This window comes from Telmatherina bonti, assembly GCF_933228915.1.
Source record: "Telmatherina bonti genome assembly, chromosome: 1".
Lineage (NCBI taxonomy): Eukaryota > Metazoa > Chordata > Actinopteri > Atheriniformes > Telmatherinidae > Telmatherina > Telmatherina bonti.
In genome coordinates, this window is record NC_136619.1 from 5,254,324 (window position 1) to 5,309,375 (window position 55,052).

The following is a 55,052-nucleotide window of genomic DNA, read 5'->3' on the forward strand; positions in this document are numbered from 1 at the left end:
TCAGGAAGGTTGTTGGGTTCCTCAGTCTTCACCGATGCATCCCTCTCAGGCTAGAGCGGGACGTGTCAGCCTTAAGTACTGGAAGGACACTGGCCGGCCCACATGTCTCTCCACATAAACGTGCTATAATTTCTCACAGTGTGGAAGGTGGACCAGCATTTTGCCCCCTTGTGCTGATCCACACAGACAACAAGGTGACGGTGGCCAACATCAACCGTCAGGGAGGAGTACGCTTTGCACAGCTGCTGGGTGTGGCCAGGCAGCTGCTGCTTTGGGCTCACACACGAGCTCTCAGAAGCGCTCCGGAACGCATCAGCTCCATGGTTTCCGTGTCTACACCAACAGCTGTCAGGCCGACTGTGGCAACTTCCATGGTGCACAGACATGCTCTTCCAAGAGCGGGGAGTGTTACCCAGAGATAGGTCAGCACCCTGGTCTGAGCAAGAATGGTTAGAGGGTCTCGGACTCTCTCAGAAAGTCATGTGCACAATCCCAAATACGAGGGCCGCTTCAACAACAGCATCCTACTCGTCTAAGTGGTTAGCTTTCCAGCGTGGGTGTTTTGAAAAAGGAGTAAATCCCTCGGCATGCATGCTGCTCTGTGTCCTCTCCTTTCTCCAGATACACTGCATCTTTCTGTGGGAATAGCTGTCAGAGCCTCTTTTTACATCTCTTTACTTCCACTCAAATTTACATCATGGATTTGATCGGCTGGTTTCTCAACGCAATTGATCAAATTTTCTCAATCCGAAGATCGGGCAGAAGGGAGCCCGTATGTCCTGAGGGGACGCTTCCGGCTGGATACATTCAGGACTCATGGACCAGGTGGAGACCGGCGGTTCTGTCCTCTGAGGACGTGGAGGACGTTTACATCTTTGGATTACTGGTGATCGGGATTCTGCTGATTTGTGCTGGTGGACTTCTGATCTACCTCAAGACCCGTGAGATTCTGGCAGGCTGCCAGAATTCTGTAACGGTATGTGCCGGGCTAGTAGTGCACAGACTCTTGCGTTGACCGGACTCGACCGTAAGCAGGATAACAGTCTCGCCCAAACTGGTCACTTGGCTGAGGTCCCGGAAATTACCCCCCCATTCGGCTGTCTGGAGCTGCCTGCCTGAGATCGGCTATGGACTTCAAGACCGAGGGCAATTTTTTTTTTTCGCCTGGAACCCAAACAACAATCATATCTGGATTCGGCTTCCCAACGGCTTTTGGCTGGCGCAACCCCCCCCCTGAGAACGGAAGAAGACATGTTCATAGACGCTCTGTTCCCCTCCTCATCCACCCCCAGTCCCCTCCCACATGACTCACCGCCTCCCTGGACTTTGTGTGTCTTGTTTTAGTTTGTGCTTCAGTGTATGAGGTTTTTTTTCTCTGTCTCTTCGGACTGCGTCATTCTGGCACGGCCCGGAGTTACATGACCTTTTTTCCTCGACCCCTCATGATCCTAATGTATCTCTGCATGGCCTAAGTTTCAGCTTGGTTCTATATTCTTCTTTTTTAATTAATGTTACATGTCTGTATGTCAAACCTTGGATGAGCTGGCTTGAACTCTGAATTTCCCCTCAGGGATGAATAAAGTATTTTTGATTTGATTTGATCTCATCTTGACATGAAGCTGTGGAGAATCTAATTAGATTAAATTCCTACTCAGAAGGATACAATACTTAGGTGGAAGTTGAAAGCCGAGCAGACCATCTTACAACCCGAAAAGGCGTCAGAGCAGACTACAATCGGGATGTCACCCCAAGAATAGACCAGGGTCGGATATTTAACATAGATTTATTACAAAATGATAAAGATACAAGCATGCATTCTGTTAAGAGGGAAGCTGAGCAGAGAGTCCGTGTCTCGCCTTGAAGTGGGTGTATTTATACCACACACGATTCCAACATGCTTTCCCTTCCAAATCCACATCTGTCTCCTATCAGTGTCAGGTCATTCTGTTCTCTTCTGTACTTTTCCGTCTGCCTGACATGACAAAACTTTGTTTACATAACTACAAAGCTTTTACTGATGGATCTCTGTTCCATCATCCCCTGGTCAAATGCTTCCTGAAAGGCGTACATAGACACAGACCAGTGTCATGTTAGTGGGATTTATCTCCGGTTCTACACGCACCGGGCGCCTGTTGAAACTTTGGATCCAATCCCACTGAAGCTTTTTGTCCATAAAGACTGCCCTGTTACTCACTCTGACATCTGCAAAGAGACTCGGCGATTTAGCCACTCTTTCGGTGGCTCTTTCCTGCCTCAGAATCCAATAGGTCGGCAGCTCAGCAGTGCTGCGTCCTAACCCAGCCTACACTCCAAAAAACATCATCAGCTCCTTTAGATCCTGAGTGATAATGCTGAACTGTTTCTACCCTCTTCGTCATAAGTCACAGGAGGCCACGCATTCTCACTTGCTCTGTCCAGTGTGCGTACTGTCATGCTACGTTGCGCACATGACTGCACTTTTCATGCACTACAGAGAAAACTCCCAAGGTTCCCCTCTGTCTGCCCAGCGCCTGTCACAGTAGCTGTGTGAAGCAATCTCCTTATGCCTCCAGGAGATTGAACCCTCCAGGTGGGTGTCAGAGCTAATTCGACCAGAGGAATGTTATCCTCCACAACTTTGCTTGTAGGTATAATAGTAGAAGAAATTGTAATGCAGCTTCAATGCAGCTTCCAATGGTTCAAACTAAGAACTCAAACAAAACCTCTGTACATTGGTGGTTTTGAGAACACTTCAGGAGATGTGAGCTCCACTGGGGATTTAAGGATTTAATTATATATTCACTGATCTCACTTACATGTACTGCTGTGCATATTTAACATGTTGCAAATAGCAGTAAAGAAAAGTCATTAATAAGTGTCGGTTTTTAGTATACAGAGGTGAAGATGAGCTTATAAATTAGACTCAATCAATGACCTGCCAGCTAGAACGGAAAGAGGAGATTTAATGGTACTATTCTGTATGCATACAAAGAAGTTTTGGCTTTCTTCACACATTTTTATGTCTGTTTTTAAAACTGAAGTGTTCTTCCATCTCTACTCCCATGGTCCTCTTCGTCAATATGTCTTAGCTAATGATCGGCCGCAGAACGAAAGCTTCCCTGCTATTCAGCTGAGCTTTCCAGCGTTGGGGCATTCAGTCCCATTATCAGTCCTGGGCTTTAGTTCCCTGCTTTCATTGACACTAATGTAAGCCTGCAATTAAAAGCCACAGTATTAATTTGACAGCATGCTGCTGTTTATCTTGCAAATGCTCCAAAAAGCATCAATAGTTCCAGAAACAGCATTTGTCCAACAATTATTTACCTTCACGGTTTACTTTCTATCCAAACAATCGCTTGTAACCTGCCATAAAAAGCTGCTTTGTCAGTGAAAGTACAGAAGAAACCTTCAGGTTTGAAATATTGAAATATTATAGAGAACTGAATCTTTGCAGAGCTTCTGAAGCTTCTGGCTTCAGGCTTTCCACCATCCCTGCACACACCCAATAGTTATTGATGCTGCTGTGCAGCTTCAATAACTCTTATTCTTCTGAGCAAATAACTTTACGCTCAGACAAGCTGCAGGGATTCAAAAGCTGCCGTCCCATTTTGAGCTTTAAATATTAAATACTGGTGGGAGAAAAACACACAGTTACTAGCTGCAGCCATGATCAGAGCAGATACAAGCCTGACAGAGAGCAGGCACAGAAATAGGCTACTCCTGAGATTACATATGGAGGAAGATGGATACGACTGGGTCATGGGACAGGACATGAAACTGCTCTACATCAGTTCTTTATAATTAGATTACCAGCAAAGATTCAGTTCCCTCTCTAGTGAATTTAGCACCAAAAGCTACCAGCAGAAGCTACCTGGTATTAGTCCTTGTTGTAAACAGTGTCTGGATTGTTACTTTACAAAAGTAATTAGTTTCGTAATTTCTACACCAAAAAAAACAGCTTAGTAACTTAACTTCTCTGTAAGAAAAGTAACTAGTTACAAGGGAAAGTAACTATTTGCACTACTGTAAAAAAAAAAAAAAAAAAGCTATTTCTGAGCAGTTTTTCACCAGTCAGTTGAAATGAGTTGCCAGCCTGTTAATGGTTTTATTCAGATGAGTTTCAGCAGGGCAACAATCAGACCTGCTGAACAGCAGCTGAGTTGGGGTTCCCTGATCTGCCCACCTGTAGACAGGCATGATGGAACAGCAGCAGCTTTCCATCAGAGCCTTTCTGCAGCACTGTGCAGATAAACACATTTTTTCCTGTGGGTTTTATTCTCTGCCTTTGCATGGTGAATAATTAATTTCTTCAGTAACATAGAGTCATTAATAAAAGTGACACACAGAGCAGCTGTGATTTATTATAGCTGCTTGTTAATTGTGCATGATAAAAGGTTGTTTACACCTTCAGCCGTTTCCTTTTGGCCCCAAAGTCGTATTTTCATAGATGATATTTTTCATCTGCTATGAGCTGCCTTTAAATTCAAACAACACAACCGACTCACAATGCTTGGGAACAACGGCAATCACTCTTTGACCTTCATGGAAGATCAGGTGTCTTCCAGAAATAAACTGCCTTTAGTCATGTTTACCTACATACAAATCCTCATTTTATTTCTCCTGAAATGAGGCTTTGCGTGTTAGTGCCATGTTTCCAATCACCAAATCAAACTGACTCATAACATAAGAATAAAATGTAAGCCCAGGAATTGCTTTGAGATAGCTGAACAGCAGGAACAGGTTCTGTCTTCAATGTCTGCACGCTATCAATCTAATAATTATTCCTCCTATTTTCAAATTAGCATCACAAACATTAGAAGTGTGTAGAAGTGAGAAAGTTTGGAGTTTGGAAAAACAAATGCAGTGAAAAGGAAAATTAATGACACAGGCCAGCAGCTCCCACTAAACTGTCTGATTGGAAAAGGAGCTGCACATTTTTGCCTTTTTTCCATTCAAACAAATGTTAATGGATCATGTGATCATGTTTTGTAGAAACTTATTTAAAAAAAACTTTTTTTGTTTGTTTCTGGTCTGATAAAATTCAGACATAAACACACCAGAGATGACTGAAATCCTCTTTATGGATCCAAGTCACACAGCATGTCTTGTTAGGCTGTAAATATTTCCTTTCTACATTGGGACATGTCTGTACTAACACTCACACTGATCACATGATGACAGGGGATCAAAATCTATATAAACTCAGTTATAATTGTCAGGAAATTTGTGTTTGGTGGATCTTTTCTTTATTAAGCCTCCCCCAGTCTGGAACTTCCTCCTCATACTGGTTTCCAGTCTGGTTCTTCAGTAATACAGTGTCAATCACAGACTGAGCCCCTTTCTGGGGTCATGTAAGACAGTCCATTCCCTCAACTTTACCTCTGACCTTAGAAATTTTTCATGTCTATGCAGAGCATGATCTCTCCTGCACCTCAAACACTTGTATTGCTGACCAATGAGCTGAGGTGGAAAAGGACAACAGAAAAGACAGACAGAAGGGTTACTGTTAACACTGCAATGAAGGAAAAACATGTTGCTAAACATGCACGTATCTAGTAAAAATACGCACATATGAACATATACAATGGAATTGTACAATATTATATGAAAGTGATACAGACTCACATCACACTGATTACAGTTGGATGGAGATGTTTGTTCTCCTGGGGCGATTGTCACATGGCCCCACGAGGACCTCTGGTGGTGCTTTGTAGTGCTGCAGAAGGTATGTGACATTTTATTTTTCCTTTTTAAACATAGAAAGCGTCTTTCCCAGCCCAAAACTACAGCTGCTTCATATGACTGCAGTGTAAAAACAGGTTCATCTGGGAGTTTATTCTCCCTTCAAATTTAGTTCTGACTCATAGGAACAGGTGATAAACCTGATCCTGATGACACTGAGGGATCTGGTTGGTTTAAAATAAACCAGGAGATCCTGAATAGATTTATTCCCTAAACTGGACTAAAGTTTTGTGATCCAGTTTCCTGGTCGTAGCAGCAGAGTTGAGGACTAAGGGTTGAGGATCCAACCATGCATCCATCCAGGAGGTAGCAGAGGGAGACACCAGCAGAGCCCCAGTCGCACTCTCTGGGCACCAGACCCCCACACACATTTAGTCCACCCTCCAAAACCATCCTCCACACCCCTACATCCCACCAACACCCCTGCAACTAAAAAAAACACGCCTACCTGCAAGCTCTGGTCCCTCCCCCACAACCCTGTCCACTTTACCTCCCTTAAAACACCCATCAACGACCCCCACATCCACATGTTCAAACACATATACACTCTAATCCGTAGAAACACCCAACCCCCTACCCACCCACCGACCCTCCCCTAGAGTAGGCCGACACCCTCACCCCAGATAAAGGGGGGTACCCCCGTGCATCAGAGCCCAGAACCTCCACCCAGAGTATCCCACAGTCACCCGGCTCCCCAATCCTAGCCAGCTGCCTCGTCCCACTGCCACAAGGAAACTTCAACCACTGACCTACCGAGGCTCCCCCGAGGATTGGAAATCCAGTCTTCCCAGCAGCCAAGATCCCCACTCAGGAACTCGCCACAGACCCATGTACATGAGCATGTGCATGAGTGAAATGAAATTAAAAATACTTTATTAATCCCCAAAGGGAATTTCAATATAGTAGTAGATAATTAATTTGAGGAGGTCTTGTTCCGGAGGCTGACGGCTGCTGGCAGGAATGATCTTCTGTATCTTTCAGTCTTGCATCGGACCTGAAGAAGCCTCTCACTGAACACACTTTGTTGTTTCATCACTGTGTTGTGGAGAGGGTGTGAATAATACTCCATCATCTTCATCAGCTTGTGCAGCATTCTTCTTTGGACAATCAGCTCCAGCGGCTCCAGAGTTACTCCAAGCACAGAAGCAGCTTTCTGGATCAGTTTGTTGATTCTCTTCAAGTCTCTGGTTCTGATGCTACTACCCCAGCAGATGCTGCAAAGCTGACTGCACTCTCCACAACAGACTTATAGAAGATATGCAACATCTTGGTGCAGACGTGAAACCATCTCAGCTTCCTTAAGAAGTACAGTCTGCTCTGACCTTTCTTGTAGATGTAGTCAGTGTTGCATTTCCAGTCCAGTTTGTTGTCCAGCTGAACTCCAAGATACTTGTATTCCTCCACCACCTCCACCTCCTCTCCCAGGATGGAAACAGTGCTTTGTTTATTCTTCTTCCTCCTGAAGTCAACAATCATCTCTTTTGTTTTGCTGCTATTTAATATGAGATGATTGTCACCGCACCATTTAACAAACTGACTGACCAGTTCTCTGTACTCTGCTTCTTGTCCATCCCTGATACACCCCACAACTGCAGAGTCATCAGAGTATTTCTGCAGATGACAGGACTCAGAGTTGTACTGGAAGTCTGAGGTGTACAGAGTGAAGAGGAATGGCCAGAGTACAGTTCCTTGTGGTGCACCAGTGCTGCTGACCTCCATCTCAGTCTGTTTGTGAGGTAGTCATAGATCCAGGTGGTTGTGGAGGTATCCACCTGCTTCATAACCTGATTGCAGGAGACAAACAAGGTGGAGGTCTCAGGATGTCCTGATGTGGAGGGAGATGAAGCTGTGTTCTGGTCCATGACTGAGCTGCAGGGTGACAGATTGGAGGCGTGACAGGAAAGCAGTGGGCTTATGGAGGGTGTGTGGTCTGTTGGGCTGGAGGTAGGGGGTGAACTGAACCTGTTGAAGAATATGTTCAGCTCATTAGCTCTGTCCAGACCTCCATCAGGCTGGTCCCCCTTTAACTTGAAGCCGGTGATCTTCTTCATTCCAGACCACACATCCCTCAGGTTATTCTGCTGGAGCTGACTTTCTAACTTCTTCCTGAAGTCCTCCTTGCACTTCTTAGTTTGTGTTTTAAGTTGTTTTTGTGTTGCCCTCAATAACTCCCTGTCTCCATCCCTGAAGGCTTTCTTTTTGATGTTCAGCAGCTTTTTCAGGTCACTGGTGATCCAGGGTTTGTTATTGGGGAAGCACCTCACTGTTCTTGTTGGGACGATGCTGTCCACACAGAAGTTTATGTAATCTGTCACACACTCAGTCATGGCGTTGATGTCGTCTCCATGAGGTTCACAGAGGACGTGCCAGTCTGTAGCCTCAAAGCCTCCTCTAAGAGCATCTTCAGCTTCATTCATTCATTCATTCATTCATTCATTCATTTCCTGAACCGCTTAATCCAATTCAGGGTTGCGGGGAAGCTGGAGCCTATCCCAGCTGGCTTTGGGCGACAGGCAGGGTACACCCTGGACAGCTCACCAGTCCATCGCAGGGCATCTTCAGCTTCAGCAGACCAGATTTTGATAGTCTTTGTGATGACTGGTTGCTGCTGAACGATGGGCTTGTAGGTGGAGGTGAGAAGAACCAGATTATGGTCATATCTTCCTAAAGGAGGCAGGGCAGAACAACTGTATCCATTATTCATATTTGCATAAAATAAGTCCAACATCTTATTTTCTCTGGTGGAGCAGCTGACAAACTGCTGGAATGTTGGTAGAGTTGCAGAGAGGGAGATGTTGTTGAAGTCTCCGGAGATCACCATGAATGAGTTTGGATGCTGTGTTTGTAGCCGAGCAACGACGGAGCTGATGACGTCACAGGCTGTGTCTGGTGCGGTACCAGGTATTATATAAACCGCTACCAGAATAACACAGGTAAACTCTCTGGATAAATAATATGGACGGAAGCTCACAGCTAACAGTTCCATGTCCCTTGTGCATATCTTCTCCTTGACAGTAACATGTCCAGGATGACACCAACGCTGGTTAACCAGCACTGCAATTCCACCACCCTTTAGCTTTCCGCTGTGTTGTCTACTGCGGTCTGCACGGACCGTTTTAAAGCCCGGTACAGACACATTACAGTCAGGGATGTGTTCATGCAGCCATGTCTTGGTAAAGCACATTATACTGCACTCTCTGTATTCTTTCTGAGACCTTGTTAGCATCTCGAGCTTGTCCGTTTTGTTAGCTAGCGATCTCACGTTACCCATGACGACGGTTGATAGATATGATTTAGATCTCCATCGTTTTCCCCTCTCTCTCACTCCCGCTCTGCATCTTCTTCTTTTTCTTTTCCACTCCATTGAGATTTGATGTGTTGTTTCGCTGATAATCCTGATTTGGGAGAGTTTAATTAGTTGATCCCGATTGTAAACAAGTCTTTCGTTGCCATGGAGACTCATCATAACAAGTCTTGAGAAAGCCAAAAATATGCAGAAAACTCTCCCTTGCAGCACCCCTCCATATCAGCATGAAATCCTCAGAAAAAAAGACCTAATTTGATCTAATATCTCTGTGAGAAGAGTTTGTACTTTTAAAAAAATCAAGATAGCAAGTCAGAGCTACTACAGTTTACTTCCATCAGATTGCGCAATCTAGAATAGAATGATATATAGATCAAATGGAACTGTATATACATATATATATATATATATATTAGTCATCCTCTCTTTTCTCCTCTCCTGACCACTCTTCTCTCTCTACATGTCTGAACCAGTGATTGTTGATCCATATTTCCCCAAAGGAAAAACAATCAGAACCCTGTTCCTTTAGTATGGTTTCTGACGAGGCCATACACCGATCACCTGAATTGGTTTTCAGTTGACTCTCAGACTGAATCTTTCTCCAGAAGGAACCCATGATCTTCAACATCTGTTGTTTTTTTGAACAAACATTTTATCTTTTTTCTCCAGTTAATCTTTAACATGGCCCAACTGACCTAACTGGCCTCTATTGAGGGGTCAGGGGTGTCTAGGAATCATCCAGTAACAGCCAAGAGAAGGCGCTACAACTCTGAGTTCACAGTGAAAGACGGAGTACAAACTTCACTTAGGTTAGAGTCTCAGATAAATGATGAAGCTCTTTTTTCCTTCATTAGCTTCTTCCCAGTTGTGTTCAAATAAAATAAAACTTTAATATTCCAGCTGTGTTGCAGATTTTTGGCCGATGACTCACTTCTACAAACAGACGTCGAGGTAACTGCAGGACTGTCTAAACAGTAACCACACAGCAAGGTCAAAGACCTGCAGCAGGTCTAGCTGGACTTTGTTTTAAAGGCTGGGCCATAAATTTGATGAGGAGTATGTTTTATAAAATGTGGATGTTGTAGGTATACAGAACAGAGAAATCCACGTGAAGAAGCCACTCCTGGACATAGAATACTCATTTGGTCTTTTATGAGGAGAAACACGACACAGCGTCTGAGTTTATGAGTTTTATAGATGCACCCTCAAACTGAAGAGAAGGGAGTCAGGAAATGATGAGTAGACTCCTCCCTGTGAACTTTGGAAAGCTGTTTTCTGCTTAGGCTCCCTCCTCATCCTCACCACAGCCGAGGTAAGTACGACATGAACATTCCAACACTATTTACTGTATGATGTCTCATGTTCTTCTCACAGCTGCTTAACCAGTGCTGAGTTTTAATCAACTTTAGGATGCTGTTGATGTTGTTGTTGCTTTTGTGTGTGTGGTGAGACATGGTATCCTGGTGGATGTGGAATGTCATGTATGTGGCATAATGCTTCATTACTTCCCTCTGCTACACTTCACTTCACTGCTACAGATGAGGGACATTCCAGGCTCATGCATGTAGCTCACACATAGAGAAGAAGAGATGAACCTTTGCACATATCAGGGAAGACAAGTGTGTGTATCAATTCCCGACTTCCCAGATCACATGTGCAAGTGTCCTTGGACAGCATGTGTCATGATGTGTTTATAAGTGTGTGCACATATCGCTGTCACAACGAAAAAATGGGAGGAAAAAGTGGAGCTCTTTCACAATGAGGTTCATTTGAAGCCCACTTAAATTTCTCTGCTTTGGCACATAACTCATGCATGTAGAGTGAAAACTTTTTGGGCCAGATTTCGTGAACACTGAAATGCAGAGGGCCCATTTCTTTTTCTTAAAACATAACTTTCCATTGTGTCAGAACTTTAAAAGATATCCAAATTTCCTTTTTAGTCAGGCAAAGTTTTATTGTTGGTGATCCAACTGAGAATGATGCTTCTGTATGGAAAGTACACCTAACTTTTAAGTTCCCGAACTAGGCTTGGTTTTTGGCTCATTTTGTCCAATTTTGTTCAATTCTATTTGACAAAAAGTCACTTTTTCAGGTACCATAAGACTCTTCTACAGTAAAAACAACATTCCTGATCGAGATGGAAATTTTAATCAAACTTTTCTGCGGTATAGTCAAAGCTGCAGGTGGAATTAGATTGAGAGATTCCAGAAAAATCTATGGCAACATGTACGTAATGCTTTCTGCATTGGGATCCATTATGATTTATGTTTGGTTTATTACTGTATGGTACGTCAGATTTATTGTAGTTGCAAGGTATCTAAAAGAGGGCTTTGTGCAAACCTACTGTACAAAACGATATGAGACTATAAACCCAAAGTCAGGCCTGGTTAGTTTTAGTCCATTTTCTCTGAAAAAAATATGTTCATGTTTGCTCTCAGCTGTTTGATGTTAATAAGCACATTTCCACCATTGATGAGTGACATCTAACTTCAAAGTTGTTCCAGTTCCTTTATTTTATCACTACTTCTGTGCTGTTGTGTATGTTCTCTACAGACGTTCCTGTTAAATGGTTGTACCAATCAGTGTGGGTCTAGTCTTGAATTCCTGTCCCCTATCTTCTACAGATATGCTTAAAAACTGGATCTTCCTTCTCTTCCTCTCAGGTAAATTTATCCTTAATTTAAACTCATTTGCAGCCTCTTAGCATCCATTAATGTAAAGCTTTCCTACTCCTGAAGGGGGGATGGCGTTTATGATCCACAACACTCAGCTCAGCCTGTGTCTGGAGAACTCAGAAGACAAAGTCCTCATGAAGAAGTGCAACCTGGACTCAAAATCCCAGCAGTGGGTCTGGACCAGCCAGGGCATGCTGATGTGTGTGTCATCTTCCAGATGTTTGTCCTCTGAAGAAAGCGAGCTGGTTCAGACCCGTGCTTGTGATGGGCCGGACGTGGATCCTGTGGGACTGATGTGGGACTGTGACAGTGGCAGACTCATCAGCAGGAACACCTCCATGTTGCTGTCCACCAACGGCAAGCATGTGACTTTAAGCCAGCACAGCAAGCATTCAAAGTGGAGGTCTCTGGATGAGGGGGACATCTGCCAGAAAAGCCTCAGTGAGCCTGTTTTGTCCAATCCTTCCTTGTAGAAGTAGTTGAATATGCAGCATGTTCAGCATCAGACTGGTGATGCATCTCCTGATGTGGGATAAACTGACATGCTGCGTTCTTCCTCAGGAATCAGGAGAGCATCAGAAGACTCGGACCAGTTTGACTATGAAGACGAGTCAACCGAGGAGCAAGGCATGACAGAGGAACAGAGGGAGTATCTCCGCTGGTTCTACCGGACAGAGGACCGTAAGTTGATCATTACAATCACGTCTTTGGGATCTTGGGATTGCTCAAGCTGCAATGTTGTTAGATGTTGATAAGATGGATCTGAAAGTATTGACCCTCACAAAGCTAGAAGCAGTTGTTTGATCACAACTCGAATAACTAATGTAGGTGAAGCTTGTCTTCATCTCATTGTGGTGGACCAAGTGGAAGACTGTAGGAGGAGGATTGTGGGGAAATCCAGACTATCAGTTAGTGAAAACACCTGTCCAAACCAGTTCTGGGAAACAAAAAGAAAGCAAAAGAAAGTCAATGTTGTTCCATCTAGACCATTTTAGAGATGGATTTCCATAACTTTTTAATGCATGTGCACTATTTACACAAGCCTTCTGTACCTGTTTTAACATTCTTATTTCACTTTTTGAGACCCATGGGTAAATACCATCTATCAATTTTCTGCCACTTATCGGGGGTCAGGTCTCGGGGGCAGCAGCCTAAGCAGGGAAGCCCAGACTTCCCTCTCCCCAGCCACATTTGCCAACTCTGCGGGGGTCCCAGGGTGTTCCCAAGCCAGTCAATAGATATAATCCCTCCAGCGTGTCCTGGGACTTCCCCGGGGTCTCTTCCTGCAGGGATGTGCTCAGAACACCTCACCAGGGAGACGGCCAGGAGTCATCCTGACCAGATGCCGGAGCCACCTCAACTGCCTCCTCTCGATGTGGAGAAGCAGCAGCTCAACTCTGAGCCCCTCCCGGATTTCCAAGTTCCTCACTCTGTCTCTAAGGGATAGCCACCCTGCAAGGAAACTCATTTCAGCTGTCTGTATCTTGTTCTTTCGGTCATGACCCACAGCTCATGTCCATAGGTGAGCTGGTAAATTGAGAGCTTTGCCTTCTGACTCAGCTCCTTCACCACAACAAGTCTACATTATTGCAGACGCCACACCGATCCGCATGTCGGTCTCACGCTCCATCCTTCCCTCACTTGTGAACAAAGACCACAAGATATTTAAACTCCTCCACTTGAGGCAGGACCTCACAGACCTCACTCAGAGAGGACAATCTACCCTATTCTGGCTGAGGACCATGGTCTCACATTCGGAGGTTCTGATTCTCATCCCAGTCAATTCACACTCAGCTGTGAATCGTTTAAATGAGAGCTGGAGATCTCTCCAGATGAAGCCAACAGGACCACGTCATTTGCAAACAGCAGAGACTCAGTCCAGAGCTCACCAAAACAGATACCCTCAGCAGCTTAGCTGCGCCTAGAAATACTGTTTATAGAATTTATTAACAGAATTGGTGATAAACGGTAGCCTTGGCGAAGTCTAACCCTCACAAAAAACAAACCTGACTTATTTCAGGGGGGTCATTGAGCCGCACTTGGTCTGGTCCCTCTCATAGACACATAGTTTGCCATGTGTGACCCTACCAGTGCCACAAAGCCCCAGACAACATAGCTGTTTGGATCTTCAGGACACACAAACCCCTCCACCACTTTAAGGGGCGGCTCAGGGAGGAGTTGGGTAAAATGGGTAAATACTTTGACCAAAACACACAAGCAAATATGAAGGTGGCACATAGGTTCTTGTGATTCCAGATGATTTCCCACTGCTGAAGGAACAGAGCGCCAGACAAGGGTCAGAAGGGAGAAAGTTCTTTATTAAAAGTCCTTGTATAAAAAAAAAAAGTGTCTTCTCCCTTTAAAACAATTCTTTAAAAATGGTCCCACACAGAGGGGCATGACCTTCCCAAAGCAACCCGGTATTTGCCACTGCCTGCCTTGGTCCCAGCCGCACAGTTGCTGTAGAACAAACACTGAAAAGGAGGCTAATGCTGAGCGGACACTGTGCAATTTTAGAAAACTGACTGTCGGGGAAATGCTCCCACTGCACGACCGGGTTGTCCCTCGTACTCTATCTGACCCTACGACATGTTTACTCATACTGTACGACTGCTGTCAGCCACGATTATTGACAACCACGACTAGTTGTCGGCGTCAGTCGGTGTGTGACGGCACGACGTGCTCGAGTGTGAACAACGAAAAACAAAGGTTCCTAGTTCCTATGACAACCACAGCGTTCCTGACAACAAGATGGCGAGCAGGCAGCAAGTTGTTGCAGTTGTGTGCGCTCTTGTGCGCTGAAATAAAATAAAAAAAGAAAACCTCGTGTTCTCTCCATAGCTCTACTAATCTCTCGTCTAGCAGATGTGTCCACCGCACACGTCTGAAGTTGGGGTTGCCCACCATTGTTTAAAGCTCCACCGGTGTCTTCTGCGCAGGTGCGAACATAGAATCGTGACGTAACACCACTCACACTGTACGGGCTACGGCAAAAATTTCTGACATGCCAGAAGTTTGATCGGGAGGTCGCAGCATCATCGTTAGAACGTAGCAGCAATTAATCCTTCCTCGTGGGTGTTCTCACACTGTACGGCTTACAACCTCCCGACCGGACATCCCGGCGCTACAATGTTTCCACGATGTCGCAGCGTGGTCTGCGACAGCAAAATTGTGGTGAAATCCCCTCAAAATCGCACCGTGTCGGCCCGGCATAAGATACACTTCTGTCGGGCAGGCCAGTCCACTCATTCAGCACCGCTAGATGAGTCGACATCCCTTTACTTAGCTGTTCAGCAGCATTGTATCGTCTCTTTGATTCAGACTGGTCACCCTCGCGGCGTTGCTCTGGTTTGTCAAAGTAGTCTCCATTGGGTAAGGCTAGCTGACCACAGTTCTGTCACTTTGACAAGGTTAGAGCAGATGAATGCGTTTCCAGTCCACCTAACTGAGGCATCTTTGTGTCACATGCACTTCAGAGCATGGGGGGAGCTAAGCTGTCAGCCATGTTGGTGTACTGGTTATCATGTCGGCCATGTTGGTGTACTGGTTATCATGTCGGCCATGTTGGTGTACTGGTTATCATGTCGGCCATGTTGGTGTACTGGTTATTGTGTCAGCCCTGTTGGTGTACTGGTTATTGTGTCAGCCATGTTGGTGTACTGGTTATTGTGTCAGCCATGCTGGTGTACTGGTTATCATGTCGGCCATGTTGGTGTACTGGTTATTGTGTCAGCCCTGTTGGTGTACTTGTTATTGTGTCAGCCCTGTTGGTGTACTGGTTATCATGTCGGCCATGTTGGTGTACTTGTTATTGTGTCAGCCCTGTTGGTGTACTGGTTATCATGTCGGCCATGTTGGTGTACTTGTTATTGTGTCAGCCCTGTTGGTGTACTTGTTATTGTGTCAGCCCTGTTGGTGTACTGGTTATTGTGTCAGCCCTGTTGGTGTACTGGTTATTGTGTCAGCCATGTTGGTGTACTTGTTATTGTGTCAGCCCTGTTGGTGTACTTGTTATTGTGTCAGCCCTGTTGGTGTACTGGTTATTGTGTCAGCCATGTTGGTGTACTTGTTATTGTGTCAGCCCTGTTGGTGTACTTGTTATTGTGTCAGCCCTGTTGGTGTACTTGTTATTGTGTCAGCCCTGTTGGTGTACTGGTTATTGTGTCAGCCATGTTGGTGTACTGGTTATCATATCACCTGTGTTGTCCTCAAACTTTTGTCTTTTATTTCTGCAGCAAGCACATGGAAGTTCATTCTTCTGGGACTGGCCTTTATTTCTCTGCTCATCGGTTTTCTGCTGCTGGGAATGGGAGTCGTTGCCAACAAGTATGAACTTCTACAACCACCACCTCAGGGAAAATAAACATGTTGTGCTGTGTTAACATTGTCCTTCCTTGCCTCCACAGGAGCAGAAAGAAGATAGCTAAGTACAAGGCTGCAGCATCTCTTATGAAGAAAAGTGAAGGTGAGGAGCTTCAAGTTATTTCACCTCCTGGAAACAACGGAGCATCTCCACAGCACGATGGGCTGCTGCAGGTTCACAAGTCCTCCATGTCAAACAGGGACACCAGCGAGCTCAAAGCTGGACATATTGTGGTCACGTGGAGGGATGGAAACACCTCCAACCTGTACCCAGATCCTGAAGAGAAGGAGAAATGGGAAGTTGACAAGGTTGAGGACAAACAGGCAGTGTCAGATGATGAAGAGGCTCATGATGAAGAGATGAACAGTGAAGCTGATGCAGATTGCACAGAGCTAAAGAAATCTCCTCAACGTGTCAGTGAGCACTAATGAGCAGCCAGACTAAATCCATATTCACGTATCTTGTGTGCTGGTCATTGTCTGGATTTCATCTAAAAATGTTTAATGTGTGTTTAATCTACTGGAAATGTTACCATCAATAAATTCTTTAATCACGCTGTTGTTTCCACATTTGTCTGTTGACACAGAAAGAAATTTAAAACCAGAAATGTGGCCTGTGTTTCCTTTAGAGGGAACAAGTATCAAGGAGTAGAACTGGTCGTAAACTGGTTATAGGATCTGGTTGTAGAACAAGTTGTAAATCAGTCTGAGGCTGAGGTAGTCGAACAGGTCAAGGTCCACGGATCGGGTAGTTGAATGGATCGTAAACAGGTCTGAGGATCAGTAAATAGAACAGGTACTAAACCAGTCCGAGATTCAGGTACTCCAACGGGTTGTAAACTGTTCAGAGAATGGAATAGTAGAACAGGTCATAAACCAATCCAAGGATTGGGTTGTAGAATGGGTGCTAAACTGTTTTAAGATTTGTAATTAACGTTCATGGGATCAGTTAGTAGAATGGGTTATAAACTAGTCCAAGGATTGGCTAGTTGAACAGGTCGTAAACCAATCTGAGGATCAGGTAAGTAAATGGGTTGTAAACCAGTCTGAGAATCAAGTAGCAGAACTGGTAGTAAACCAGTCCCAGGATCAGATAAATTCCCTGCTCCCAGTCATAGACACACCTTACCGCACTCAAACTCTCATGGCAGCCATACTAATTACGTACACCTGTGATACCTGACAACAAAAAAATATTTCTCTCAATCATTTACAAGAAGAAGAATGTTGTCAGATGTGCTTTCAGCGATCAGGGAAGTTAATTGGATGCCAACTGCAAGAAGCCATCTCTGCAGTGTACGATGAGAATGAGTTGAGTTTAAATACAACTTAGGAGAGCTTGCTTTAGCTACTGCTAACTGGGTTTGCGGTCTTCTACAAATATTTGTAAAAAATTAAGTGATTAGAAAGAATCTGATGAGCCACCTTGTGGCTTTTATCAGCATTTAATATGAAGCTCTTGCTACTGAAATAGCATCTGTGTTTTTAAAAATGCTCAGACAATCTCCTGTGTATGAAGACAGATTATGTATCAGGTAGATGTAATTATGGTGAAAGTCGTTGGAAAAATTTTGTAGGGACTCCATACAGATCACATGTTTTCAGTTCTTGGGGATTAAAATAAGAACCATTATTGAGCTTTACATTGCATCAGCTCACTGTAGCTCAAATAAAGCAGCATTCTCGTCAGAGTGGATCATACTCACAATGGCAACAGCAAAGTAGAATGCATAATGACATCACACTCTCGCAATGGCAAGGCATCAATTGGTCCTTAGCATTAGTGTTGTACTATTTTGTTGCCACTTGGGAGCAGTCTCATAAGTATATGAAATAAAAACTCCTTTTAGTTATGTTAAATAATAGAGATCGTCCAGTTTAGATTATTTCCATCTTGTTTTTTTCTGGTCTGCATTATGGTGGCTTTGGAAGAAGGTATTGTTGGACTGTCCTGGCTTTGGCCAACCTTAGCTCTTCTCCTACACACAAGCGTTAGATTAATGTATAGCTCAGGTGTCAAATTCCAGTCCTCGAGGGCCTGCATCCTGCAAGCTTTTGTTGTCTCCATGCTCCAACACACCTGACCGACATTCATAAATAGGTTGACAAGAAGCTGCCGGATCCATTTTAGTTGAAACAGGTGTGTTGGTGGAGGGAAACAACAAAAACCTGACGGATACCGGCCCTCGAGGACTGGAGTTTGACACCCCTGAAAGCATGGTTTCCAGATGCTCGGGTAGTTCCCAAATACTCAGCGTGGTCTCCAGATGGTCAGCTGTAACTGTAAGTGTTTTTATATATGGTAAAAACATGGTGGTCTTATTTCTACAGATTCTTCCATGAAGGTATAGAAACAGTTATTCAGTGTAATACAGATCTGCCAAATATTTCCTTGATGCTCCTATCCCATAACTAAACCTCTAACCCCTAAACCTGCAGAATAGAAGCCTGCAGGACCAGAAATGAGGAACCCTGATCTATATTCAAGGATTTTAATCCGTCAACATTCCTGCACTCTAGCAGAAATTCCCGCCTGTGACCCACTGGAACATCAAAAGGTTAAAGAATTACCATTTATTAAGATTCGATTCCATTTGATTCAGTGTAATACAGCATAAATTTAGGAGTATCTTTAAACTTTATTCATGCTGATTTTCACTCTAATGGACAAAAAGTTATTCATATAAATGTAATGTACTTACAGTAGATTTTAATACAAATCCAATCCAAGAAAGTTAGAAGGCTGTGTAGAATAGGAACAGTGATATATAAACCTCATCAGGTTATATACTCTCCCCAGTAGAAAATAAACAACATATCAGATAACAATATTAAGATGTTTAATCATTTGTTGGAAATCTGACTGTGAATCAGATGCAGCAAAACATCTGTAAAAAGTTGGAACTGGAGCAAAAAAAAAAAAGCTGGAAAAAGTTTAAGAGTTGACAAGTTCAAATAAAATGACAGAAAACTAACTATAGTACTTGTTTTTTATTAAAAGTATATATGATGCTGGAGTAGATGTAGCAGCCTGCATGATCAGTCTGAAGAGTCATTGCGGAAGCGGTGAATGGGAACGTATGGCAGCCATGATACATCCAAGCCCTTTAGAGTGGAGTTTCACATCAACATGAGCTTTAGAGTTTTAGATACTTTACACCTTTCAAGAGTGAAAAACATATTTAGGATTTTTATACAGATTAGAAACATGAATGAATCATGGAAAGTATGAACCTCCCTATAGCCTCATGGAGAAGCCATGTGTATTACCTACACATTACACGTGCATGTGCCATCTGTGTATGTTTGATCTGATGGTCCACAGCAGACCAGACCAGGAATCTGTGTGATGCTTGATTTCAGGTTTCTGCTTCCAACAACTCGGAAGCAGGAAAATTGTTTCAAGAATGCTGCCTTCAACATGGGCATACGTGTTCTTTCATTCTTCAAGCTGATTAATACTGGTGTTTAGAAAATTTTGAAACCTTTGAGCAGAGTGAGTGTGGCGGCCTTCCGCTTGCTCTGAGCTCTTGATGTCTTCACCGTCACCAGCTTGGCGGTGGCAGGTGCCGGCAGCTCCTTGTAACACGGAGTTGTAAATGAAGGGGCACTAAGCAGACCCTTATCCTCACCAACGTAGATGGCTCGAGCCAAACCCCCTCTCTTTGCCTTCCTCACGGCCTCATAGAAGACATGCCGCACAGAGCCGAAATCCCAACAGGCCGACACCTCAAAGAAAGAACAGCCAAAACGAGCTGCCAGGGCTTCACCGTCCCACTGGCTCACCTGTCTGAGAGGAGACCTCAGCTGTAAATGTGCAAGTCAGCTGCACACTCTGTGTGATCATCCTGCTCACAGTCTGTAAATCTCTCCGTCTAAAGAACAAGATCTTTATAGTTACACAGTAATAACATTAATCCCACTATTTCATCTTACACCAAGATTAATATTGTGTTTTAAACCAGCCTCTATACTTCTATCATGTTAGGTCCAGATGTTTTACAGTTGTTTTCTCATTTCTGGTTGTACAGACTGAGTCTAACTGTCATTTTCCGGTAAATATCCTGTGCTTAAGTTTAAGAGCAGTAAAAAACAACAGCTCAAGCCATGTGGTATAACAGACTGATGGATACTGGCCTGTATCTGTCCATGTCCAACTTGTTGCCCAGCAGGATGATGGGGGTCTCTGGTCTGCAGGTTTTGTTGTGCAGAGCCAGAGTCTCCAGATACAGCTGGCAGCCCTTAAAGCTCTCCATGTTGTTGATGCTGTAGACAACTAGGAAGGCATTGGCCCATGACAGATAACGTTCGCAATTCGCCGGGCCTTCCTATATACAAACACACACACACACACACACACACACACACACACACACACACACAAAAACACAAAAAGCCAACATCATGCTTTATCAGTAAACTACTGTATGAGTTGTTCTGTCATCACTGAGTCAAGTAGATTCACTAACTTCACTAACAGGAAGTTGCTTTCTGGGAATTGTGTTAAGTGGTGGATTATCTATCTGGATTCAGATCAGTGATGTCAAACTCCTGTCCTGCAAGCTTTACAATGCTTCCCTGCTCCAACACACCTGATTTCAATCAGATGAATCCAACAGCTTCTTGTCATGGTTCATTTCAGTCAGGTGTGTTGGCGCAGGTAAACATCTAAAACCTGCAGGAAAGCAGCGCTTTAGGACCAGAGTCTCACACCTGAGATTAAGAATTTGAACCGAAATCCGACTGCAGCCATTACCTGATGGAGATTCTGCGGAAAAACTTCATTTTACTTCCGATTTAAAGCTGGGGTAGGTAATGTTGCTCAGAGACGTGTTCCTCTGGGTGAAGTGGTTCCTCGTCCTGATAGTAGTTTGTACATTTTGTAATCATGAACAATAAGAAATATAGTTAGACCCCTTAGTTTACTGTAAACCTGTAAAAACTCTGACCAATCCAAACGTTCGGGCCAAATTGAAATTGTTCGTTTCTTAGAAGTAAGCGTCTTCTCCCAGCTCCCCTCCTCCACCTCCAGCAGCGCATACCTGATAGCCACACCCTGCATATAAACAGCGTGTTAGGATGAAAATACAAAGTAGTGAGGAAGAAAACTGGGAAGGCAAACATGGCTGAGAAAATGCAGGAAGGATTTCCCGACCCGGCTCGGTTTGTTTGCCTCCTCCTGCTAAACAGCCGAGAAAGAGAAAATCGTTGGTGGAAAAAGCTGTGAACTCGAAAAGCAGTCGGAGAGCGCAAACCTCCACCAATGCCTTTAAAAAATTCCTGAATCCAAACGGGATCCGGATTGCCACCAAAATTAAATCAGTTCTTCCTTTTCACATTTTCAACAACTCCTGAAAATTTAATTAAAATCCATTCATGACCTCTTGAGCGATCTTGAACACAAACAGATAAACGCCGGCAAAATACATAACCTCCTAAGTGAAGGTAAGAAAAAAGCCTTGGATCACACCAGGAGCAAAACCAGAGGTGGAGGAGCCAAGACAGGGCGCCACTTTCACACCTTGCCAGCTCCCCAACATTACCTATCCCAGCTTTAAATCCTGTCTTGTTAATCAGATCAGTCAGAACTGGGAAAATAAAGTTGTTCCATCTGCTGGGAAGTTCCTCCCACCACAACCCATAACCTCAATCCCACCTCTAACTGATGGGGTGCAGAGAAGAATGCTGCAAAGCCACTGAAAATGATGTGCAGCAGGATTCCACATCACAGGAAATGAGCTGCTTGCTTTAGAGCCTGCTTGTGGACCAGTCTGCTGACCGATGGTGGACCAGGCCTCTGGTCTGCTGACTGGTGGTGGACCTGTCCTTTGGACCGGGGTTAAGTTTGTAGAGGTGCATATGATTATGTTATCTAAAAATGCATTCTGTGATTTCTTGGGGGTCTTGTGATGGACTGATGACCTGTTCAAGTGGACCTGCCTCCCTCCTGTTACCTGGAAAAGGTTCCAAACCCATGTGACACTGAATTGGACCAAGATGTGTAGAAAATAAACAATTTCTTTGGACCATAAAGACATGCAGAACTGTAGAGCAGGAGCTCTGCATGTAGACCTGGGATCCCCAATCCAGGTCCTTGAGGACCAGTGTCTGGCAGTTTTTCCAAGTGACCCCGCTGCACCACACCTGATTCAATCAATGTGTATTTAGCAGACATGTGCAGAGCTTGTCTGAGTCTGGCTCAGGTGTGTTCCAGCAGGAACACTTTGAAAACCTGCAGGGCACCAGTCCTTGAGTACCAGGGTTGGGGATTCCTGACGTAAACAATCAGTCTCAACTTCAGGCCGAATAGTTAGATAAGTCAGCATGAAGGAAATGTCCGCACCTCCTACGAGTTCTATAAGAAGACCAGAACATACAGATCCAGCATCTCTCTGAGTAGCATCAAGGTAAACATGTTTCATAGATATATTATGATCCATGAAGGCGAAGCTCGTCTGTTAACTGAATGAAACATGAAAGTTGCATCATGTGTATGTGCTGCCTCAGTGTGTGAGGTGCTGATTACTTCCTACATTCCACCAGCAGGGGGCAGACCTTTCTCAGAAATGAGGATTCTATCTGAGGCCCAGTATTCTTAGGACAGAACAAGAGGACTGAGGTACAGAATCAGCCAGAGCTCGCCATATGAACCAAAAGAGCTCATCTTAATGTGTCTTTGTGGCTGATGGTGGATTGGCTCATACCTGGTCACAGGTGTCCATTACTCTCACTGTGACAGGCTGCTGGTCCACGGACTCCTCTGATGAGTAGATGTCCTCTAAAACATAGACAGAGAAAATCCAGTGATACTTCCAGAAAGATTTCCTTCATTTTCATTTAAAGTCTGAATGAGGCTGCATGGTGGCATAGTAGTTAGCACTGCAACCTCGCGGCAAAACGTTTGCTCGTTTGAGCCTTATTTGAGGGGAATTTGATTACTGGCCTTTCTTTGTGGACTTTGCATTGTTTTTCCAAGTAAGGGCAGTTAAAAAAAGAGAGTGAGAGATAGAGAGAGCTTTGTTGTCAGTGTGGCTATGCCACAACGATGTAATCAAGGATGGTGTTTTTTCAGTCCCATCCTTCCACAGGTTATGCATATTTTTATTTATGTGTTAAAACATTTAATTAGCTGCAATTGGAGAGTGAGGGGGATTTTAAGCAATAAAGCTGCTCCAGAAAACATCTACTCTACATTTAACTGGTGACTGGCTTGTTCCCAGTTAAAGCCATTACATTACCAACTTGTTCCCAGTTAAACCTGCCATGTTACTGACCTGTTATTAATGAACCTCATTAGTTGTCAAAAGCACCTGTAGTTGTTACTTTTCCAGCCTTTTGTGATTCTTGTTCCAGCTGTTTTCATATATGTTGCTGCGTCAGATTCATATTTTCAGCTATGGGGCAGACATGATGATATAAGGTCTCCTGTTGTTTATCTTCTGCTGGGAACAAATTATGAGCTGGTGAGGTTTATAAATCTGTTTTCTGGTTTTATTTACAGCTTTTTGTTTGGAGAGAACTGTGGGGGAGTCAGCTTTGAAGGAACATTAATATGGATGTTCATGGTAAAATACAGCATGTATACTTGAACATGTAATAATGAATATTATCTGTAAGTATCTTTATAATTATGTCTAAAGACGAGCTTACCGAGATGAGGGTCGTACTCACTGATGAAGCGTTTTGTGAGGAATTTGACCGTGAGTGCTGTAAAATAAGAAGAAGATGAGGCAGTGTGAGTGGCTGTGGATCCTCAGGGGACCGGGGGTCAGTCAGAGTCCTGAGAACAGAACAGCTACAGGAAATAAAAATATTTTTAAAAAACTTCCTGGCAATGAAACCGATCATCAAAGTTAAAAGTGAAAAGTTGCATTTTTTATCATTGCTATGAAACAAACACATCAGGTCAGAAAGAAAAACAGAAACACATCCTTGAAGACAGGGATATCACGTTTTAGTAAACAGTGAATAGTGGACAGTAAACTGTAAAAAAAAAAGACATGATACAAAAAGCTGATCGGTTTCAGACCTGATTTCCCACAGCCCATAACTCCCAGCAGGACAAGGTTGCACTCAGCACATGACTTGGTCTTCCCAAACATCACTGACATGGCTCTGCGCAGATTTGATTTAGACTTCCATGCAGACCCAATGCAGCAGCAGAAAATATCTTTTCCTCTGATGGAATGAGCTGTGGTTGCTCAGGCTCTGCTGCTCCCAGTGCAGCACAAACTGTCTCGTGTGCAGCTAAAGCTCCAACCTCTCCATTTTAGGGAAAAAGACTTAAAAACAGAGCCAGAAAAAGCCGATCTGAACTGGTTGGAGAAGCAGACCAACTCCAGCTCCGAGCGTATTTAGACAGAAGACATGAGCGTAGCTGGGTGTTTGTGTTACATCACCGGAAAGAACTCTCATGTCCCTTCCTTCACATATCTGTTTGTTTTCCTTCCATACAGGGACATATACAGCTTTTCCTGGCACCAGGGCACACGTGACCCGCCCCCCCTGCTCCTTCCCGCCCTGCTACGTTTTGTTATACCTAACACAGAAAACTGAGTTGAGATAAAACTGTCTGATACTTTGAATATAACATGTTTAGTCATCCTCTGTCCATCAGTGCAACTTTGGGATGTGGTGGAACACTCTCATCATGGATGTGGTGGAACCTTTTCTTCGTTAATGTGATGGAATGTTTTCTTTATGGATTTGGTGGAACATTCTTATTGTAGATGAGGTGGAACATTCTCATTGTGACCGCAGTAGAACTTTCTCATCGTGAATGTGATGGAATATTCTCATAATTTATCTGATGGAACGTTCTCATTATGGATGTGGTGAAACATTCTCATTGTGGATATGGTGGAACATTCTTATGGTGGATGTGGTGAAACATTCTCATTGTGGATATGGTGGAACATTCTTATGGTGGATGTGGTGAAACATTCTCATTGTGGATATGGTGGAACATTCTTATGGTGGATGTGGTGAAACATTCTCATTGTGGATATGGTGGAACATTCTTATGGTGGATGTGGTGAAACATTCTCATTGTGGATATGGTGGAACATTCTTATGGTGGATGTGGTGGAACCATTGTCATTGTGGATATGGTGGAACATTCTTATGGTGGATGTGGTGGAACCATTGTCATTGTTAATGTGATGGAATATTCCCATCATGGATGATGTGGAACGTTCTCATCATGGATGTGGTGGTACATTCTCATTGTGAATATGATGGAACATTCTTGCAGTGGATGTGGTTGATTTCAGATTTACTGAACTTTACAACCTCTTCATGAACCAAACCACATTATTTCTTGTTGGAGAAAAAATGTATGTCTAACCTGGCTTGAACCTTGAATTTCCGCTCGGGGATAAATAAAGTATCTTTGATTTGATTTGATTTGAAATCTACCAATAAACGACAAATACTCAGATCAGTGAGGAGGTACAAAAGTTTTACTTGCTGCAAGGAGTTCACACAAATCAGCCAACCAAGTGACCCCAGCTTGTGGACAAGATGAACCAACATTCAACTTAGAATAACACCCTTATATACTCTTCCTTGCCCCAAACCCCATCTGGGAACATCCTGATCACAGTTCTTGGTGTAGGACCCCCAGATGTTTACGACGCCAATCTCAAGCAGGGGTTTTAATAATGTCCCTTGTAGATGTTTGCATTTCAGAGACACTTTGAAGTAGATAAGAACTTCTCTACAAACATTATTCTGACCCTCTGTCCTCAACAGCAGGGATCCCCAATCCAGGTCCTCGAGGACCGGTGTCCTGCAGGTTTTCCGAGTGTCCCTGCTGCACCACACCTGATTCAAATCAATATGCATTAAGCAGACATGTGCAGAGCTTGTCTGAGTCAGGTGTGTTCCAGCAGGAACACTTTGAAAACTTGCAGGACTCCGGTCCTCGAGGACCAGGGTTGGGGATCCCTGCTCTACAGAGTCTCACAGTATCATAATTACAAGATTTTTCCAACATTTTTAATGATAGACTTAATCATCTTCTGTAAACCTCCTCATGCTGGCTTCCAGTCTTGTACCTCCTCTTCATACTAGTCTCCAGTCTGGTACCTCTTTCTCATACTGGTCTCCATTCTGATGCATCCTCCTCATACTGGCCCCAGTCTGGTACCTCCTCCTCATGCCCGTTTCCAGTATAGTACCTTCTCCTCATAATGGTCTCCAGTCTGGGAACTTCTTCCTCATACTGGTCTCGTACCTTGTAGGTCTGGTCCACATCTTGAACTCTGCTGCTCATCCATCTTCCCCATAATTAAACAAACTTTCCTTCAGAGGTTTTTGATTTCAGTTTATTGATTGATTGATGTGAATAGTTAGTATGAAAGTTAAAGGGCAGACTGATGCAGATACAGTATATCAGTCAGTATTTTAATGTACATGATAAACTGGAATGTGGAATGATGGACCGTGTTTTATGTGATCCACATGTCAGCAGACGTTGCAGTCAGCCCCTGCTGAGATGTTGGAATGGATGTTATGTGACCCAGAGGTAGACACCATTGTTATGTTTGTCTCTTTAAGGTCAAACCTTCAGCTGTTCGTCCAGACCACATGCATGCCATCTTCCAGCCCTGCTCTGCTCTGACTGTATGTCAGCTCCACTGCTATGTATAGACTGTCCTCAGAGCTGTGAAAACAAATAGTGAAAACTGGATCAGAGACCATCTGCTCTGGATTAGAGGCATTCACTTTAACTCTGGCTGCAGAGGAGTGAATGTGTCGTGTTTTTGTGCTTCTCAAACTCTTCTCAGAGGTGATTTCAGTTGATCTTGAGCAGCAATGAAGGAGTACAGCTGGGAGGTAATGGAGTCCAGCAGCTGTCCACATTTGGACCAGGATTCAGGACAGTGTAAAACAGGAGACAGCCTGAGGGTCAACATTAAGGACAGCATATTCAGTGTGGATAAAAACACACTGGCGCAGCATTGCGATTACTTCCGAGCCTTGTTCCAGTCTGGGATGAGGGAGTGCCGACAGGAGGAGGTCCAGCTGCGATGTGTGGGAGTTCTGGGCTTCCTGGTTCTGCTGCAGGTCCTGGGCGGGGAGCAACCCATGCTCAACAGCGACCAGATCGTGGAAGCCATCGAGTGCACAGCTTTTCTTCAGGCACCAGTTCTCACCAAGCACCTGATCCATATCATCAACTCTGACAACTGTTTGCTGATGTTCCACACCGCTGCGACCTACGGGGTCTGGGAGCTGTACCACCACGCCGCTTTATTCATCACAGATATGTACACTGACTTGAAGGACGACGTACACACTTTACCCACCAAGCTTGTACAATACATCCACTCTCTCCTCCCAAGCAGCTACATGGCCATGTGCAGCCACTCTCCGTCCTCTGAGCTGATTCAGGACATCCAGAGGACAATCTGCTACCTGGATGAGGACCACAATGACTGGAGGGTCCTGACACACCTACCTGTTAGCACCAGCACCACCATGGCAGGCGTGGCCGTCCACCACAACAAGCTGTACATCATGGGAGGAGTGCATGATGTCAGTAAGCGGGTGGTGGAAACCGGCTTCTGCTACAACCCTGCAGTCAACTCATGGTCCACCATCTGCAGGCCGCAGCAGCTACGCTACAACTTCACCCTGCTGGGTCATGAGGAGAGCCTGTATGCCATTGGAGGAGAATACAACATGAAGGTCCTGTCATCTGTGGAGCGCTACAGACTGAGCGATGGGAGCTGGAGCTTTGTCTCTTCCCTCCCCTATCCTGCAGCCTCCGTAGCGTCTGCTGTAGCCATGAACAGAATCTTTATCTGCCTCTGGAAAGGGAAGGGGGCCACAGATATATACGAGTACGTGCCTGAACGTGACTGCTGGCTTCTGGTCACCACACTCGTCCGCCAGCACAGCTACGGCCTTTATATGGTGGCACACAGAGACAACCTGTATGTGATGCGTAATGGACCCTGCAATGACTTCCTGATGTGTGTAATGGATCGCTACAACCTGAGCTCAGGTCAGTGGACAGCCATGACTGGTCACTACGGCAACAGCAAAGGCTCCCTGTTTACTGCTGTGGTCAGAGGAGACTCTGTGTTCACCCTCAGCAGACATGTGACCACAGAGTTCACGGTAGAGGACTGCAGATGGAGACTGAAGCGTGACATGAAAGGTTTTGGCAGGATTGGATCCATATATACATTTCTTCTGAGAGTTGCTACACCTACTGTCTCCCAAAAGGGAAACTGTAGACATCTGACTCAGGAACAAACCTTTCATAGCCCCAGAAATTGTCCCAGGTCCTCTTTACAGGACTCTTACAACCTGTAACCGGCCTATGTTAAAAAGATGTATCTGCAGATTACATGGTAACTATGGCAACCTGGATGAGCTGGGGTAGTTGTGCTGTCTGACACCTGACTTCCAGCATGCGACTTGTGTCCAAGTCCAAATTTTGCCGCTGATATTTTGCCTTTATTTTGACTTCCATGACTGTACGACAGACCTCCTTCAGCGTGTTACGTCTTCCCATGGCAGCTGGTCATACAACAGTTTGATTACTGCCTTAGGATTCGCTACACATCCGAAAGTGCTGCTTTGAGGGGTTTCTATCTTAGCTTGGCCAGGTATCAGCTGGTCCAGGATCCAGTTGCTTCCAAAGGAAGCTTGGAGCTACATCTGCTCTGTCTTTCAGATAATTCTGCATGTCGGATTTCATCTGTTTGTGGTCAGAGAGGCTGTTTGTCACAGATCAGCCACCATGTTTCCACAGGTCTGCTGCAGAACAGCTGTGTCTACACAGTTAATGTGACGCTACTACCACGTATGAGTGTGGAGAAAATTAACATCAGGATCTCTGGTTGCTATGGAGATAACGGCAGACCCCCACCCTGCTGAGAACCTGTGGAGCATCCTTAGAGGAGGCTCTACGAGGGTGGAGGGCAGCAGATCTCCAAGCAGAACCTTATGGAGGAGATTCTGGTGTCAATGAGCTCCAGACAAAAGTATTCATGAACTTCCAGGTTCAATGATGACAGATGTGATACTGATATCAGAGAAGCATCAAACCCAGTTTTCCTGAAATGTTTTCATTCCTTTATTTCATCTGCAGAAATATCCTTGCTTCTCCAGACTGCAGGGAAATTGGGTCCGTCAGAATAACAATCTCCGTCAGTCGTCTCACCTGGACACTAAAGGTCCCACCTGTCTGAGGTTGTTATCAAAGATCCAGACACAGAAAAGTGAAACCACGTTCCACCAGCTGAAGTCCTGCATGCAGAGGGACCTGGACCACTGGTCAGATGCAGACACAGCTTTGCACTTTGAGTTTGATCATATGAATGTGTTGAATTGTTCTTTGGCCCCATCAGCAGCAGCAGCAGCAGCAGCATCTCTGCTATGGAGCTGAAAATCCATCTGTCGGTTCAGTTTCTGATCTTCCACATCAAACATTCGGGTTTGTGAATATTTCTGTAAAAACAAGCGCATGTACACCCAGATAGTACCCGTAAACTGATCAGACAGCTTTTCACTGGACTTTCAACCACATATTCACACAAACTCTTCATGAAATAATCTTTTCCAAACTAAATTTGTTTCTGGAGAATCAGTGTTGTCTTGCTCATTAACACTGCCAGAAGAGAGGAGATTTCTAACACAGCTTCAATAAAATCACATTTCGGCTACATCTCTGTGAAATACAGAAAACTTAAGGGTTTTTGTACCAAAAGAAAATATAAATGTATTAAACGTATTTTAATGAATAAAACATGAGCCCAGATGCTCCCTGCTGGTGCGATGTTCATGGGCCACGCGCCGCGTTTCATGCCACGCGCATCATCAGCTCTTCCAGCGCACGCTCGCAGTGGTTTTCGTGCACCAGAAGAACTTCTTTGATGGCGTTCTGCTGGAAGCCCATCTCGTTGAACTGACTCAGCAGGTGAAGGAACTCCTCCGCCTGAGCAGCAAGAAATTATCACGTTCAACACATTGCAGGGAAAAAGTTTCATGACGTCACATGGTAACAGAAATAAAAGTATTTTTGCTGACTGTTTTACATTTTGTTAAAGGGGGAAAAAAAACCTTCAGATTAAATGAGAATTTTCTCCCCATTTTTTCTTTGTTTGGCATTTAAAGGGTTAAATGCCTTACCTTTGTTTCACAGTTCTGAAACATCTCCAGAGCTTCTTCCACCTGAGACATGTCATAACCCCGCTGGCACAGGTGTTCACACGACACCAGGTAACTCAACACCTGCAGACAAATACAAATGTTACACACAGTGTGCAGATGAGAGGTCATGTGACCAGCATGGCTCCTGAGAGAATCTACATACTGATAGACCTGAAATAAAATATGAGCTGATTGTCAGTCTGATGCAGCAACACATAGAGCAGCTTTTACTGGTGTAACTGGGGACAGCTCAGTAACATAACTAGCCATAATAAGAACATTTCAGAGTCTCTCAGATGGAACAATGGACAGAAGTTCATCAATCAGAGACTAACTGAATTTAAACATTCAGAATAATGTTACTCATACTGTAAAGATCCTCCAGCTACAGTGTAAAATATCATCAGAAGACTCAGAGAAACAGGAGGAGTCTCTGTATGCTGGTACAAGGCTGGATGCTGGTAATCTTCAGCGTTAAAAGCAAAATAAAAGCCAGTAACTGGTCTCCTCACGTCCCAGATGGTTACAGACAGATGCAAAAAGAAGCGCGGACGCTAAGTTAGCCATCACAGTCAATCATAGCCAAATTCTTCACAAAGGTTTTGAGAGGAATTTTGCTGGGATTTTTTACTTCACTGTCATTTTACAAGGCATCCATGACATTTTCTTAGGCTCAGCTCTTTTCCTTTTTTTCCACCTTATGTCCAGTTTCCACAAATGTTTTAAAGTCCTACTTTACATCCTGCCAACAGCTCGTTATGAATCACCTTGTTGATGCTAAAATATCTTAACTTCTTTCTGCTTGAATGGTTCAAGTGGCTTAACAAACACATTCCTTAGAGATGACCTGGCACCAGAAGTAGGTCCTGCATTAGTTCAGTCAAAGAGTATTCATACACAGATCTGAGCAACTAACATGAGTTAATCCAGTCTGACGTCAGTGAAACACAATCTGCGTGAGACCACAGTGATGGTAGCCACCCCTGCACAAGACAGTCTGAAAACCTCAGGTTTCTCCTGCAGTGATCCTGCAGCTCATGTTGAATGTCTGCTGATATCTGAATTCAGATTATATATGCAGGAGAACATCTGGACTCCATTTTAACCCAGCAAACATGGAGTTTGAACATCACATAATCTAACTTCAGATAAAGCTCCTTTACACTCTGCAGCAGTTATGAGTCAGGTTCCACTGGTTTCTTTACTCTGCTATATGGTGGTTTACATCCAGATGTTTACTCTGCTATGTGGTGGTTTGCATCCAGATGTTTACTCTGCTATGTGGTGGTTTGCATCCAGATGTTTACTCTGCTATGTGGTGGTTTGCATCCAGATGTTTACTCTGCTATATGGTGGTTTACATCCAGATGTTTACTCTGCTATATGGTGTTTACATCCAGATGTTTACTCTGCTATATGGTGGTTTACATCCAGATGTTTACTCTGCCATATGGTGGTTTACATCCAGATGTTTACTCTGCTATATGATGGTTTACATCCAGATGTTTACTCTGCTATATGGTGGTTTGCATCCAGATGTTTACTCTGCTATGTGGTGGTTTACATCCAGATGTTTACTCTGCTATATGGTGGTTTACATCCAGATGTTTACTCTGCTATATGGTGGTTTACATCCAGATGTTTACTCTGCTATATGATGGTTTACATCCAGATGTTTACTCTGCTATATGGTGGTTTGCATCCAGATGTTTACTCTGCTATATGGTGCTTAACATCCAGATGTTTACTCTGCTATATGGTGCTTAACATCCAGATGTTTACTCTGCTATATGATGGTTTGCATCCAGATGTTTACTCTGCTATTTGGTGGTTTACATCCAGATGTTTACTCTGCTATATGGTGGTTTACATCCAGATGTTTACTCTGCTATATGGTGGTTTACATCCAGATGTTTACTCTGCTATATGGTGCTTAACATCCAGATGTTTACTCTGCTATATGGTGCTTAACATCCAGATGTTTACTCTGCTATATGATGGTTTACATCCAGATGTTTACTCTGCTATATGGTGGTTTACATCCAGATGTTTACTCTGCTAAATGGTGGTTTACATCCAGATGTTTACTCTGCTATGTGGTGGTTTGCATCCAGATATTTACTCTGCTATATGGTGCTTAACATCCAGATGTTTACTCTGCTAAATGGTGGTTTACATCCAGATGTTTACTCTGCTAAATGGTGGTTTACATCCAGATGTTTACTCTGCTATATGGTGGTTTGCATCCAGATGTTTACTCTGCTATATGGTGGTTTACATCCAGATGTTTACTCTGCTATATGGTGCTTAACATCCAGATGTTTACTCTGCTATATGGTGTTTACATCCAGATGTTTATTCTGCTATATGGTGGTTTACATCCAGATGTTTACTCTGCCATATGGTGCTTAACATCCAGATGTTTACTCTGCTATATGGTGGTTTGCATCCAGATGTTTACTCTGCTATATGATGGTTTACATCCAGATGTTTACTCTGCTATATGGGGGTTTACATCCAGATGTTTACTCTGCTATATGGTGGTTTGCATCCAGATGTTTACTCTGCTATATGGTGGTTTGCATCCAGATGTTTACTCTGCTATATGGGGGTTTACATCCAGATGTTTACTCTGCTATATGGTGGTTTACATCCAGATGTTTACTCTGCTATATGGTGGTTTGCATCCAGATGTTTACTCTGCTATGTGGTGGTTTACATCCAGATGTTTACTCTGCTATATGGTGGTTTACATCCAGATGTTTACTCTGCTATATGGTGGTTTACATCCAGATGTTTACTCTGCTATATGGTGGTTTACGTCCAGATGTTTACTCTGCTATATGGTGGTTTACATCCAGATGTTTACTCTGCTATATGGTGCTTAACATCCAGATGTTTACTCTGCTATATGGTGCTTAACATCCAGATGTTTACTCTGCTATATGGTGCTTAACATCCAGATGTTTACTCTGCTATATGATGGTTTACATCCAGATGTTTACTCTGCTATATGGTGCTTAACATCCAGATGTTTACTCTGCTATATGATGGTTTACATCCAGATGTTTACTCTGCTATATGGTGGTTTACATCCAGATGTTTACTCTGCTAAATGGTGGTTTACATCCAGATGTTTACTCTGCTATGTGGTGGTTTACATCCTGATGTTTACTCTGCTATATGGTGGTTTACATCCAGATGTTTACTCTGCTATATGGTGGTTTGCATCCAGATGTTTACTCTGCTATATGATGGTTTACATCCCGATGTTTACTCTGCTATATGGGGGTTTACATCCAGATGTTTACTCTGCTATATGGTGGTTTACATCCAGATGTTTACTCTGCCATATGGTGCTTAACATCCAGATGTTTACTCTGCTATATGATGGTTTACATCCCGATGTTTACTCTGCTATATGGGGGTTTAAATCCAGATGTTGACCTTGTTATGTGATGATGTTTATGGTGTTAGCTTCACTGTGTTGTGAGTAAACAGATTACGTCATGGGGAAAACACGCTGTGGCATTCTGGTCTCTGGATTAAATCGACTCAGACTGGATCTGTGTTTCGTAGCTTTGTGCTGTTTATATTAGATCATCTGGCGGGGGGGGGTGGGGGGGTGGGGGGGGGGGGGTGATGTTTGTTTTTTTACTGATTTTCAACAAAATGCTGAGTTTATCTATTCAACCTCTAACTAAACAACATTAGGCCCAGGCAGCGACCCTGACCTGATCTGGAGTCTGCTGCCCCATTCTCTGCAGGGTGATGATAGCAGTACGTAGGGGGTAGCCTCGAGCCGTGATGACCCCCAGCAGGTCCCTCTCCTCTGGGCTCAGAGCTGACAGGAGTTCTGCCGATGAGTCCAAGGCAGAGCAGAGATCCTGGGGAGGGAAGACAGTGGGGGGTTTCTCAGGAGGATCTGTACTGTGATGCATCTAAACAGAAGAACAGATGGTAGTGGGTAATAGTGGACCATGTACTACAACCAAAGGCAGTATCAGGAGTCAGATTGTCAGGCTGCAGCATGGTGTCCTGGCCTGCACTTCTACTGAGCAACACAGAGGACACGGATCTTCTAATCCTCACCAGCCTTTTATAGCTCGTCTGGATTCAGGCACCAGATTTACACCATTTATTTTTAGCTCGCTGATCCCTGAAAACATGCAGGAGATGGCTGGATGGCTAGAATCGATTTCCTCATCCAGATAACATCATATTGACATTTAGCCATATGTAAGTCGCTTTTGATAAAAAGCATAGTCTAAATAACTAGAATAAAATAGAAAGACAAGACACCGCAAGATGTCAGCAAAACCAAGCCTCCCCTCATCAGACCCATGTTGACCTGACTACAAATATAGCTGGTGATGTGAGAGTACTCCTCGTTAACAATGCTTTACATTAACAGTGCAACTGAGAACTTGGTCCCTGCTGGAGTTCAGCTGTATCTGATGGAGTTCTTCAGGGTTCAGTCTGCACATGGCAGTCACTCTACCATGTCCTAGCTTGACAGCATCAGCCAGCCTCATGAGATGGACCTGGGCTAGCTGAAAGAAGCAAAGAAAAACACTCAAGTAGATTTTATCATCTGGTAACATCAGATGATAAAATTTACTTGTTTGAGTGTTTTTCTTTGCTTCTTTCAGCTAGCTTTGCTGTGAGGGAGAGCTTTGTTAATGGTCATGCAGGATCATAATCAGAGTCACAATATGAGGTGAAGATCTCTAAGAACCACCACAAAAACTCCAGCAGGATGTCTGTTTGGTTAGCTCAATACTTAATTCTAACTTTGGTTTGCTTTGTGAGTACCTCCATATTTCTGAGCAGTGTGCAATGTGAGCTGGGCGGCAACAAGAGGCGGGGACCCTGGCGGTCCGATCCCTGGCTGCAGAAACTAGTTCTAGGGACGTGGAATGTCACCTCTCTGGTGGGGAAGGAGCCTGAGCTTGTGCGTCAGGTTGAGCGGTTCCGGCTAGACATAGGTAGACTGACCTCGACGCATGGCTTGGGCTCTGGAACCAGTACCCTCGAGAGGGTCTGGACCTTCTTCCACTCTGGAGTTGCTCATGGTGAGAGGCGCCGAGCAGGTGTGAGCATTCTCATCAGCCCCCAGCTTGGTGCCTGCATGTTGGGGTTTACCCTGGTGGATGAAAGGGTAGTTTCCCTCCACCTTCAGGTGGGGGGACGGGTTCTGACTGTTGTCTGCTTATGCACCAAACAGCAGTTCAGAGTACCCACCCTTTCTGGAGTCCTTGGAGGGAGTGTTGGAGGGTGCTCCTTCTGGGAACTCCATTGTTCTGCTGGGGGACTTCAATGCTCACGTGGGCAATGAGAGTGAGACCTGTAGGGGAGTGATTGGGAGGCATGGTCCCCCCCCTCTGAACCCAAATGGTGTTTTGTTATTGGACTTCTGTGCTCGTCATGGATTGTCCATAACGAACACCATGTTCCAACATAAGAGTGTCCATATGTACACCTGGCATCAGGATTCCCTGGGCCGCAGTTTGATGATCGATTTTGTAGTCGTATCATCGGATTGGCTCAGATGGTGGGGGAGGAAGCCGGTCAGATCTGGCAGGCCCAAACGTGTTGTGAGGGTCTGCTCGGAATGCCTGGCAGAGTCCCCTGTCAGAGCGAGCTTCAACTCCCACCTTCAGCAGAGCTTCGACCATGCCCCAGGTGAGGCGGGGGACATTGAGTCCGAATGGGCTGTGTTCCGTGCCTCTATTGTTGAGGCGGCCAGCCGGAGCTGTGGCTGTAAGGTCGTTGGTGCCTGTCGTGGCGGTAATCCCAGGACTCGTTGGTGGACACCAGCAGTGAGGGATGCCGTCAAGCTGAAGAAGGAGTCCTATCGGGCCTCCTTGGCCTGTGGGACTCTGGAGGCAGCTGATGGGTACGGCATGTGGCTTCGGCTGTCGCCAAGGCAAAAACACAGGTGTGGGGAAGAGTTCGGCGAGGCCATGGAGAAAGACTTCTGGACGGCTTCAAGGCGATTCTGGTCCACCATCCGGGGTATCAGGAGGGGAAGCGGTGCTCCATCAACACTGTGTACAGTGGAGGTGGGGAGCTGCTGACCTCAACTCGGGACGTTGTGGGTTGGTGGAGGGAATACTTCGAAGACCTCCTCAATCCTACCAACACGTCTTCCGATGAGGAAGCAGAGCTGGAGGACTCAGGGGTGGACTCTCCTATCTCTGGGGCTGAAGTCGCTGAGGTGGTCAAAAAGCTCCTTGGCTGCAAGGCCCCGGGGGTGGACGAGATCCGCCCGGAGTTCCTTAAGGCTCTGGATGCTGTGGGGCTGTCCTGGCTGACACGCCTCTGCAGCATCGTGTGGACATCTGGGGCAGTGCCGCTGGACTGGCAGACTGGGGTGGTGGTCCCCCTTTTTAAGAAGGGGGATCACAGCGTGTGTTTCAATTACAGGGGAATCACACTCCTCAGCCTCCCTGGTAAGGTCTATTCGGGGGTCCTGGAGAGGAGGGTTCATCAGATAGTCGAATCTCGGATTAAGGAGGAGCAGTGTGATTTTCGTCCTGGTCACAGAACAGTGGATCAGCTCTATACCTTCTTTGGGGTCCTGGAGGGGACATGTGAGTTGGCCCAACCAGTCTACATGTGCTTAGTGTTAGATTACCCTGTAGTGTGTTTTTCCACTTTCATTTAGAGTATAACTCCAAATCCAGAACTCCATAGGTTGATACATTTGATTTTCATTGATCATTTTTGTGTGATTTTGTTGTCAGCACATTCAACTATGGAAAGAACAAAGTATTTAAGAAAAATATTATTTCATTCATTCAGATCTACAACATGTTACTTAAGTGTTCCCTTTATTTTTTTGAGCAGAACACTGGTTCTGGAAGTAAAGAGCTGCTAATGCAGTTCCAGCCTCACATGGAGATCAAATGGGGAAAGTTTCAGGCTTTGAGTGATGAGTCTGGAAAACCCACTTCTGAGAGTTTTTCATGGCTTCCCTTTAGGTCTTGATTCTTCCGTAGACCACCAGATCCTCCTCTCACAGCTGGAGCAAGTTTACATTGGTTCTAGACATATCCAGCTAATTGGACCTTTACGTTGGACCGGTACTCTGCACGTCTCCTCTTTGTAACAGAGTCTCACAGGGATGCATCTTGGGCCCTCTCTGTAGCCGCTTTCCCACTGTAGGAACTATTTGAAGTTCCTATAACCTTTTCAGGAATAGAACTATTTTTCTCAGAACTACAAAAAAGTAAAGAATCACAACAACAAGAGTAGAGCAAACCGGAAATTGGTTTAAAAAGTTGGACCTAGGCCCCTAACCTGCTGGTAATGTCGGAACAAAGGACTCCGGGCTGTTGGAAGTGCTTAGTTATGAAAACCCAGCGCGTTCGGAAGAGCTTGAAGCTTTGTTCCTAAATAGGCGAGCTGATATACATCACCTGTTTTACAATGATTTTGTATTTGATGTGGCTATCACCCATGTTTATTTGATCAGATGGAACTGGACATCATTGTGCACACTCTTGCTGCCATCAGCATGCCTCTCTGCCCTCGTCCAGGAAGCACGTTGTTCCAAGACAAGTTCATTCATTCATTCATTTTCCGAACCGCTTATTCCAATTCAGGGTCGCCAGTCCATCGCAGGGCCACACACAGAGAGACGAACAACCACTCACGCTCACACTCACTCCTAGGGGCAATTTAGAGTGACCAATTAACCTATCATGCATGTCTTTGGATGGTGGGAGGAAGCTGGAGTACCCGGAGAGAACCCACGCATAAACGGGGAGAACATGCAAACTCCACACAGAAAGGCCACTGACCAAACCAGCCAAGGATCGAACCAGTGACCTTCTTGCTGTGAGGCCACATTGCTAACCACTGCGCCACCGTGCAGCCTTCCAAGACAAGTTAAGATCTCTTATTCTAAAATTGTAAAAAAAAAAAAAATTAAAAAAAAAAGAGGGTACATTTTCATGCCAAATCCGTTTGCGCGACTAGTATTTTGCCAAAATAATTATTAAGTAATTGTATATTTTTCTTTGGCTGATTTTGTCATGAGGTTATGTTTGTCGCTTTATTTCATTGTTTCCTGTTTTATTTTGTACTTTTGTTCCCTTGTGTACTTATCCCCATTTTGCTTCCTGATTTTCTGATTCAGTTCCCCTGTTCCTTGTTGTTCCCTCTGTGTATTAATACCCCTTTGTTTATGTTCTCAATGCTGGTTTATTGTGTTTGTTGTCAGTTAGTGAATAAAATATTTTTCAGTATTCCCTGGGTTGCCTGCCTCTCCATCTCTGCATTTGGGTCCACACCACCAGCTTCGTGACAGATTTGAGTTGGTGACAATACCAATAACACAATACTTCACAGAGCCCAATGAGAATAAAGTTCGGTGCGACTGATTTGTCGAGAATGAGCTGCATGTCCCCAACCACATCCCAAGGACAACATGACGTCATTCTGTCCTCCAGAACAGGAAGAAAGTTCCAGATTCTGGTGGAGGATATAACAGAATGTGGATCACCTGCAGCAGACATGAGCTGTTGGTCTTTACAATGCTACGTCTCCTCAGACCAGATGGATCTGAGGGCATTCTTGGCAAGGCCGGATTATCCAATGGGCATTATGGGCATGGGCCCAGAGGCCCACGCCCGCTTGGGGCCCACATAGGGCATATACCAGCAACTTGGACATGAAGCTAAATGTACATAAAAGCTAGATAGTTACACCACAGTGTCTAGTGTCTTGCTATTGGTACTACTGACTGAGACATGTTAGAAATGTTGTTTCACATTGTATCAATAACAATTTTTACGATGTTGCGGTGGGAAAGGGGTCCCTGGAACACTCTGGGTCCAGGGGCCTGTGCACTTTTAATCCGGCCCTGATTATTGATAGACTTGTGCTCTGAGCATAGTGCAGGATTCAGCTGACTTCTTACCGTATGTTCTGTGTACTGGTCGCTCATGGTGATGTCCACTGTGTTGGCTCTGATGTTGTGGGCTCTGTGGGACACCGGGTTTTGGGACTGTCTTGCGGTGCTGGACTGTGTGGATGTGTCCATCACTGAGAGTGAACACTGCCGCAGGTTCTTCCTGCGCTGATGCGGCAGGCTGCTCAGACAGGACGGAGGGTTCAGTAGGTCAGGAATGAAGGCTTTCTGTGGCTTCCTCTGACTGACGGGCTGTGCACCCACCGGGCCGGCTGTCGGCGGTGGGCTCGGCTCAGCAGGAAGCTCTGCTTCATCGTCAGAGTCTGGGATGGTGAAGTTGACGCGCAGGACGGCGGGGTTGAGGCTGTGGGACCGCTGTCGAGGGTTGGGCTCCCAGAAATCAGAGCTGTGGCGGCTGGCCAGGCGGCTCTGCTGTGGGCTGCTGAACATCATCCAGTATGGTGGGCAAGAAGGCAGAAGTCCTGAGGAGGAGGTGGGTTGGGGCTGGTGCTGGTTGCTGAAACCATTCTGTAGCCCGGTGAGCACCCAGTTCTCCAGACTGAATTCATACTGTCACATGGACAAAAAGCACGTTAGTCACAGAAATCCTTTCCTCAAGTAACCTCTTCTCATTCTTCTGCTGTTGTTCTCAGATTGAGCTAAATTAGCATGCAGGAACATCATGTGGGCTAAGACCAAGAAAACTTCAGGAGACCACCATCAACTCTGCTGGTACCAACAGCAGGTATGTAAAAAGCTTCTTTCACACCCAGTGATGCTGCCAAAGCTAACAGGAGAGGCTAACAAGGCCAGAAAGCCAGAGAATTATCCAAGCTTTGTTTTACCGTTTGTGCCGTTTGTCCGTTCTTAAAACTGATTAGCTCTAAAACTCACCTGCAGGTTTTACAGCTTTCTACAGGAGCTCTAGTGATGCTGATTGGTTCATTTTTCAGCATGACTTACTGCTGCGGACCCGTTCATTTATGTGGAAGCAGGAAGATTTTCACTCATTCTGACTTTTCTTTTGTCTGGCGAGGCGATCTGAGTTTGTATTCGCTGCATTTTAACAACTTATGAGGAACAGACAATATGTCATGATGTCCTGCAGATAAAAGGACAAAGCCGTGTTGCTAAATGATGTCCTGTTAGAGCCTGTAACAGACTGGCCACCTGAGTAGGTGTACCTGTCACGGTGTACCTGCCTCTCGCCTCCTGGGAGGAACTCCAGCCTCCCTGCTACCTTTAAAGGGAACAAGTGGTCTAGAAAATTGATGGATGTCCTGGTACATAAAACCTCACAATGAAGACGTTGTTGAATCTTTTTCAGGCACAGCTCCTTTACACGGACATATACATGTCCTCTTTAGCTGAACAATCTGGCTTTAAAACTCTGCACAGCACCGAGGCAGGTTTGATAAATAACATCCTCTCATGTTGTCCTTGTGTTGTTGGACTTTGCAGCAGATTTTGACACCATGGACAACACTTTAGTGACTCGGTTCCACCATCTAGTGAGCATCTGTGGTACTGAACTGGAGGTCTTGGAAATGTCGCTCTGCTACACTTCCATATGGGAGTCTGCATCACCGATTACTTTATACTGACAGGTAAATGAGTCACTCAAGCAGAAGAATACTCTCTCTCTCTTGCAACTTGGTATGTCTTGAGGACATCTGATCTGGAATGCTGTCCTGTTTCCTCTTTATAAGGAAAAAACCAAAGTGATGGTGTTTGATCCCAGTTGCTTTTGTAACAGCCCCCATCCCCCTTTTCTTGCAGTTGCTGCTCTCAAACCATGGAAAAAGCTCCCTCTCCACATTAGACAAGCTTCCTTGCCTGATTTTTAAAACTCATCATAAAAGCCCTTTTTATTCTTTGGCATTCTGCTCAGCAACAGACTTTAATATGCTGTTGATCAAATGTAAATGCATCTGGAGACATGTCCAGCTGCAGCAGCAGGTCTTACCTCTGTCTCTCGCAGAATGTCCATGTAATCAGGGATCGCAACTCTGACATCATCTTTCACCTCCTGTAAGACAGCGGCCTGGAGCGTCTTCAGGGGGACACCGTCCATACTGCCTGTACAATGAGACACAGCCGAAGACAAACTGGTGTCAGGAAGCTGCAGCTAACCCAGCCAGATGGTCCTGATCAACAATCCTCTAATCTGTAAGCCCCTACTCATTAATTCCCTAATCAGTAATCCCCTGATGTATAATCCCCTGATCAATAGTTCCCAGACCACGGTGTGTTTCCTCACAGTGAGGATGAAGACGGTCAAGCAGGATTTGTTGTGATGTTTTTCTTCAAGCCACAGTAGAAACCTGGACAAGATCATACAACCAGAACATCCCCTGGTCTTCCTCCTTAGTGTAGTGAAACAGTTTCATCATCATCATCATCATCATGAGGGGGACTGCCAGACAGAAGTATGAAAGCTGGTTAAAATGCTCCTGACAGAAATGAAGAGGAAGAAAATGGAGGATTAAATGAAACTAGGAGGTCATGAAGGTTTTTTTTTTCCCAAGGAAAAATAAAAGAAGAAGAAAAGTGATTGAATTCAAAAGTAATAAATTAGATGTTGATAAAAATTTTTTTAAAAAGAGACGTAAATGATGTGGGACCATCCAGAGGGACTTCAGAAGCAACCAAATAAATAAAGTTTTATTACATAGGAAAACGGTTCAAATACACATTTATTTCACACTTTATGCAGAACTTCATAAAAAAATACTTTTTCTATTAAATGTTTGCAGAATTTATTAGTACATTAATCTGCTGATAAAGTATTTTTCTATTTCTGTATTAATTTTCATTTATTTAGTTTCTGAGCTCCAGAATCAGCCTTTCATATTTTCATTGTAAATAATCAGCTGATTATTAGCTCTTAATCTGAGGTGTCCTGATGTCACAGGAACGTTTTCTAATAACAAATTGTTCGTTTTGATGGAGTTATTTCTGTGTCTAAAACTGGACTCTCTGTGTGATGTGAACTTGGATGGCCGTCGGTGAGTCTACTGCTTTAGCTCCCCGGAGGCGACATGCCGGATAGAACCTGTCCCACCTGCTCCAGTCCTTCACCCCTGACCCCCCGTGAGGTCGGCAGATCACTCCGTGTTACTGTAACTAATAGTTTTGTTGTTTTAAAGTATATTATAATGTTGTTGAGCCTGGGATTGTGAACAGTCAACTGTGTTGTTTTAAAAATGCTCTATAAATAAAGTTGGATTGGATTATAAAGTTTTTTTCAGTAAAAGTTGTTTTCAGAGTAAACAACCTCTGAAATCCTGCTGCATAATATTAAAACTGAAGTCTATATCAGATGTACTTTCCACTGATCCCGTCTGCCTCCACCTTTATCTTTCTATATCGGTGCCGCGTTACACAATGAGGAGACTCGTGGAGGGATCAGAGATGACAGCCAGGAGGACGCAGAGACCATGTGACCCACGCAGCCATGAAAGAAACAAGGTCTGGATTTCCTGGAGCACAAAGGGAGCAGATGGATGCAGCCTCACAAATCCAGTGTGACATCAGAAAGCTCAGCTTCTGTCCCATCTGGGCATGAAAGACCCGAACCTCCAGCAGATGGTCCAGAATACCCAGCAGAAGAGAGGACAGATGCTCCTGAGGCTCAGAGTATCATCTCTGACATGAACTTAGATCTAAATGTTGCTCCAAAAACATCCCAACAGAAATAACTGCTTCCAGCGGAAGTGATCGGTTCCAGTAAATGTAACCAGTTCCAGAAGAAATGACCAGTTCTAGTAGAAGCGACTGGTTCCAGGAAGCCGGAGGGGGATCCGTCCCAGAGTTTGGTGAAGCTGCAGAATATCTTATTGTCACCTCAACAACTGACTTTACGACAATGTTTTAAGTCCGAACAGATCCTTTAAAGGAAACTGAAACATTTGATCATCAAGGCAAAAACACGTCACATTTAAATGAACTGCTTTGAAAATATTTTTTATAAAACTCTTTAAAAAAGTCAGAATGTTAACAGAACGTCAGCCTGAAATAAAATCCTCATATAACTATTGGAATGTCGTTAATGCAACACTTTAAAGTCCAGTTTGTTTGTTTTTTCAACCAAAACAAATAATGTAAATGTAATGGCAACGGCTGTCCCATAAAACGCCGTCAATCTGACAAAGTGGACAATCTGATGCCAAATATCAAACTTTAAAATAAAAGGCCAGCTGCCAAAAATAAATCTGATTATTAAGTATAAATGTGACATAAAATGGGATTTAAATGATTTTTGTCATTAAGATCAGATGTGTAAGTTTTTGTTTAGTTTTGACATTTTGGGCTAATTCACAGAACTGGTGTTAAAATTCTAAAATGATTGGAAAATCATGGAAAATGGAATTTTCTTTAGGAAATTTCATCTCTTCAACGCAGCTGAAACTCCATGACAATCTCTTCAGTAGCTTCATTTTAAAATGCTGTTATTTTCTCAACTGTTTTTTTTTGTTTGTTTTATTATTGCCATTTTAAAACTAAGAAAAGTGTAAAAAGATTGTAAAAGTCACATATTTTGTCATTCCTTCAACAGAGAGCAGAATCAGAGCCTACCTGTGTGGCGTCGGAGCTGCTGGCACTCTGAGGTAATCCAATAACACACAGGGTGCAGGAAGTCAGATCCCAGCTGAGCACAGCGCCACATAGAGCTCAGTTTAATAACTAACTCAGATAAATGTGAAGGAGCTTTTTTACGCCGTTAAAAAAATAAAATGTAACACAGCCAATCAGCAAAGATGGAGCACATGACCTCCCAGTATGGGCTGCTGTGTTTTAAACTGGAGATGATGGAGAGATGACTGGTCGACACTATAATAAAGCTAACTGCAGTCATCCAAACAGGACATGACGGACAAATGAACGAGCTTCTGGTTATTTCAGGCAGGCTGAAGTGGTAAAGACACCTCTGACCTGCTCAGACAGCTTAAAAGACCTTTCTATAATCAGACAATGAACATGGGACGACGTCGGGAAGTCTGAACCTAAAACACTGAACGCATCATCAAGAAGGGACAAGTTTCCAAAAATAATGACTTGTGTTTTCATTTCATTTAGATTTAAGAAGCTCGGTGTCATTCATGCTTAAATCTTTCCCTCCAGCAGCCTGGTCATCTGATTTTAATGTTTCACAGATCGGCAGGCCGTCTGCAAAGCGACGGTATGAAATATCATGCCGTTTCCACCCAAACGCAACATGCACGAGAAGAGCAGAGGGCCCAAGATGCATCCCTGTGAGACTCTGTTACGAAGAGGAGACCTGCAGAGTACCGGTCCAACGTAAAGGTCTAATTAGCTGGATATGTCTAGAACCAATGTAAAACTGCTCCAGCTGTGAGAGGAGGATCTGGTGGTCTACGGAAGAATCAAGACCTAAAGGGAGGCCATGAAAAACTCTCAGAAGTGGGTTTTCCAGGCTCATCCCTCAAAGCCTGAAACTTTCCATGTGAGGCTGGAACTGTATTAGCAGCTCTTTACTTCCAGGACCAGTGTTCTGCTGGTACCACAGGATGTCCCAGAGCTACCAGCATGAATGGAGTCCACATCAACAAACTGGTTTAACACCAAGCGGCTCACAAAACTCCTTCTTTTCATTTATTTTCTCTAAGAAAATAACAAACATTCTTCTAAACTAAAAAACAAAACATGAAACGTCGTCCTCGTCCGCTTCTCAGGAAACTACTGGCATGTGGTTTCTACGCCGGAGTCCGCGTCGCCGGCCTGCAGAGCCGAGGCCCAGACCTGGTCTGACGGGGCGTCTGGCAGGATCCACCTCTGAGGAACCCAGGAACCATCAGGATGATCTGCTGCAACCAGGAACACATCCCAGTCCGTCCTGAAACAAAACCACATCATCAAAGCCATGACACAGCACCTGATTTCTACTGGAAGAGTCCAACGAGAGCCGCTCAGTGTGTGATACAGCTGTGTGATACAGCTGTGTGATACAGCTGAAACAAACCTTCAGTCCATGCTTGGTGGAAATAAAACAAACTGCTTTTGGGGTGAAAACAACCCTTTAAACTATTAGAAGTGATGCTGTAATAAACCTACAAAGACTCTGAGCTTCAGAACCAGAAGCACTGATCTCCACAGGAAATGATTTACTGTGAAGCTTCATGAGGATCATATCAGTAGTTTTTCTGGGTGCAGGGGAACTTTCACTTTTAGATTTTAACTTCTAATAAAGCGTTAAACAAGTGACTTTGCAGAAGAGGTGCCTGGGTTGGATTCGGACTTGGAGGTCTGGAAACTGGAACTTTGGAGTCTGGATAACCTGCTGGTTTTCTAGTGGACCCCGTTTTACAGTCAGCCAGTAGGGGGCGCGGTTGCACAAACATTAGTGGCCTGGTAGGGCAGATCTCCGTGTCCACAGGCTTTTCCACCCAGGATCCTGACAGAACTTCTCAAATCAACCATTTGTTGTCCCTGTGCCCTTTCAGGTGGAAAGATGGACCGAAATCCACCAGTCTGAGACAAACTGGATCGAAGCATTCAGAAAAATGTTCCTCAGGCTGTGAAGATCCACCGTCTACAATGTAAAATATCATCAGAAGATTCAGAGAATCAGGAGGAATCTGTATGCATGGGACAAGGCTGGGTGCTGTTGCTCTTCTGCATTGAAGACACATTTCGTAACTTTCTGACCTTACAACTTCGCGTCTGGGACGTGTTCGACGACACAGTGACATCTGTATGTGGATTTCTGGAGCCACTGCAGCATCCTGAGGCTGAGAACCCGACACTATACAACTTTTACAGCCGGGACGCGACGTGACTTTGCAGCAGTTTCACTTCACGGGATAATAAGGAACTGGCTGGTCTGAACATGCAAACCAGCCAGTTTGGGCTGCTCCATTATGACAGAAATTATAATCACGATGATTTTGACCGAAATTGAGATCTATATTATTTAACAAAATTATCCAGTATTTTTAAACAACGCTGCGCGTCGTAGTGTTCTCGACAGTTGAGAGGACATAAATAACATTGGTAACATTCGTGATGTTATCTAAGACACAAGGAAGAAGCATTGAACAATCCTTTTGAGGTGGGCAGGAATGATTTTTTGTAACGGTCCGTGTGACAGCGAAGCTGTCATAACCTCATATTATAACCGTCTAATGCACGGGTTCGAGTTGTTTAATCTGCTTTTACCGCTTATATAAGAACTATTTTACGTTGGCCTCGATGTACGTTTTATGCCAAACAACCGCTGTCAGGCTGCACTGCGTTTCTCTCATTCACCCATAGACTGTATATAAAGAGATGGGCGGAGCCTCCGTGACGTCACCTGCAGGTTTCTGAAGAGCTGAATTGAAGCTCGGTGGGCGGTTCCTACCATCGCCATCTTGGCAGGGGCATGCGTGTCATCTCGCCCGGAAAAAATAAATATGGTCAAAGAGGTGGAGCTGAGGAGTGTGAGTGGTTGTTTGTCTCTGTGTGGCCCTGCAATGGACTGGCGAGCTGTCCAGGGTGTACCCTGCCTTCGCCAAAAAAAGCCAGCTGGGATAGGCTCCAGCTTCCCCGCGACCCTGAATTGGATTAAGCGGTTTGGAAAATGAATGAATGAATAAATGAATGAATTAGGTGGAGCTGAGAGGGGGGCTGTGAGCGTCATGGTGGATGATTGACATCAAGTGAACTCCGAGCTTTCTGTAGCTAAGAGCTAACCGAGCTAACCCGGAGATAACAGGAGCTAACCAACTAACGGAGGTAAGCGGGCTAAAGCTAAGTCATGTTGTTAACCAGCTAAATACCGCGGTTGTTCTACGTTCTTCTTACTTGAAGCGGGAGATCGAGTACCTGTCAATCAAAAGGACACGCCCCTAAATATGCCAAACTTCAAGATTAAATTACTTTAAAACGGGTGAGTTAGAAAAAAAATTCACTCCCCCCACAGTTGTCATGAAGGTAAACACCGGAGCCGACTGAGACTGGCCGCCTGGGAGTGCTTTAGGACGGGAGAGGCTCCCGCTGCTCCTTCCTTACAGTAACTGCAGGACAATATGTGTCTTCAAGTCAGTCGCCAGAACACCAGAAAAGTCTCTAATAACTCCAGTAAAAGCTGCTAGATTTGTCGCTTTTAACAAAAAAAAGTCTCCAGATTTAGAGAGAAAGTCTCCAAGTTGGCAACAGTGTCTGAATGAAAGCAAAGCGGCTGTGGGAGGAGTTTACAGCACAGCGCTGCAACGCCAGAGACGCTCGATTAGCAGCTGAAGACAGCAGGAGAGGAAACTGCAGAGAGAAAAATAATCACACCCTTTTATTATTATCATTGTTGAAAACCCAGATTGTAATTGAGATTAAAATCCGATTCATCGCCCAGACCTATAACATCGCTGATTCAACAAAGAAATGATTACAGGTCAGGTAGGATGGCAGATGGATGCTGAAAACATGGCAAAAGTTCTGTAGTGTGTCTTTAAAAGCCGAAAAAAATTCCAGCAACTAGGACTGCAGAGCGGCTAGAATCCTGCATCAGACCGGAACGTGTCAATATTCCTGTCCCAAAACCGCAAATGCTATCCTCCCTTCCTACATGTTAAAAGAAGAGGCGCCAACAATGCTAAAACATCATCCCGGAACTACTTTTTACATTTTTACAGACATGTTGATGCATCAGATTCCTGTTCTCCATCAGATGATAAAATGTTTCTTCATCTGAAAAGTTGTTTATCTTCTGCAAAGAAAAGACTAATGCAGTTCTGGTTTTCCTGAGTGAGGCTGGAGACGTACCTGATCTCCAGCAGAGCCTGCAGGGACACCTCTGCCTGGCTGTAATACTCTCTGAACGCCTGCAGGACGCCGGCGGCCGGAAGATCCTCTGCAAACAAACACATGAAGGGAAACTGAGGCTGTTGCTGAGGAAACGGCCTTCTTACCCAGTCCGGCCAGTTACCTCCAAACAACATGACGTCCACTCTGCGTCTCCTCTGTAACTGTCTCTCCCACTCTTTCTTCACTCGTCTCTCCCGTTCCCTCTTCCTCTCTTCCTCTTGCTCTCCTTCCAGCATCACCATCAGGGCTTTTTCCTCAGCGGAGTAGAGTGCCGTCCTCTTCCTCAACACACACCGGATCTGCTCCAGCCGGCAGGCAAAGGCCTCATCACACTGCTGCTCGGTGACAATACCTGGCAACATGAACAGTCAGAGCTGGTCCAACAGAAACCTCCTCCATCAACCCATGGAGAACCCACCTTTCCTGGCTGCCGCTTCCTTCCTCAGCCTGCGCAGCTTCTCCAGAGACTTCAGGACGTCCTGCATCCTCTTCACGTCCGCCTGCTTCCTTCGAACCTCACACAGGACGGCATCTGCAGCTGCCTTCAGCTCTCGATCCTGATAAACAACAAAACCTTCATTTCTTCTCCTGATAAACAATCTTCATCTTTTCTTCTGCATCAGTCTCACACATGTTCTGACCTTCTTTTTCTCCTCCACCTGCTGAATCCTCCTCATCCTCCACTTATCTATGGCAGCTTCTTTCTCAGAGCTGCGTTCCTCTGCCTGCTCGGCCTCCAGCTGCAGCTGCCGTCGGGCCCTCAGGCCCCGGGCCCTCCTCTGTCTGAGCCGGGACAGCTTTGCTTTCAGTCGATCTGCGGAGTCGGAGAGGAGGCCCAGCTTATCCTGCAGCTGCCTCTTCACCTGGAAGGCGGTGTGAATGGAGTCTTCCCACACCCCACCTTCATCCAGGTCTTGTTTCAGGGAGTGACAGATCTCCTCCAGCCGTGAGAGGAGCCTGGCCGCCCCGTACAGACCCTCCCTGAGATCGGGCACAGAGATGGGCTGTGTCTGGTCCTGCCGGCTCTCGGGGTTCCTGGTCTTACCTGTTCTCTGGAGGAACCCACGTAGCCATTGTTTGTCCTGCCTTCTTTCCAGATCCCCTTCATCCTCCGCATGTGGTCCAGCACTGAGCTTGGAGGGCCCCATCCCTCCAGGGGTGGGCCTCCCTCGGTGGTCTTCATACCGTCTCTGGCTGAAGTCCGGTTCGGACTCGCGGCGGTACCGCGGAGGTCCGGTTCTGTACTGAGTAGAAAAGCCCTGAAGCGTTGACACGCTGTCGTAGACGTTTACCGGGGCCGGGATGGCGGTGAATGGGTCGGGGGGAGGGCAGCCGAAGGGAGGTGGAGGGACCAAAGGGTCGAAGCCATACGGAGGGGGTGGGAATGGGGGTCCTCCGAGACCGGCTCCCCCATGAGGTCCACCGAAACCTGCTCCTCCTGGAGGAAGCGCGGAGAAGTCGCTCCGCAGCCTGAACGGGTCGCCGTCATACGCCGCAGGAGTCCAGCGCGGAGCGGGGAGCTCCGCTGCGGTGTGAGGCGCTTGCAGGCCCGCGGTGTGATGCCCAGTAGCCTGCAGAGCTCCCTGATGAGACCAGTCCATCTTAGTGGGACCAGGAACTGGCTCCCACTGGTCGGACATGCTCTTCTTCGTGGGTTCTCTTCTTGTTCTTTCATTTTAACAACAGCTATAGTTTCAGTAAGATGTTAGTAGTGCCCCCCCGTGGACTGAAGCAAAATTAAAACTACATTCTCATTAACTTTAAACCGTAAAGTTTTTATCAATATGTGTGCCTCAGTGCTGTAAAGCATTGAGGCACACATATCACTATCGCTTTGCGTTTATTCCGTGATCTTATTATTTTTAAACTTCTCCCGTTTCTGCCCGATTTTCGGTTCGTATCTCCTCCAAGGAATTTGCCAGCACCCTCACTAAAGTTATATCAAAACGTGCGTTTCGATCGGGAATGATGTGCTATGACTTTTGCTCTACAAAAGTCTTACGGTTTTTACGTAATTCGCAAAAAACTGCAACTTTTTGTCCCATAGGAATGAATGGGATTTGACCGGATGGAACGGGGAAAAAAATCTCAAAACCCAGCCAAATTTGGAGCCCTACAGCTCAGCCATACTTTTACCTAGGAACATTATACAAAGTTTAAACGGTCACGACAAATGAAACTTTAACCATCTTAACGGACTTTATCATATCTCTTGCAGTTTTGACGCTATCGCGAGTTACGTTTCATGACAAATCTGGAAAACGGCTAAAATCCCTCTCCACTCTAGCTGCACACTAAAAAAATTTATTTCTCAAATCCTCAAACAAAAAGCTCCTACGCCCATTGTTTTTGTCGTACATGCACAAGCTTTGCATCAAAATGTTGTGAATCAGGTTGGCTACAACCTAGACCTCGGCTCCGAAATTGTTCAGACACACGGTTTTGGAGCTACAAAGGTTAGAAAGCCTACTTTTCCTCCCATTGAAGCCCTATTCAAATCTGACCGGACTGAAAATTTGCCCTCGTTTTTTTTTTTTTTTTTTTTAACTTGCCGCCGTTTAAATTCCTTTCAAAATAGGGCAGAATAAATCACATCCCTGTGTTCCTGAAAGTCTTCTGGTGCTCACGTTTCAAGAATTATTTTGATACGACTTTTAGTTTTCGAACAGCGCTCGGTTGTTCGAGGGCTTCATTCGGTCCTGTTCATCTCTGTGCTCTGTATATGTGTCAGTTTGAGTGAGATGGCAGTTATAAAGTGTCCTTGTTGTCAGGGCGACCTTAACAAGCAGGAAGCCGGTTTAGTGTGGATGACCGGAATCACGCACACGCCAACCCATATACAGTAATATACAGTGGTTCAGAGGAACAGGATGCAGTTATTGATCTATTCACACTGTTTATTGGTTTTTCATTGAAACTACTCAATAACTGTTTTGATGTAGTGAGTATCAGCAGACGAGTGCGTCAGCGTGCCTTTCCTTTTTTTTCCCTCTCCTCTTTCAGAGAAACAGGATGCATTTAATGATAAATAAACACCCTTTTTATTGATCCACTCTTTTTGTTTTTAATGATTATCTCTCATTAACTGCTGTCAGTGGGAAGTAACAGACGCGCACGTCAGCGAGCCTCTCCTTTTTCTTTACTCCTACAAACATACATTAATGCCAAAGCACACCTCCAACTCTCCATACACACACAGCTACACGCCAACACACACACCTACTCATAGACTCTCTCTCACATATACACACTATACATCATACCTGTGTACCTGTCAGTCTTTTCAAACCTTCTCCCTCACACACAGTAGAACATTCGCTTTACTGCCTCCTCTCCCATACACAAGCTGAGTATATGTAAGCCATGTTTGTAACAGCCACACTAAATATTATACTGTAGGTGAATCTACTGTTCACAGCCCCTCACTCACACTCATTAGTACATTTGCCACACACACTGGGGTGCAGGCAGCTTCATCGGCACCCATCAAAATTTCTTCAGAAATTTTCCAGTTATTATTAAACCATTTCAAGCATAAACAATAAGAACAGATAAATAAACCAGATATTCCAAGCAGCTCTTGAAAGTACATAATAACAAGGGGAAAACAACATAGACAGAAAAATTAAGGTTCTCATACAAAACTGATGTTTCTGTTTTCCTAAAACTTACCAAAAATTTTTAATCATTCTTAAATTATTTTAAATTGTTTAAAAATCAAATTATGTCTACCGAAAAATTCAACATTTTTAACAAATTTGATCTCATAAGAGTCAAACAGGCACTAAAATCTGAACCCAAAAGACTTTAATAAAGCATCACCTGTAGAAGAGACAACCCTGAGTTTCTACATGCATTAATCCAAAATAAGCCCTTGATTCAAACATTCAGCTCATAAATTTAATTATTTATTGTTTGAAAACCAACTTTTATGTTGGAAAACAAAGGAAGAGGGAAAATCTGGTTCTAGTTTGGATTGTATCCATTTCTGACAACATTCTAAACTATATTTTTCTTACGGGAAGGCAGCAGGAGAAGAATACAGTCCATGAAGTTTTCAGAGTTTGAAAACCCAGTGGTGCAGAGGAATAACATTCTTTTAGTGTGGTTTCATTCAGTTTTAGAGGTATTTTATTGCATCTTTCTTTTCTTTTTTAAATAATCCATCCATCCATCCATCCATCTTCTGCCGCTTATCCGGGGTCGGGTCGCGGGGGCAGCAGCCTAAGCAGGGAAGCCCAGACTTCCCTCTCCCCAGCCACATTTGCCAACTCTGCGGGGGGGATCCCGAGGCGTTCCCAGGCCAGCCGAGAGATGTAATCCCTTCAGCGTGTCCTGGGTCTTCCCCGGGGTCTCCTCCCAGAGGGACGTGCCTGGAACACCTCACCAGGGAGGCGTCCAGGAGGCATCCTGACCAGATGCCCGAGCCACCTCAATTGGTTCCTCTCGATGCGAAGGAGCAGCGGCTCTACTCTGAGCCCCTCCCGGATGACCGAGCTCCTCACCCTATCTCTAAGGGAGAGCCCGGCCACCCTGCGGAGGAAACTCATTTCAGCCGCCTGTATACGAGATCTCGTTCTTTCGGTCACGACCCACAGCTCATGACCATAGGTGAGGGTAGGAACGTAGATTGACTGGTAAATCGAGAGCTTCACCTTCTGGCTCAGCTCCTTCTTCACCACGACAGACCGGCGCAGAGTCCGCATTACTGCAGACGCCGCACCGATCCGTCTGTCGATCTCGCGCTCCATCCTTCCCTCACTCGTGAACAAGACCCCGAGATATTTAAACTCCTCCACTTGAGGCAGGACCTGACCCCCGACCTGGAGAGGGCAATCCACCCTATTCCGGCTGAGGACCATGGTCTCAGATTTTGAGGTGCTGATTCTCATCCCAGCCGCTTCACACTCGGCCGCGAATCGCTCAAGCGAGAGCTGGCGATCACGACCAGATGAAGCCAACAGGACCACGTCATCCGCAAAAAGCAGGGACCCAATCCTGAGGCCACCAAGTCGGATCCCCTCAACACCTCGGCTGCGCCTAGAAATTCTGTCCATATAAGTTATGAACAGAATCGGTGATAAAGGGCAGCCTTGGCGGAGTCCAACCCTCACCGGAAACGGATCCGACTTACTACCGGCAATGCGGACCAAGCACTGACACCTGTCGTACAGGGACCGGACAGCTCGTACAAGGGGGTCCGGTACCCCATACTCCCGGAGTACCCCCCACAGGAGCCCCCGGGGGACACGGTCGAATGCCTTCTCCAGGTCCACAAAGCACATGTAGACTGGTTGGGCAAACTCCCATGCCCCCCCCCAGGACACCAGAGAGGGTATAGAGCTGGTCCACTGTTCCGCGACCAGGACGAAAACCACATTGCTCCTCCTCAATCCGGGATTCGACTATCCGGCAGACCCTCCTCTGCAGGACCCCTGAATAGACCTTACCAGGGAGGCTGAGGAGTGTGATTCCCCTGTAATTGGAACACACCCTCCGGTCCCCCTTCTTAAAAAGGGGGACCACCACTCCCAGTCTGCCAATCCAGCGGTACTGCCCCCGATGTCCATGCGATGCTGCAGAGGCGTGTCAGCCAGGACAGCCCCACAGCATCCAGAGCCTTAAGGAACTCCGGGCGGATCTCGTCCACCCCCGGGGCCTTGCCGCCAAGGAGCTTTTTGACCACCTCAGCGACTTCAGCCCCAGAGATAGGAGAGTCCACCCCTGAGTCCACCAGCTCTGCTCCCTCATGGGAAGACGTATTGGTAGGATTGAGGAGGTCTTCGAAGTATTCCCTCCACCGACCCACAACGTCCCGAGTTGAGGTCAGCAGCTCCCCACCTCCACTGTACACAGTATTGATGGAGCACTGCTTCCCCCTCCTGAGCCGCCGGATGGTGGACCAGAATCTCCTCGAAGCCGTCCGGAAGTCTTTCTCCATGGCCTCGCCGAACTCCTCCCATGCCCGAGTTTTTGCCTCGGCCAAAGCCGAAGCCGCATGCAGCTTAGCCCGCCGGTACCCATCAGCTGCCTCCAGAGTCCCACAGGCCAAGAAGGCTCGATAGGACTCCTTCTTCAGCTTGACGGCATCCCTCACTGCTGGTGTCCACCAACGAGTCCTGGGATTACCGCCACGACAGGCACCAACTACCTTACAGCCACAGCTCCGGCCGGCCGCCTCAGCAATAGAGGCACGGAACACAGCCCATTCGGACTCAATGTCCCCCGCCTCACTCGGGACATGTTCGAAGCTCTGCTGAAGGTGGGAGTTGAAGCTCGCTCTAACAGGGGACTCAGCCAGACGTTCCCAGCAGACCCTCACAACACGTTTGGGCCTGCCAGCTCTGACCGGCTTCCTCCCCCACCATCTGAGCCAACTCACCACCAGGTGGTGATCAGTTTTTTAAATAATAAAAAATAAAACAACTTGTCTGGAGACTATTCTGGTACTGAACCAGCTTGTTATGCTCAAAATATCCCACACAGGGGTGCTGCGCAGTTTAACTCATCACAAACGAAACAATCATATCTGTTCAAACATCCTCATCATCATTTTTGACAGTTTATTCCTAACTTGCACAAGCAACACCAAACTGGACACAAGTCAAAAGCACATCCCCAACACACCACCACGCTTGAAAAGTAGCAGGAGGAAGAAAAGCACATAATAACTGCTTCTTGTTTGTAGCTAGGAAGAATAAAGAAAGGTTTTTAACATTTAAAACTGCAGATCTGAACTCATTTCTTTGTCAGACGTCTATATTTACCGCCTGCTGCATGTCTACGTCTTTCTGCTTATCACGTTCCAGTTGTGTCTCAGTTTTATTACGGCCTTCAGGACACATTTTATCAGCAAACATTCTTGTGTTTATTCTGTAGTGTAACAGTTTTATTGTGTTCTGTTTTGACCGCCCTCCAGCCTAACAGGAGGAAGCATAATGTCTATGGGAGGAAGTAAAGATCACCACAGACATCATGAAGATCACCAAACACCAAGAAAAGCAGCATTATGTTGCATTCGAAGGAAACTCTGAACTTTTTTTTTTTTTTTTTTCCCACATCTATGTAATGAAATTAAATGTCAGGGGAAGGGTTTGTT

At 45.1% G+C, this 55,052-nt stretch overlaps 4 protein-coding genes across 4 annotated transcripts; 1 reads left to right on the plus strand and 3 right to left on the minus strand.

Annotated features, from left to right (window-relative positions):
* Positions 1 to 19,515: 19,515 nt before the first annotated feature.
* On the minus strand, positions 19,516 to 24,222 carry rasl12 (RAS-like, family 12). Its single transcript, XM_079244466.1, has 5 exons — positions 24,092 to 24,222; positions 23,713 to 23,769; positions 22,767 to 22,840; positions 20,196 to 20,390; positions 19,516 to 19,848 (listed from the first exon to the last, which is right to left on the minus strand). The coding sequence occupies exons 1-5, from the start codon at positions 24,171 to 24,173 to the stop codon at positions 19,531 to 19,533; spliced, it is 726 nt and encodes a 241-aa protein (XP_079100592.1). The 5' UTR covers positions 24,174 to 24,222; the 3' UTR covers positions 19,516 to 19,530.
* Positions 24,223 to 26,880: 2,658 nt separating this feature from the next.
* Positions 26,881 to 29,707, plus strand: kbtbd13a (kelch repeat and BTB domain containing 13a; the record flags this gene model as incomplete). The annotated part of the gene is made up of 3 exons (XM_079244455.1): positions 26,881 to 28,075; positions 29,171 to 29,355; positions 29,433 to 29,707. 2 exons carry the CDS (start codon positions 26,881 to 26,883, stop codon positions 29,218 to 29,220), a joined length of 1,245 nt encoding a protein of 414 aa, XP_079100581.1. The 3' UTR covers positions 29,221 to 29,355; positions 29,433 to 29,707.
* Positions 29,708 to 29,881: 174 nt separating this feature from the next.
* On the minus strand, positions 29,882 to 41,906 carry ubap1lb (ubiquitin associated protein 1-like b; the record flags this gene model as incomplete). The annotated part of the gene is made up of 5 exons (XM_079255801.1): positions 41,118 to 41,906; positions 39,161 to 39,721; positions 33,966 to 34,172; positions 30,211 to 30,312; positions 29,882 to 30,016 (listed from the first exon to the last, which is right to left on the minus strand). Exons 1-5 carry the CDS (start codon positions 41,223 to 41,225, stop codon positions 29,882 to 29,884), a joined length of 1,113 nt encoding a protein of 370 aa, XP_079111927.1. The 5' UTR covers positions 41,226 to 41,906.
* A 2,918-nt stretch (positions 41,907 to 44,824) lies between these two features.
* On the minus strand, positions 44,825 to 49,596 carry pdcd7 (programmed cell death 7). The gene is made up of 5 exons (XM_079242435.1): positions 48,595 to 49,596; positions 48,372 to 48,510; positions 48,075 to 48,305; positions 47,912 to 47,999; positions 44,825 to 45,008 (listed from the first exon to the last, which is right to left on the minus strand). Exons 1-5 carry the CDS (start codon positions 49,591 to 49,593, stop codon positions 44,852 to 44,854), a joined length of 1,614 nt encoding a protein of 537 aa, XP_079098561.1. The 5' UTR covers positions 49,594 to 49,596; the 3' UTR covers positions 44,825 to 44,851.
* Between the last annotated feature and the right edge of the window lie 5,456 nt (positions 49,597 to 55,052).

Coding starts and splice junctions, on each gene's coding strand:
- rasl12 (XM_079244466.1), bottom strand. CDS start 24,173: ATGTCAGTGATGTTTGGGAAGACCAAGTCATGTGCTGAGTGCAACCTT. Junction 23,770..24,091: donor TATGGGCTGTGGGAAATCAG/GTCTGAAACCGA, acceptor CTTATTTTACAG/CACTCACGGTCAAATTCCTC. Junction 20,391..22,766: donor TAATGGACACCTGTGACCAG/GTATGAGCCAAT, acceptor GTTTGTATATAG/GAAGGCCCGGCGAATTGCGA.
- pdcd7 (XM_079242435.1), bottom strand. CDS start 49,593: ATGTCCGACCAGTGGGAGCCAGTTCCTGGTCCCACTAAGATGGACTGG. Junction 48,511..48,594: donor AGGTGGAGGAGAAAAAGAAG/GTCAGAACATGT, acceptor GTTGTTTATCAG/GATCGAGAGCTGAAGGCAGC. Junction 45,009..47,911: donor CAGGCTCTGCTGGAGATCAG/GTACGTCTCCAG, acceptor GTTTTGTTTCAG/GACGGACTGGGATGTGTTCC.